At 51.5% G+C, this 71,529-nt stretch overlaps 2 protein-coding genes across 2 annotated transcripts; one reads left to right on the forward strand and one right to left on the reverse strand.

Annotated features, from left to right (window-relative positions):
* Positions 1 to 4,890: 4,890 nt before the first annotated feature.
* Positions 4,891 to 20,286, reverse strand: LOC122383074 (histone-lysine N-methyltransferase PRDM9-like). Its single transcript, XM_043369179.1, has 11 exons — positions 19,984 to 20,286; positions 15,378 to 15,616; positions 14,939 to 15,102; positions 14,569 to 14,645; positions 14,259 to 14,345; positions 14,008 to 14,084; positions 12,082 to 12,175; positions 11,667 to 11,773; positions 9,690 to 9,832; positions 9,176 to 9,312; positions 4,891 to 5,937 (listed from the first exon to the last, which is right to left on the reverse strand). The coding sequence occupies exons 2-11, from the start codon at positions 15,588 to 15,590 to the stop codon at positions 5,240 to 5,242; spliced, it is 1,797 nt and encodes a 598-aa protein (XP_043225114.1). The 5' UTR covers positions 15,591 to 15,616; positions 19,984 to 20,286; the 3' UTR covers positions 4,891 to 5,239.
* Positions 20,287 to 28,165: 7,879 nt separating this feature from the next.
* On the forward strand, positions 28,166 to 34,027 carry LOC122383085 (nucleolar and coiled-body phosphoprotein 1-like). The gene is made up of 5 exons (XM_043369203.1): positions 28,166 to 28,383; positions 30,949 to 31,154; positions 32,078 to 32,202; positions 32,595 to 33,003; positions 33,804 to 34,027. The coding sequence occupies exons 1-5, from the start codon at positions 28,166 to 28,168 to the stop codon at positions 34,025 to 34,027; spliced, it is 1,182 nt and encodes a 393-aa protein (XP_043225138.1).
* Positions 34,028 to 71,529: the final 37,502 nt, after the last annotated feature.

Below are 71,529 nucleotides of genomic sequence, written 5' to 3' on the forward strand. Positions count from 1 at the left end.
GGAACCGTGCGCCGCTAGATGGCATGAGAGCAGCGTCGGGAGTGGAGCAGCGGCCACAATAGGGACAGTGGGTTAGCCGTAATTAGGTGAAGGTCAGCGCATAGGAACATGGTTAGTTGTGGAAAGTTGCCACGGGATACGAACGTAAACAGCTAATGCATAATTTTAAATATGACATGCTATATGATATCTAGGACTGCAGTTCGTTTGATGTACATTGTTTACTGCCGATAGGATGATTAAAATTAGATTTTCTATGAAGGGCTAGGGACCCCTATGACAATATTCTGGCACTCTATAAAGATAATTTGTATAGGTAGCTAGTAGTCCATCAGAAGCTATCGAACGAGTTTCAAGGAGTCATTTCTGTTTGAGCATCCAGTAATTTAATATGATACGGTGGATCACAACCAGACGATTGATCGGTGCGTACTAATTGGTTCTAGATCATCTGATTAAATCAAGAGCAGTTCAAGGCCTGCTAGGATTGTATACGAGAACTGATGATTAGGTTCACGCGTGCAGCAGCAATTAGGACTTGAGATTACGATTAGGTTTGGATCAATAATGCGTTTCTGTTATTCGCGTTCTTGCGAGTTAGCGCCAATAATTACTCCACCAATGTTGAGTATCCATGACAGATTGGATAATGATGTAAATAATAAACCAATTAATACAAATCATCGCACGCATTTTGAATATATTTGATTTGTATTAATTGGTTTATTATTTACTCCACCAATATTGGCACAGGGCATTGTGAGGCACAGACGGCTTGTTTGCCCGTCTCCTATGGCGTAACGTTTACCAGCATGACCGTATGAGACACAGATGCACTTCTCATAAAACACGTCCAGACCGGAATAATAAGAGGGACACACCGTCACGTACGCAGGGCATATGCACGTTTTCCGCCAGTGGTGCCGGCTACTGTTAGATTTCCCGCTTAGGTAATACTGGGTAACGAGGCAGTGAGAGGTTTCTATGGCAGAGGGAAGGGGAAGACTGGTACAGTGCAGTCGGAGAGTAAGTTGGAGCTATGCCAAAGGTAAGAAGCCGAAGGTCAGGGGTGAGTCACCCAAAGGGCGGATAAGGCAAGCTGTAGTGTCCCGAATAAGTCCTCATACTTATTTTGTAAAGGTACCTTAATCGGTACTGGACAGCCTCAGGGGAGGGAAAGATGTACTCCAGGACACGTAAGGCCTTGAAAGTAAATCCCAGGGTTTAAGGAGAGTTCCTGAGGAGAGTTCCAGGATGTGAACGGTGGTCCCTGGGTCGTGAACGGAGGTGTTACACGCGGACCGGAAGAGGGCATAGGTAATCTCTCCCGGATAGAGAGATAAGTCGGATGTAAATCGCGTATGTGTGTACCATAAGTCTATCGGACGTGTAGTGGATCCCATAAAATAGTAGGGTGGATATTTGTGCATAATTATTCTGGACGACCCTGCGATAAGTATCTTTGTCGCCGGTTAGCGGAGCATGCATATGGATTTCGGAAAGAGACATTTATCTCGCCGGGGAGATCGCTATTAGTCAGGCACCTAACACCATCGGAGTGAATTCGAGGGGCGCTAAATAAATTTGGGTGAATATATGACGAACGAATGTAGAGAGAGGATGAGAGTGAGAATGGTAAAGGATGAATCTTAGGATAAGGCCGATGGGAGTTTAGCGAAGCTCAGTTAGGACAGTCAAACTAATGACCCTCGAGGGCAACTAAACTATAGCAACGCTAATACGAATTAAGTGGGCAATTTTCGTAATGGGGAGGCCAGTGATATAGGAATGGGTGACTGGACGAATGATCACATTCAATTAATCAATGTAATTACCACCCATAAGTTTGGCAGTGGTCATCGGGACTTCGAATGCCCTGTCCTTCACCTGCCCAACTGTGCCGCAAACCCAGCTGATCGGATCCCTCTATCCCTAATCCGAGCAGTGAAGAAGCATCTCGTGCATCATGGTCTATACAATGAACAGAATCATCAAGTCTCTAAATTAAAAAGCATCTTCCATCAGATGTATTTGTATGCAAGGTGGATCGATATCTACATCTCTCCCAGGTGGACGTCGTCTCAAGATCTCTATCTGGATATCTCATCACCATCTGGATCCCTCTCTATAGCTATCTCAGGATCTCTTCAACGACTCTCAAGCTCCCCTGTATCACAAGCTCTACTATCGAGTTCATTACAGCAGCAAATTGTTATCTGTTCTTCTACAACCAACTGAATTCAGAGGACTGCGCTGTTTGATTAACCGCAAGATGCAGTTTTGGTTCATTATTTTCTCCTTTTTCCTTTAATTTCCCTTGCTACATAAGCTTCTGATGTTTGACATGACAAGTACTTTTTATAGGTAAGTAACTACAATAATTTTATAGACATCAGCATAAAACCCCTAAAATGCTAGGGAGTTGCCTAGGTAAACTTGTTTGACACCCTTACACAAAAACAAGCTAGATATTCGAAAATCGGACGCCCAACGAATCATTTTAAATATCTTGCGCGACCGAGAATGGATCGGCCTTCAAACTAGTGACCGAAACAAGGTGATAAGTAACAAGTGCTGGGGACCATAACTGTAATATAAAAAAACTTATCCGCAGGTCCCAACCTCCTCGGATTTCATTTATACAGGTATTGCTGTGCAGTCTACCATTTAAAACGAGATTTGTTGATAAAATTGGTTTCGTTATAAGGAAAAGTTTTTTAAAGGGTTAAATGAATTTTTATCACGTTTCGTAACCTCCGGATTTTGCTCATTCGCTCAGCAAGCTTCGGTGTGACCATTATAACGGTACCGGCTTTTACCAATCAGGCGACGAGGCCTACTGCCATCTAGCGGGTGGAGGTGAAAATACTCTTGGTGAGCGCTGCGGTACAGTATACCATTCAGGCGACGCGTCTACTGCCATCTAGCGGGCGGAGGTGAAAATGATCTTGGCGAGCGCTGCGGTACAGTATACCATTCAGGCAACGCGTCTACTGCCATCTAGCGGGTGGAGATGAAAATACTCTTGGTGAGCGCTGCGGTACGTTACCGATTGATTGTTTTGGCTTTCTGAACTAGGAAAGAAAACACAGCGCCCTTGAACAACAAATTGTTTCAATTGACTACTCTGATAATGCATAGCACGTCCTGCTACTCTTCCTGTGTGTCTGTGTACCCGCCCCGTCTCGCCGGTTGGCGTCCACGGAGTCCACAGGAGCAGCGGCGGGACGGACGGCCGTCCTGGACGTCAGCTACCGCTCATATGGACGTCAGCTACCGTTTTTGACAGGTAAAATTCTTGACAGGTAGCCATAATTAATTATCTTATGAGATATTGGCGAAAAACAGGAGGGGTGGGCGAAATTCGCTCTTCCCCCTCCGCTGCGCGTGCTAACATACGTTTGCATATGTGCAATTTTCTTCAAAACTTATGAATGGCCCACTCTAATTTTTTCACAGGTTGTTAAGAATATGGTGTTAAGAATATGGTAGGCAATAAAATATATGAAAATGAGCCAAATCGAAGGTGACGTGTTTTTTGCTATTTCAATATTTGTGCTTAAGAACAGAGTTAAGCAAATTTCAAGGTCATATATTTAAGTAGGTGCAATTCTAAACAAATGCTTAAGAAATTACCTAAACAGTAAGGTTTATTTCATTCAAATCAAACAAGTACAACCAAAGTTATGGTCGTTCAAAAATATAAAGATGCAACATTTTGTAAAAATTTGATGCCCTATATTTAGAAGACCTGTGGTCAGAATGTGCAAAAAACATCAATGTAATGTCCGGGGCCACACAGGAACTCGCTCACAAATTTATAATGAAATCGCTGATGGTAAGGTGCAAAACAGCCGATTTTTGTTCGATTTGACGTGGAATGCCCCAACAGTGAACAAGGATACGGATGGATACAGATATCCTGAGGATCCATAAATATCCTTATAATGGCTTCATCCCCATAGTATCTGGGTGATAAAGCTATTCATTCCTGACCATACATGACTCCTATTATGACTAACCAAGTTCAACCGGTGGACTTATATCAACTAATTATCAATCTTAAGAACGCTCAAGACTTGAAATATTCTGCGATGCTGTAACCAATAGTCAAACAATTGCTTGAAGTCAATGGCTGATTTTTCTGTTCCCCCGGATATTGTGAGCTCGGTATAATCACGACCACCACAGAGTCTTACTGAACTGTTCCATTTCCTCATCAGTGTAAACCACAGCCCATCGTTAGGACCCGGACCTCCCGTGATATAACCCGTCTCTGTGTTGGCGGTATGACCACACACAGACTGCAGTGCCGCGGGCGGTATGGCGCCGGCATGGTGCACCGAGACAGGTCACCACGAACGGCCGGACGGTAATGCACCGGCACTGTGCACCACAACTGTCCAGCCGTATAGAGAGAGAGAGAGAGAGAGAGAGAGAGAGAGAGAGAGAGAGAGAGAGAGAGAGAGAGAGAGAGAGAGAGAGAGAGAGAGAGAGAGAGAGAGAGAGAGAGAGAGAGAGAGAGAGAGAGAGAGAGAGAGAGAGAGAGAGAGAGAGAGAGAGAAAGAGAGAGAAGAGAGAGAGAGAGAGAGAGAGAGAGAGCGAGAGCGAGAGAGAGCGAGAGAGAGAGAGAGCGAGAGCGAGAGAGAGAGAGCGAGAGAGAGAGCGAGAGAGAGAGAGAGAGAGAGCGAGAGAGAGAGAGAGAGAGAGAGAGAGAGAGAGAGAGAGAGCGAGAGAGCGAGAGGGAGAGAGAGAGATTTCTATATTTGCAGACTCCAGGTCCAATAAAAAAAAAACAGGTACATGTAAGAGAGACTGTATAGAGACTGTATAAGATAGACTGTTTTACCACAGCCAATGGTATGTGAACGGAGTTTGAAACAGCCGAGATGTGCTAACACCAAATGTATTGAACAGGTGAAACTATAAAACAACAACACAACGCTCCATGAGACATACCAATGCAGTATGAGCGAGCCATTTATCGATAGGGTCCAGTAATACAATGAATACATCTAATCACAAGGTTATTTAATAACGTAGCGCAATGTCGAGTCGTGTGCGCGCGATTAAATAGAAAAAATTGATCAAGCGGCATGCAGCAACGGCCCTAATCAACGATCACAGCCAACAGTCACATTGTCGCAATAAGTTGATCCACCGGCAATAGCATGCAATATAAAATCACAACAGGCTCGTAACAACCACCCCGCCAGTACAGCTACGCGGTACGCACACATCAGCTGGTCACCGTGCACCTCTCACTGTGTTTCCTCAGTTCACTGGGCGCCACAAATCCCTTACCACACCGCTCACACCTGTGTCGGTAGTCGTGTGTGTGCCGGGCGGTGACGTGGTTCCTCATGGCCGACTGCCGCGCGAACCGTGCCGGGCAGAAGGAGCACCCGTACGGCCGCTCCCCCGTGTGAGTCCGCATGTGTGTGGTGAGATCCCCCCGTTTAACGAACCGGGCCGAGCACACCTGGCACCGGTGCGGCTTCACTCCGTTGTGAGACTGCATGTGTGTGGTGTAATTAGACAGTCTGTTAAACACGGCGCCACACTGCTCACACTGACGCACCTTCTCCCCGGTGTGGATCCGTCTGTGATCTGTTAGGTTATGGGCGTATGTGAACGTCTTCCCACAGACGTCACACACGTACGGTCTCTGGCCGGTGTGTGTACGGCGGTGAGCGGTTAGACTACCACGCTCAGTAAAAGTCCTGCCGCACTCGTCACAGCGGTGTGGCCGCTCTCCCGTGTGGGTGAGGCGATGGTTAATCAAATCACACACATTGTTCGTCGAGTACTCACACCACTCACACTTGTGCCGTCCGTTCCTGCCGATGTGACCGTGCCGCATCTTCACATGCCTGTCCAGCCGCTCCTGTCCCAGACAGGCGTAGTCGCAATAGACGCAGCGGACCGTGGAGCCACCTGGCGAATGTCACTGATTACCATATACCAACATACATAGATGTGCGTGCTATTAACATGTGACTTTATGTGCAGTTTGTTGAAGCTAATAGTTGCGCTTGTCTACTTATCTTTTAGATGAGACTAGATGGCCATGTTTGCGCTATAACTGTGCGTTTTGATAGATGCGTTTGATGGGGCATTTGTTTGGGTATGGGAACTTATGATTTTTATTTGTCTTATTTTGTCGGAGTTGGATATTTGTTTGAACGGCATGTTATGCTGGTGCTGGTTGCGGGTTGGTTAGAGCCTTTCTCATGATTTTCCTTTATCGAACTCAAACCCACCCTACCCTACCCTAACCTACCCATACCCTACCTTACTAATAACCTACACATAGTTACCCTTCTCATACTCGATTAAAGTAACGTACCAAATTTGAGCGCAATCGGCCCAGCCGTTCTTGAGATATAAAACTGGCCCACTACACGTGCGCACGCGCTAGCTGAGACTCCAGATGAATTGTGCCAGCCACCTTTCTAAATTGTCCCCAACAGTAAACAAAATTTGAGCGAAATCGGCCCAGCCGTTCTTGAGACGTATAAGTGGACCCCTCACGTGCGCACGTGCATTCGATTCACCCTACCTGTCACAAATGACCAATGACCATACATCGCCAGGCTAGTGCCCCCTCCACCCATAGTCCAAGTTTCAGCGCAATCGGCCCAGTAGTAGCTGAGTTATTCCTAGTACAATAATGTGCTGTTTACTGGTAGGCGCTTATTTTCAGTGTTTGGAATTCCCCTTTGCGGGCGGTGCATTGCAGCCCATGCTTTGATAGCTATTGTCAAAAGTTGTATGACCTGCCGACCATAAGCCATCGATCGGATTTTGACGAAAAATACCTGTAACGTTAACAAAACACGGTCGTATGATTGAGTCATTTTCACAAAAGTTTATTGACTTTTCGATAATATTTTGGGTGGATATTGGTCAGAAAAGAATGCTCTTTCCGAATATGTAGGTTTCATAGCCATTGATCAGCGTTTTCAATACGTTTTGATGTTGTAAAGGACGTCGCGCTCCGCGCGAATCAAATTTTGAAATTAATTTTTCATTATTAAGGAAATGGTACGGATCATCAGTTTTTGTTTGCTATTATCTGATTACACATACAGTTGTCTGCAAAATGATACAACACCGATTTCATTCCGTCAAGCCGTTTTCCAGCGGCATCGGTTTTCTTTCTACAATGCCCGAAATCGGTCATTTTTTCACAACTGGGGGTGCTGTCTTGCACGTGACGCGTGCTATACGTTTTTCTTATACCGATTCGCTAGAACCATCTCTCCTCTATCCATCGGTGGCAACCCCACATCGCTACGCCAATCCGTTACCAAAATATAAGCCCAAGATGGGAGCACTGCACGGCGGTTTTCACCTGATCGCCGATTTGGCCGTTTCCTGTGTTAACCCTATGGCGCACGCGAGCGCGTGCTGACGGCGCACCCCTGGGCCAATCCGTCCCAAATTTTAATACAGTGGTCACATCAACCCACCGATTCGGCATGCCAAATTTCACGTCGATACGCGGCGCCTTTCAGGCGCAATAAGACACATAAGGCATGACAGTCGCAGGCACGCACGCACGCACGCACGCACGGACATGTTATAATTCATAATATAGATTGAACGGCATGGTATGCTGGTGCTGGTTGCGGGTTGTTAGAGCCTTTCTCATGGTTTGCCTTTATCGAACTCAAACCCACCCTACCCTACCCTAACCTACCCATATGCTACCTTACTAATAACCTACACATAGTTAACCTTCTCATACTCGATTAAAGTAACGTACCAAATTTGAGCGCAATCGGCCCAGCCGTTCTTGAGATATAAAACTGGCCCGCTGCACGTGCGCACGCGCTAACTGAGACTCCATATGACTTGTGCCAGCCACCTTTCTAAATTGTCCCCAACAGTGAACAAAATTTGAGCGAAATCGGCCCAGCCGTTCTTGAGATGTATAAGTGGACCCCTCACGTGCGCACGTGCAATCGGTCCACCCCACCTGCGACACATGGCCGTGCATCGCCAGGTGAGTGCCCCCTCCACCCACAGTCAAAGTTTCAGCACAATCGGCCCAGTACCGGCTAAGTTATTGCTAATACAAATTTGTTGTTTACTGGGGAGCACCTATTTTGTGTTTCCGAATTCCTCTTGGCGGGCGGTGCATTGCAGCCCATGCTTTGATAGCTATTGTCAAAAGTTGAATGACTTGCCGGCCATAAGCCATCGATCGGATTTTGTCGAAAAATACCGGTAACGTTAACAAAACACGGTCGTATGTTTGAGTCATTTTCACGAAAGTTTATTGACTTTTCGATAATATTTTGGGTGGATATTGGTCAGAAAAGAATGGTCTTTCCGAATATGTAGGTTTCATAGCGATTGAGAAGCGTTTTCAATACGTTTTGATGTTGTAAAGGACATCGCGCTCCGCGCGAATCAAATTTTCCAATTATTTTTTCATTATTAAGGAAATGGTACGGATCATCAGTTTTTATTTGCTTTCCTATCATTACACGTACATTTGTCTGTAAAATGGCACCACACTGATTTCATTCCGTCAGGCCGTTTTCCAGCGGCATCCATTTTCCCGTCACAATGCACTAAATCGGTCATTTTTTGACAACCGGGGGTGCTGTCTTGCACGTGGCGCGTGCTATGCTATGAAACCATATCGATACGCTAGTTCCATCTCTCCTCTATCCATTGGTGGCAATCCCATCTCGCTGCGGTCACCCATCGCCGAGTTATAAGCCCGGGAGAGGAGCGCTGCAAGCCCGATTTTCGCCCGTTGGCGGTTTTCGCCGTCCCCGTGTTAAGCCTATGGGAGCACCCTTTTGCACGTGCCGACGGCGCACCCCTGGACCGATCCGTCCCAAATTTTAATACAGAGGTCACATCAACCCATCGATTCGGCATGCCAAATTTCACGTCGCTACGCGGCGCCTTTCAGGCGCAATAAGACACATAAGGCATGACAGTCGCAGGCACGCACGCACGGACATGTTATAATTCATAATATAGATGGCCTGTAACATAGATGTCGCTCTAGTCAGTCTGCCTTTGGGGATGGCAGTCAGCCAGTCATTCCTCGCGGAAAAATGACATTTTTCAAGTGTTTTACTGATTGGCCAACTACTGAGCATTTTGTAATATATCTATTCTATCGGAGATGCTATATTCGGCCGCCCACCTGACACGAAGGCTGCTGGCGGCGGGGCGGCGGCCGGAGCCTTCCTGAACGTCTGCACGTTGATGTTGAGCTCCCGGGCGTAGGCGTCTCCGTAGTAGACCAGCAGCTCGGAGCCCTTCACAATCGGCTTGTACGTCCTGTGGCCATGACAAACGGTGCAACTATGAGTCAGAAAATGACGAGTGAGCACTGAATTCTGAATCTTGTGCGCATTGACCAAGCTAACAATTAACATGTGCCGAATACAATCACTGCTGCCAAAAAGGGTCACAGTGCAATAGAAATTGACACATCACGAATGACCACAATGGAAAGAGCAGACTTCACACAGCTCAGCTGTTATTATTACCGAGTAATGTTCCAATAATTCAACAGTTGTTTCCGACTGCAAAGTGCCAGCGCCCCATGACAATATGAGGCCGCGAACTGTATAGCTGAATGACAGCTACCGTGAGAAGCAGTGAACAAGTTTCTATAGGGCAAGGTCTGCGCTAGACACGTTCACCGTATTTACCTGTAGTACATCTGGCCCTTGTACTGGAAGGCGATCAGGTTCTGCTCCTGCTCGAAGCGGGCACAGTTGACCAGCCGCAGCCAGTTGCTGGAGCTCGAGTCGCCGGCGTTCACGTAGTGGTGCACGCGGCGACACTTTTTGATCTGCAAAACCGTTAGTGTGCATCAGTCAATACTCAATGGCCGTTTAGTGTTTAATTACGTACTTACAACACAAGAAGTTAAAGGGACTATCCCACCTTTAACCCGGCAGTTGCTGGGGTATTTCGCCACCCACCGTTTGCTGGGGGGGGGGGGGGGCGTTAAACGCCCCCAGCCGATAACTCGAGAACGAATAGGCGCAGCGAAACGCACGAGGCGGCAAACAAAAGAACGCGACGAGACGCTTCAGATGAGTACTTTAAAGTTGAATTTTGAGGTCACAGGTCGGGTCAAGGTCAGGTCAAACACCTGAAATCGGGCTTTCAGTAGCATAGACTTCAGGACTTCGCAATGGGCGCCTCTCGTCATAAACTCTGTCAAAACGGTGCACAATCCATCATATAAGGCCTACAAGAGTGTCAGCTCCATGTAGGGGTCAATCAAGCATAGGTCAGGGTCAAGGTCAGGTCAACCGGGTAGGCAATCCCCGAAAATCAAAACTGAAATTCGCAGCCTGTGACACATGTTTTATGGGTAATTTGGGGCGTAGAACACGATGGTGACGTTCATTTTATCATATGTGTACGTGTTTGGCTCAAAAAGTTCAATTTAAGAAATGCATGTATCATGGTCGTGAAGTAGTCACGAGAAATTGCCGAGATTCAGTTCGAGATTTTGGAAAATGCGGAACGATAATCAATAATCGAAGATAGCCATTTGATTGTTCATGGTATTGGCAGTCTAATGGCGTTTACGGCATGTCTGGATGTCTATTCTGTGATTTTATATGATTTTTTGAACATATGCCGTTTTTGGTCGAAAACTCAGAAATCATGACGTCACTAAAATCTCGATATCTCAAAAAATTTCTGACCGATTTTTTTGAAACTTTGTCACAATAAACTTCAATCAATTCCCTACAGGTACCCAAAATTTGGCGCGTCTGCGGCGCGCCGTTTTTATGCTATGGCCCGGCGAAAAAAGTGGGGGCGTTTAACGCCCCCCCCCCCCCAGCAACTCGCGGGTTAACATGGGGTTTGAGACGAGTTGAGATAGCCAAGTTTGCGGCGAGGTTCAGAAACCACTATCTATCTAGGTTGCAACCCCCGCGGCCTCTTGGTGTTGAAGAAATTCGTTCCCTTCATTTGAAAATGGGCCTTGTACAAGGCCCTATCTTCAACATGGAGCGACCGTTAGTGTGACGTCACCTCGTTTAGTCATTCTGATTTAAATGGGTTTGTTCGTTGAAAAATCGCTTAAAACTTGGTCTGAACTTTGTTGTGGTGCCTACAGAGTGAAAAGAATCAGCTTTATGACAGTAATGTGGCCTGGGGAAGGAGGTAATTTTGGGCTGTGACGTCACATATTTGAAAGTTTGTGTTTGGAATATGGGAGGCCTAAGATGTTTAATGAAAAATAAATGCCAGAACCGTGTTCCTGGTCATCCAATCTATAAAGTCGGGCACAATTTAACTGGTTTTAACAACATTTTAGAAGGTAGGATAGTTCCTTTAAGAGTCACTATAGTTATCGAGGGTGTCAGCATCACAGAGATGTTGAAAACTGTACTTTCGCAATTCGCATCCATGACAGCAATGTCAATCGGACACCGGCTTTTCTAACATCAAACCAGTAATACGACTTTGGGTAACTGATTCACTTTGTTCTCTTCATGTACTTACCACACTAATGCAAATATCTGAAATGGTTCAAAAATGGATTTTCCCTCAATTTCCCTGGCTGGTGCAGTTTTTGGTGTTTCCCGATAAGCGCGATTGATATTTAGTTTCCAAAATACATCCCACGCAGACCCGCCCCAGACCCGCCGCTCTCTCACCTCCCAGCTGTAGCCCGAGTCGGTGGCCTGGCGTCGGTCGGCGGTGACGATACCCTCGTAGGGACCGAACCTCAGCCGCGCCGGCAGGTCCTTCTCCGTCCAAATGCCTGTGTGGAACGTGGAAATTCAGGAGAAACATTGGTGAACTGTCATAGACTAAACACAGCTGCGGCTCAGTCTAGTGAGGGCCGAATGGAAGCAGTGGGATTGTCATAAGGAATACAATATGACAGCAACTGCAGGAGATTCAATACGGTTACGGAATACCTACTGAGAAACTAAGGAAACTGCATGACAGCGACTTATTGACGCGGCTATATTAGAGCAAAATTATGTAACAAAATAGCCATAAAATATTGTAAGGCATTAAATATCAGGGGATCCAAATGAGTAGGATAAATAATGAGGATTTTACCGGTGTTGGCTCCGGGGATTTTGGACCGGCCCGGGTTGAGGAACTCGGGACGGGTCTTGATGTCTCGCTCAGGACCGCCAGTGTCGAACGGGACCTGCGCAGTGTGCACGCGTGTTCCGATGATCACAATAATCATCATCAATTTATTACACATCCTTGGCGGATACATACATACAAATACATTCAGTGTTAACCCGCGCCCCGCTGGGGGGGGGGGGGGGGGCAGAATCTGCCCCCTCCCGTTTTTCGCCAATAACTTCTAAACGCGTTACGCCAGCGACGTCAAACTTTCAGTACCTTATCATACATCAATTTGACACGTTCCCTGTAAATTTGAGCGAAATCCGTCGAAATTTTTTGAGATATTGACGTTTTAGTGACGTCATGTTCGCCATTTTCGCCTCAAAAACGGCAAAATTTCAAACGCCGCTAACATCTTCATTTTTAAAGGAATCAAGACGTAACAAAAAATGTTATACGTGATTCTTCTTTGTCTACCAAATGGCTATCTCGGTTTTTTGAAAATTTTGGATTTTGGCCCAATTTTTTTTCTTAAAAAAACTGACTTTTTTTGGGAAAATAATTATAAAATCCAAAATTTTGAGTGTATCGAAAAAACAGGAATATATGTCAGAGAAGTGGTGTATGTGCACCTACATACCAATTTTGAGAAGAATCGGTTCAAAAACGTGGGAGTTATTCAAAATTTTATGACGTCACGACACACAAAAATTTTGAAAAATGATTTTTTTGGTAGTTCTAGACCTCGTACGGAAACAAAAATAGCACCACTCGATTCGCCGTGACAAACTGCATCAGATATACACCTTTTTAGGCCTTAACAACCAACTTCAAAATTTGACCTCACTTGACCTGACTTTGATCTGACCTCGACCTGAAATTCATCCAGAGGTGGTCCATATCACTTATTGAGTGTGCCTATTGAATTCTATGAGTAAAATGACCCATAAAACATGTGTCGCACATGCCGTTTTCTATATTTTGTTGTTGGTGACCTGTCCTGACCTTGACCTTTGAATGACATTGTATGCAACGAATATTGTCTTGGTAGTCTAAGAACACGTTTTGGGCAATCAGTCTCAGTCCATTCTTCGGCAACTACGGTGCAAGGCCGATACTGTAGAAACTTGCATTTTGTACCCTTGACCTGACCTTGACCTGACCTCTGACCTACTTAAGCAAAAACATTTGGGCTCTTTAGATCCGCCTTGTTGAGAGCTTTCGATTGCCGTTTTCCCCGTCCTTCTACGACCATCGGTTCGGAAGTTAGACAGGGGGGGGGGGGGCAGAATCTGCCCCCCCCCCAGCAGCAGGGCGCGTATGGCTGAATAGCCCAGCGGGGCGCGGGTTAATAACCAATTAACCGCTGACAATTACTCAAATGATTGCAATAGAACAAAAAGGAGCACTTTTCGATTTAAATAGTTTAGCGGGCATTGAAGCATGACAAAGAGAGTAACAACTAGTGATGTCAATCACGGAAAATCGGAATACCGATACCAAACCAAATACCAACTAAAACCACGGGAGAATACCGAAACCAAACCAACTTGGGAAACTGAGGGAAATACCAACTTTTTACCGATTTCTTAGCCTCTAATACATTAGTGAGGGCTTATGATACCAACAAAATACCAAACACATTACGATTGAAATACCAAATACCAAGTTGGTATCGGTTTGGTATCGGTATACCAAAAAGTTGGTATCCGATTGACATCTCTAGTAACAACCACTCCGGCGAGATTATATAAAATAACGAGCAATGGTAGCGCGAGCTGTAGCTTACTTAAAAACACACCGCATGATTTATGAAGTGATCAGGAGTTCAAAGCTATTCAAAGAATGCCATCAGACGTACAGACGGAGCGAGGACAATTAGCGGCACCCTCCCGAGTTCCGTACCTTGTTGTCGGGTGCGACCTCCAGCGGACCGTGGACAGGACAGTCGCCCTCCCACTCGCGGTCACACTCGTCACAGACTGGAAAAACACGAAATAGAGGTTATCTCTATCTGTAAAAAAGACTGAAGACTCGGAAAACAAGGAACACGCATTGCGGCCGATATGACCGTATAATACACAGCAGAATGTGGTGAGTGGTGACTTCGACAGGTTTAGTGTTGTTTGTTTAAGAGACGGTAGCTGGTTACTCACAGATGTAGTCGTCGTCGTCCAGGTCCTCCTCCTCCCGGTAGTTGACCGTGTTCCGGCGTCGTTTGAACACCTCCCGCTCGGGAGGCTCTGTGAAATTTGACATTACATCACGTCATGCCCGCACACTAAATGTAACCTACATAGCCACAACAGCACCAGCTGGAATAACATCCAGTTGCTTTCGCATAAAGTGAAGGACAAGGCTTTTGGTCTCACGATAAACGCCAAAACCGTTAGTGACCTAAAGTGGTGTCTAGGACATGCTATTCATACTGGAGTGACAATGGTGATGACGGCACTTGCCACTTACCTTCTCCCAAGTCTTTGAACTCGGCGATGATGTGGTTCCACAGCAGTTCAGCTTTCGTGTCCACAGCGTGCCGGGCCCTGAAAGTCGCGTCAAACCATATTACATAAAATGGTCTTAGAGGCTCATTCATTTGGCGATAAAGAAAGGCCCTTGAATCATGCCTTGCAGAAGGTGTGCGAAAAGTAAATCGGCCGCCAAACAAACAGAATACGTACACAAATAATACGCCAAAATGTAAACCAAAAGCGCCAGTCGTTGTAATTACAGCAAAATGTCGCTAGTTTTATAGGTATCGCTAGATATAGATAGGTATCTTGAAATTTTCACAATAACACTCGCTGTATATAAGATCTCTATGGTCGTCACTTACTTGAACTGATCCTCGAGCGTAAAGCCGATGAAATCGTACGGCGGCGACGGCGGCCGGTGCGGAGACCGGTCCGCCTTCTCTGCTGCCTCCTCTGTGGTGACCTGCCGCCGCTCCTCCGACTGGACGAGCTCACCGGACACGGCCGAGGAAGCAGCGGGCGCCGTCTGAAATATAGTGACAGGTGCTGATAAGATACTCCAAGAAAGCCAAACGAGGACCTTCCAGCCTCGGGTATATTATTGAACGAGAGATGACTCAATAACTAGCAAGTATAAGCAGAAATTACGCCCTAATTAAATACTACCGTATAATTACTACCTTGTCCTACAATAAACACAACAGGTGAAAAATGCTATTGCACCTCTCCGGATTAAAATGTTACATGTCCCGTGTTTTGCAGAGAAGATAGCCACCACCAGCCCAACAGTTCCCCACCAACCTCAGCCGATGTCACCGTCGCCGTCCTCTTTACCGGCGGCTGGAACCTGCTCTTGGCGGCGCCACGTCGCACGGTGGAACGCGACCGCCGCTGGGCCGGCCGGACGCATCGCGACGGGCTCCAGTCATCGTCGCCGTCATCGGCCGACCTCGCTGGTCGAGGACGCTTCGGTCGGGCCGGCCGGGGCGGCGGCGGCGGCGGCGGGGCGCGCATGAACGATGGCGGCTGGCCCGCGATGCCTGTGTGGGTACCGACACAAGCACTCAGCCGACAATGGAACATTACACTTAACTGCTTCTCCTGGATTTCTGGCGGAGTCGTCAACCAACCTTAAATGGAGGACTGGGCAGTAGGTACTTTGACCCACGAACAGTAGTTTTCGTGCGTTTCCAATGTGTGTGAGGGTGACGCTAACACATTTACGGCGTGGCGGACACAGTAAGTACATTACATACCTTCTTCCCACATACGACTGCCGCACTGTTCCGGTGACAAGGCCGATGAGCAGTTTGGCTAATCGTACACAACTACGGGGATTGATTGGCATCAACTCAAATGTAAACCACTAGGTACGCCTATCTTGGTGGTGCACCCCTGCCTAACCGAAGGCCGAATCAGATCACCAGAGCACGGGGAAATCAAACCAAATCCTGTTACACAGCCAGTCCCGGACCGAACACAACAGCAAACTCTCATACCAGAGATCTGCATAAATAAGACGATCATAATCTTACTCTCGCTTGTTTTGGTGTTTTCACAGCCGCTGACACATAGGGGATCGATCGGCCCCTGCACCCATGCTCACTGAAAGCAATTTAAACCGAGGCCGGCGATTAAACTGGTACCTATCCGCAGTCATTTTCACAAGCGGCAGGCGGTTTAAACTATATGTTCGGGCTCAGGCTACACTATATGTGACCACCCAGTAAAGTATGTACGTGCGTGTTCTGCAGATCCATACTTGCGGGACTCGCGTGATATCGGGTTCTGCGGTATCCCAGAATTTCCGTGAACTATCGTACGCTGACGTAAGCTGAAGCATGACAACTACTGAGCGTTATCCTAATCAATGTATGTACAAGTTTGCTAAATGTTAATTTTTTAAATACAAAACATTTATTTTGCCATTTTATCACGAACCAATCATACAAAATAAAATAGCAATTATCAATTACCTACCTACTTCAACTGGATTCATACGGTGCGCCACCAAGTGCGCCAACAACTGTCATCTCACGCAAGCAGGCAGATTCTGCAAAAGAGTTCGGAGTTTTGATCTCTATACCGGTAGGTACCTACCAAGTGATTAGTGAATCATGCTGACAATCCCGACCATCCGGCATTAGTCCTGGACTGAGCATCCGTGATTTCTTTGACTGAATAGCTGCGTGCCCCGCAGCGTATCCCAGCGTAGCTGATCTTGTGTATTTCCTATTGGCTGAGCTGGATCTGCGTACCGACTTCCCGCAAAACCCGGCAAAACGTAGGTCACGCACGTAATTTCCTGAAGGATCAGCCAGGCCTTTACTCCCCTCCCCCACCCTTACCTGCCAAATACAATCCGGAAAGCACGCCGTTGAAGGGTAAAATCAGACCAACTACCTGCCCAGAGCTAGCTCAAGCACCCCAAGGAGGAGCTCCAACGATGCCCGCACACCCTACCCTATCTCATCCATCCACCCATCAGATGATAGGTATTCTGAAAGCCGTCCAGCGCCGTTTGCAATTAGGCTGGAAAACTCGATGAGGCAATTACACCTCACCACCCCGAGTATCATAAACTTCGGTTCTCCAAACAGCCGTTCCGTAGGGATTATTACACTTTACACTTTAGCGGAGACTGGGGCACATTCGTGCAAAAAATGGATAAATCCATATACCTATTTGCTCTTTGGTTGGTGCAATGGTAAAATTGTTGATTGTGGTATGGAAAGGAACTATTGCATATATTTACCTTTTTAAAATTAATCCTCTAAAATTATCATCTTTATTAGAAAGAATGACTTATTAGCTCTGAACGTCTGCACAAAACTGCCCCACGTACCGGGACGGCTGGGACCACTTCTGCGCCTGCCATCTATCGGGCAGTGTTTGGAACTACAGCGGGCGCCGGCCGGCCGCGCCGCGCGGCGCCGTTACCGGGCTATGGAGGCGAATGAAGTGGTGTAGAACCAGACGAATTTTACGCTTGTAAAGCAAAAAACGAAAAATGTACACTCGCCACAGTGTTCAGCAAAGTACTGGGAACAATATGGATATAATTTAAAGCCAGTACGATGCAAACTGTTGGTTCCCTAGAGCAGTATTTACATACTTGTAGGAGATAGGACTTTAACATTACGGGAGCTCCTAAACTGCGCTCGCAAAGTACTTGATTGTAAATATTTTCATTTAGAGGCAAAAATCTAAAAATGTACAGTCAGAGCGTTGTTCCCAATGCTTCTAGGTACACAATGAGCATAAATTTAGCTCGAAATGTCATCACACATTGGTTCCCAGTCCAGTTTAAAACGACACTTTGTGCCGCAGAGCCTATCTCTTCCAATGGATGGCGGCTGGGTGGCGGTTGTAGTGGTGGACAAGACAATTCTTGAGTGAAATGAAATCATTTGCTTTCAAAGAAGAATTTTGAAGAACTTGTAATAATTGACAAATAATCGTTAATTACAGTGTATAATTTCAATTTCATGGCAAATGAAAATATTTTAAACAATGCTAGTGAACCCCAGTACCGCCGCGCGAGAAAGCAAGTACTCGACGCACGGTCTGCCCGCCACTTCTGAAAATGGTCCGCGGCCGGCCGGCCGCGTCCCGACACGAGGTATGGGGCACTTTCGTGCATGGGGGTGGAGCACTTCCGTGCACACTGCAAAGTTCGAGGAATTACCAGGTATTACCAGAAATTTACCAAAAGAAACTGGCAGGGGGCTTGGGGTCAATCCTCCCGATAGAGATACGAACCAACAGGCACAAACTACCGAATAATGCTCGTTTATTTCATAGGTAGTAGGTACCATAATTTATGATTCATACTGAATACCGGCAAGATCATAGGCGGCGGAAAGGGTAGGGCACGGGGGCACCGTGCCCCCCTTGATTTTGGCATTTTAACATTAGCCCTATGGGCGTTGCATGGAAAGAAAGGGACCAAAAGTCGGCAGTGGCCCCCCCCCCCCTTAACCCGCGCCCCGCTGGGCTATTCAGCCATACACGCCCTGCTGGGGGGGGGGGGGGGGCAGATTCTGCCCCCTGTCTAACTTCCGAACCGATGGTCGTAGAAAGACGAGGAAAACGGCAAGCAAAAGCTCTCAACAAGGCGGATCTTAAGAGCCCAATTTTTTTTGCTTTAGTAGGTCAGAGGTCAGGTCAAGGTCAGGTCAAGGGTACAAAATGCAAGTTTCTACAGTATCGGCCTTGCACCGTAGTTGCCGAAGAATGGACTGAGACTGATTGCCCAAAACGTGTTCTTAGACTACCAAGACAATATTCGTTGCATACAATGTCAAAGGTCAAGGTCAGGTCAGGTCACCAAAAACAAACTATAGAAAAGAGCATGTGCGACACATGTTTTCTGGGTCATTTTACTCATAGAATTCAATAGGCACACTCACTGTGATATGGATCACATCTGGATGAATTTCAGGTCGAGGTCAGGTCAAGGTCAGGTCGAGTGAGGTCAAATTTTGAACTTGAATGTTAAGGCCTAAAAAGGTGTCTATCTGATGCAGTTTTTCACCACGGCGAATCGAATGGTGCTATTTTTGTTTCCGTACGAGGTCTAGAACTTCCAAAAAATCATTTTTCGAATTTTTTGTGTGTCTTGACGTCATACAATTTTGAATAACTCCCACATTTTTGAACCGATTCTTCTAAAATTGGTATGTAGGTGCACATAGACCACTTCTCTGACATATATTCCGGTTTTTCTATACACTCAAAATTTTGGATTTATAATGATTTTCCCCCAAGTCAGTTTTTTGAAGAAAAAAAATTGAGCCAAAATCCAAAATTTTCAAAAAACCGAGATAGCCATTTGATAGACAAAAGAAGAATCACGTATAACCTTTTTTTGTTACGTCTTGATTCCGTTAAAAATGAAGATGTTAGCGGCGCGTGAAATTTTGCCGTTTTTGAAGCGAAAATTGCGAACATGACGTCACTAAAACGTCAATTTCTCAAAAAATTTCCGACGGATTTCGCTCAAATTTTCAGGGAATGTGTCAAATTGATGTATGATAAGGTACTGAAAGTTTGACGTCGCTAGCGTAACGCGTTTAGACGTTATTGGCGAAAAACGGGAGGGGGCAGATTCTGCCCCCCCCCCCCCCAGCGGGGCCGGGGGCGCGGGTTAATTGAAGGTGCTCCACCGCTACTGGGCAAGATGTTTGCAGCTTGCTTTTCCGTAATCCTCAGCACACCTTTTCCGTGGATTAACGACATCTCCATACTGATACCGTTGATGGAGATACACATTACCGAGAAACTGACGGAATGCTTGCGATTGGTTCTGTTTTGTAGGGTTAAGTCTTTCGGTTCCACGAGACATATACTTATAAGTGATTCATTAAACATATAAAAACGTAAAAAATGGGTAGCTTGGACTTACCAAGTTCAGATTGAGTTCAGATAACTTGTCATAGTTGGACTTCATGTTACAATAAACCTGCTTCTCGAGATCACTTAGGGCTCCCCAGGCGTCCTCGGCAAAGAACTGTCGTATGTGTTTAAACTTCTGATCTTCGACTTCCATATTAACATTCAATCAACGGTCGTAGCAAGTGCGAAAACAACACAATCGCGATATTATAGGAACTTATAGCTTAAATATCAATAGATAATTGTGTTGCTTCTTGTTGATTTCCTGTTGCTTACTTTCGCTTACATTCATCTTCTGCTTGAGACCGGAAGTTTCATTCAAGGTTTCATTGAAATAAATTCAATTGACATTTTGTATTACTTTTTGTAATATTCGTCAATATTTTTTTTTCAGATAATAATGCAGAATAGGCAGTAATAAAATAATAAAGAATACTACAAGGAAATTGTGAGTTTGCCATAGAATTTGCCATGAATGGAGTTATTAAAAAGCTCTTGGGCAAAATACCGCTCTTTGTAAAGAACTTTACGACAATTTGTACAATTCTATAAATAACTCATTCATTTTTAAGAAAAATATATATTTCTTTAAACAAAGTGTAATTGATAATAACTTGTTCTCTGGTGATTTTAAATATGCATACACTTATAAAAAAGAAGGCATTGCATATTCTAAAATGACGTCATTTGCTTTTGACAAATTGAAAGTGTAATTCTTGCTAAGTTTACTTTATGCAGTGTTTTTATATACCAAGCTTGATTGATGCTTATCTGTAAGAATTTCTTTTGACGCCGACGTTGGCAAGGGGCAGCACGTCGGCAATGTTCGTGGTGATTTTTGAATTTTGGTGTATGTTGGTGTAGTGGGCGTTTCTTGATGCTAATTGTGATTGGTAAGTCCCTTTTTATTTCTATTCGTTTTTCTGACCCGCATTTTAATTTTAACGAGTTTAAGGTCGAAGGTAACCCTCGGAGCCTCCGTCATTTTGCGCTGCAAATGTCATGGGTGCGTCATAACTGGTAGCAATGCCCGCTCAATTCAGTTGGGGAAACTACGAGGCGAAGATCGAAAAATTGATTGGTCAATAGGGCTGTTCACGACGTCGGTTTGTCCCGTTTAATAAACAGTAAACATGTTTATTTTTTTAAGGACCAATCAGCGTCGACCTGATCCTGACGTCACAGCCCGTCAATGACGTCAGGCCGCCGTAAACCGTTTATGCGGTTGATGCCTCAGAGCATCAACATGGTGTGTAAAGGCGTTAATCTGACAATGATGGCGATGTGCGGCAAACCCGTGAAGCGAGTTAGGTATGAGTTAGGAAATTTGAATTCGGACAGTTCAGGGGCTGGTAGGTGGGTGGATGAGTTTCAAAATAACCCTGCACGGGTTGCAGAGGACTGGAATGGTAGGTTTTATTATTTCATTGTAATTAAGACCTATTTTGAGCATCATTCTCTGCTAACCAGCGTCCAGCGTCGTTAGTATTTTGTGATGAAAACTGTCCTTATTCTTGCAATATGTCATGATATGAGACATATTTTATCTTTTCTTTGCACCTTTTACAGTATCGTCTCAACTGCTTATTAGTTGTCACTGTTTAAGTAAACACTTGTGTTTCGTAAACGTAAACGCCGCGTGACGTCACAGCCGGGAACGTGCCCCGAGGGCAGTTTATGTAAACCACATAAACCGACGTCGTGAACAGCCCTAAAAAATATACTTTTGATGACCATATCAGTTGGGAAACTACGAGGAGCCAAACAAAAATTGGATCAGCCAATCAACGGCTGGAGTGGGCTGGGTGATGACCACATATGGTCATAAAATCAGACTTCAAAATAAGGCATAAGGATGTTTTTTAACCACACAAGGCCTACACTCACTCTGTGCACATTTAACTGGCGGCTGTAAATCGCAGAGTGCCGAAATTCGGCGTTAGCGATTTTGCGCCGAAATTTCTGCATGATTTTCGCTGAAAGTTGGGTGTCTATTTGCACCAAAATTAAGCCACTTCTACATAAAGCATGTGTGCACATCTACCAACCAAGGTTATATCAACTAGGGAGAGCGTTCTGGGCTCAAGCGTCTGAATTAGTTGATGTTTCTATGGAAACTCAATTCCACAATGCGTGTAGTGTGCACCAATAGTGTCATACCGTGAAACAAGGCCCGGGACGGAAGTTCCAGGGCCACAAAAATTTGCAGAGCTGTGCGTTTTAGACTGGCGGGCACCAGCGAGGGCCAGGTAGTAGAGAAGCACATGCTCCGGCACGTCAGCCTCTTCTTGGCACATTGTGCACAGTGCCGCAGGGCATCGCTTGTTCGGCCACTGTTGGCATGCCGCAGAGAGGAGACGGGCGATTGGGTGCAGGTACTGGAACGTGCGGCCCCAGTGGCCCGCCCTCATCTGGTGCACCGAAACGGCATCCTCTCGGTCGTCTCCGGGGATGGGGGCTGCAGCGCAGTGCTGGAACTGAGGCCGCTTTCTGGTCCCGGCGTTTTATTCTCCTCGCGGGTTAATCCCGTCCAGCGTTTAGCCTTTCGGGACCCACTCATTGGCGGTGTTTCACGGGACGCTGCTACCACGCTGCTATCAAATTGCGCGAGCTGACGTCAGCCTCCCGGATGGGTCCGCCTTCACGCGGTGGGAGGTGTGGGCCTCGTGCCCGCCCCCGCTGGGGCGACCAGCGGAGGAAACCAAACGGACCCAAACTGCCCTCTTCGAGAGGGTCCTGCTGGCGGCTCCCCGTCGCCTGGCGCCGCTCCGCGCCCCTTCTTCTCCTCTACTCTACTTCACGCGCCGGGGCTGCGTATGCCCACTGCAGGTCCAGAGCCGCGTCGCACGCGGCCGGACCTGCTGAATGAGTAGCCCTACGGCCGCGCCCCCCTCCGAGAGCACCGACGGAGGGGGTGACGACCGGGGGGCCCGAAGAGGACAGCATCGAAGGAGAGCAAGAAACCGTCGCCATCGTCGCAACCGAGCGCAGCGTAGTCTCCTCCACATAGTTGGTTGGAACGCTGAGGGGCTCCGGACCAAAATCCCGGAACTCCAAAGCTGGCTCCCGTCGGTCAGCGCGGACGTGGTGGCCATACAAGAGGTCCAGCTCTCCTCCAAGAACGTTGTCCGCATCCCGGGCTACCAACCCCCGGTAGTCACGAAAAGAGAACGCGGCAGACAACTAGGTGCGGCGACCGTGAAGGGCGGAGACGTAGCAATTTACGTCCGCGGTGGAATCCCATTCACCCCCCTGACCGGACGCCCACTCGCCCCCTCAGACGACAGTACTGAGGTGTGCGGCGTGCGCATACTCGGCAAATCACCGATCTCCATCTTCAACATCTACAGGCCGCCCATCCGTCGGTCTCCAACGGATGATCGCGAAGACAACTTCGACCCTGCAGCCCTCCCCTCCGACGAAGACGCCATCATCCTCGGTGACTTGAACGCTCACCACCCCCTCTGGGACTCCGGGTGCGACACTGCAGACGACGTCGGGAATCGGGTGGCGGACTGGCTCGACTCCGTGGGCTGGTCCCCGCTCAACTCAGGGGAGCCGACTCACTCCTCCTACCGGTCCGGGGGGAGCTCGGCACCCGACGTAGCGGTATGCAGCCGCGCCCTGGCCCGGAGGTCCACGTGGAGAGTGGGCCCGGACCTGGGGAGCGATCACCTTCCAATGCTGGTTTCCATCAGGACCACTCCTCGGCCGGAGCCGATTACGCGGAAGCCCCAATGGTCCTTCGGCAAGGCCGACTGGGTGGCGTTCAAGGCGGACTGCGAGGCGACCCTTCTCAGGGCGGAGCCTCTGCATGCCACCGCTCAAGAGCTCACCACCCGGTTCACCGAGGCCATCATGTCAGCGAGCCGCAAGTACATCCCCCGCGGCGCAAGGAAGGTTGTGAAGCCCTGGGCTCTGGACCCCGAGTTGCAGCAGGCGGTGGCGGAGCGTCGCGAGGCGCGCCGGGCACTCCGTCCCGGTGACCCGGCCACCAGGGACCGCTGGGTGGCGGCGAAGCGGCGCGCGGCGGAGACGGAGAAACGAGTCTCCCAGGCACACTTCCGGAACTTCGTTGAGACCACCCTCAACAAACCCGCAAGCCTGGGCAGAGTCACGAAGATCCTCAAGAAGTGGGAGGGCGCCAGCGACGAACACCGACCCGGACAGGCGATGACTGAAGGAGACCGCCTCCTGGTCACAGACAGCGAGAAAGCGGAAGCGTTCAACGCCACCTACGCCCACGTCTCGCGCCAAGTGAGGTCGGCCAAGGTGGACAGAGCGGCCAAGAGGAGACTGCGCGAACTCCAGTCCCCGCAATGCAAGGAGTGCGGTAACCACCGCACGGGCTGCTGCGCGCCATTCTCCGAATCGGAACTCTCCCACCAACTTCAACGCCTTCATCGAAGAAAAGCTCCGGGTCCAGACGGCGTCTGCAACGAGCACCTCACTCACCTGGGTCCGGTCGCTCGCCGAGCGCTGCTCAGAGCCATCAACGCGTCCTGGCTGGAGAGCTCGGTGCCGAGGGAGTGGAGGCAGGCCCGGATTATCCCCATCCCGAAGGCGGGGAAGGACAAGCAACGAATCGCCAGCTACCGCCCCATCGCGCTGACGAGCCATCTCAGCAAGCTCGTCGAGAGGCTGATTCTAGCCAGACTTCGGCACCTCGTCGACCGTGACAGCCTGGTCCCCCCAGAACAGGTGGGATTTCGAGAGAGGCGGTCGGTGGAAGACAGCATCGGCCGCCTCGTACAACAGGTTCAAGACGGATGGAACGCACCGAAGTCTCGCGGCAAGAACCCCCCTGACGGTACCTGCGCTCAGAAGTATGTCCTCCTGGCCTTCGACTTTGCCCGAGCCTACGACACGGTCGACCACCGACTCCTCAGGGTCCGCCTGATGGAAATGGGGATCCCGCGCTGCTTCTACGCCTGGACCTGGCAGTATCTAAGAGACCGGCGAGCGCGAGTGGAGTTCCAGAGCGCAACTAGCGGCGAGCGGGTGTACAGGGCGGGCCTGCCTCAGGGCAGCGTCCTGTCCCCGGCCCTGTTCTTGTTATGGGCCGCCCCACTCGCCGCGGAACTCCAGAAGACCCCTGGCACCACGGCGTTCCTCTATGCCGACGACACTGCGGCCCTGTGCTCGGGCAACAACATCGAGGTCGCCAAACTACGTGCACAACAGGCAGCGGACGCGCTCGTCAAGTGGGCCCGCGCTTCCAAGATGGTGGTTGCCGGCCAGAAGACTCAGGCGCTGGTCCTGTCGCAGTGGGCCCGGGACGCCGTCAACTGCTCCGTCCAAGTGGCAGGGGAGACGGTCGTCGCGGGCGACCAGCTGAAGCTGCTTGGAGTCACACTGGACCGACTGCTCCACTTCGGAGCCCACTGTCGCAGCCTCCGCCAGCGCGTGCGACCTCGAACCAACCAACTCAGACTGCTGACCGGGCGTGAGTGGGGGCTGGAAGAGCGCCAGCTGCGCATCGTCGCCTCCGGCTACATCCGCGGCGCACTGGAACACGCCGCCGCCGCCTGGCTCCCAGCTGCGTCACCGTCCCATATCATGCTGCTGGAGAGGGAGATGCGCGAGGCCGCCAGAGTGGTAACCGGCTGCCCCCGGTCCACGCCAGCACACGCCGTAATGGCGGAGGCGGGCCTCGCCCCGGTGGCCGAGCGACGCACGGCCCTGGCGGCGCGCCTACTGGCCAAGGCGCGCGCCCTCCCGGCTGGAGACCCGCTGCGGAAGGTGGCGGAGAGCCAGGTCCCCACCCGCCTCAGCACCGTGACAGGGTGGAGAGGAGTGGGCGAGGAGACATGGAGAGCGGCGGGCATCTGCCCTCCGATCGAGCCCATCCTCCCCCTGCCGGATCCACCATGGGAACCGTCACCAACGGTTTCCTTCAGCCTCGACATAGGAGCCGCCATCCCAACCGCGGCCAGCGACACCTGGAAGAGAAATGCGGCATCCCAGCACCTGGCGGCGCTCCCGCGGTGCGCCACCTGGGTGTGGACCGACGGCTCGGCCACCGACGGCGTCCTGAACGGTGGCGCCGGAGCCCTGATCGTGTGGCCGGACGGAGAGGAGCGATCGGTCCGCGCCCCGGCGGGCCGCCTGTGTTCAAGCTTCCGGGCTGAAATGGTCGCCCTCCGGACCGCCCTCTCGTTCCTTCTGGAGAATCCGCTTCACGCAGACGACCCCGTAGTAATCTGCACAGACTCACAGTCCGCCCTCGCCGCACTCCGAGAGGGCCCGGCCGCCCAGCACTCCCCGCTGGGAGGGGCCATCTGGAGAGCCCTCCGGGGCCTGACGGCGGGAGGCCGGCAGGTCCACCTGCAATGGGTGCCCTCGCACTGCGGACTGGAGGGGAATGAGAGGGCGGACTCGATCGCCAAGGAGGCCAGCAATCTCGCCCAGGACCAAGCCCCCATCGACGTCCAGACGGCCCACCGGGCCGCCGCCAGAGTGGCGAGGGCCCGGACCATCCGAGCCTGGCCGGCCGGCTGGTTCCGCCGACTGACCGGGGACCGCCTCCCGCCGGCCGTGGCCGGCGGAGACCGGTCGGCGGCGGTGGACGTACACCAGCTCCGCGCCGGCCACTGGACCAGCTCTACACAGTGGCGCCACAGAGTCGGGCTGGCGCCCTCCCGGCTGGCGGGGTGCGAGCAGTGTGACGATCAACACTGCAGGGCTGCGCTCTGCCCCGTCTGCCGGGAGGAGGCGGACACCCCCCAGCATGTCCTCCTGCGCTGCCCGGCCCTGATGGCCACCCGACACCGACTGCTGGGATCCATCAACCCCGACCTTGAAGAGGTGCGGAGCGGCGCCATCGTGGCGGCCCTGGGGGCCGCCCACAGGTCCCTACAGAGCCGGACGGCTACGTCTCAGCTGTGAGACGGAGGGACCAACAACAACAACAACAACAGCTGACGTCACACTTGTGGTAGTGTTGGAGCAATGGGCCTGTTGATGTTTCCATGGAAACCCAATTTGACACGTGTAAAAGCAGCGTGCTGCTATCACGGGTGAAACAGGGCCAGGGTCGCGGTTGTTTTCGCCGCTCGCCCTAGTCGAGATGCAAAGTTAATAGTCACACGAAGCTTATTTAGGGCCAGCCAAACCAGTCTAGTCTGGAGTTACTGTCAAATGTATGCATATAGATGAAAGTAAAAGCCAAAAGGTTTTGTAGAATCGATTAATTTCAAAGTCGTATATTCAGAGGCCCCAAATAAACTTCGTGCGACTATCAACTTTGCATCTCGAATGGGCCGAGCGGCGAAAACAACCGCGGCTCTGAGAGGGTCCCGAAAGGCTAAGCGCTAGACGGGGCTAACTCACCCGGAGAATAAAACGCCGGGACCAGAAAGCGGCCTCATTTCCAGCACTGCTGCAGCGTTCTCCCAAAGAGTGGCTTGAATACTGACTCAGACCTTGTTGCGGCATTGACGCGAGGCCGCACAATGAACTCCCTGGGTCAGAGAGCTGGCGTCCGAGGGCAGGGCAGTCGCTTGTCTCGCCAGGTCGTCCGCGCTCTCATTCCCGTCGATCCCGCAGTGGGCAGGAGCCTGAAACCCACTGCAGGATTACTTCACGATGCTCTGCGATGTTTAACAAGGTCTTCCTTACCTATCTCCGCGCCCAGGGTGGAAGCATCACCTGCAGGGCGGACGCTCCTCCGCTGAACAGACTCAGAATGGTTTGCGAGTCAGAACATGCGACGACCGTGGAGAGGGATGTCTCGTTCCGCACCGTCTCCAGACTGCCCGCAGGGCGAAACTGATGGTAGATTGACTGGTGTGTCGTAAAATTCGGTGACTGCCTTCCGCCAAAAAATTATGCGGCTGCCCTGCACCGAAAAGTTCAGTGGCCGCCATGCACTGAATTCGGCGTATGCGAAGTTACGCCGGACGGACCCTGAAATTTTCGGCGCAATTCCGTCACTATGCCGGACATATTCCGCATAAGGTGTATTTTTTTCAGTCCGGAACTGAGGACTCTCGTTGAAGCTAATCTAGGATGGAGTATCTGATTCGGTTCCAGTGATCATCCAGTCTGGTCTTGAACTGGTTGAGAGTGGATACCAGGATCACAGAAGGAACCAAATCAGAACCAAACTGAACAAACCAGAACAGAACAAACCACACCACCTCTCACGAACTAACCAATTTCTGTCTCCCCCTGCTCCACAGCCCTCCAGAATGGACTCTCAGAAGTTCTGCCTCAAGTGGGACGGGTTCCAGGGCAGCGTTACGTCCGTGTTTGACCAGCTCCGCTCTGGAGGAGAGCTGCTGGATGTCACGCTCTGCTGTGAGGGACAGCGTGTCCGGGCCCACAGGATGATGCTGTCTGCCTGCAATCTGTACCTCAGGGAACTGCTCAAGGTGGGTGATGGGAAATGTACCTGGCGTCCTAGAGGGTGATAGGGGGCTGATGATAGTGTAAATGAAATGCCAGGTTGACTTATAATCATGATTGTAGTCACTATAGTTCATTGAGTTGAGTTCTTAACCCACTCTAGGGCTACCAAAATTTAATGTGGACATGCATTTCCATTTATTAATATGCTTTTCCTACTCAGAAGTGTCCTGATGAAACAGGGAATTGAAAATATAAAGATTAACATGACATCTATAACTTTCCTACATAACGGGGTATGTCTAAAGCACAGCACGAGCCGGGCAGTAAAACTATGACCAAGAAACTGTCGTTGTCAAAATGCCATGTTATTTGATAGGCCGGGCAGGAAACAAAAGTTTACTGCCCGGGTTTACTGCCCAGGGCAATGACCTCTAAACTACAGTTTATCACACTAGCCCAGAGGTATAATTGATAAGGAATGTATAATTGGCATCATTATTGCATGATATTTGCCGCGTAAAATTAGAAAACTAACATTTTTTTGGTAAAAAAATATCTGCTCTGCTTATCAAGGGTTTTGAAATGCTTTGTATTGGTTACAAAGCCGAATTTATGACAAGATATGCTCCTATTAATCGAAATCCGTTATCGCTTGTTTCTTATCTTCGTTTGATATGTCCAGTGATACCTTGGGCCTAAGTTATTGCGTTATTATTTGACAGTTGTAGTCCTTTCCTCGAAACAATCATGTAAAATATGGAAAATATAATGTATTTCACGAAAGTTTAGCCATAGGTCATCAACAAAGTACGATTGCAAAAATAAAGAAAAGATTCTTGCAAGAGCACTGGAAAATTCACGTTTAATCACTAGGAATATTATACATTCTACCTTCTTCTTGTTCTTATGTCGTGGCAAATTATTCATGTATGATGTTCCTAGGATATCCAATTGTTGTGCCATTCTGAGTTGATATTTTCAGACGCGATTCTTTTTGAAGTGAGGTATTTTGACGCATTTTCTTCTATAAATTTCCTTCAAATCTTTATCCACAGCAGTAGCGCAATCACTGTTTGGAAATTATGGACAAAGCAATTGTATAAAAGTGTCACCAAAACCTGTCGAAACTACTTAGCAGTTATGCGGCATGTAGGAAAAATCTTACTGACCTCAGCCGTACGAAATTATTTGGAAACTCGGTTTGCAAAATTTGACTCTGGCCCTTGTGCTTCGCACTCGGGCCTACGTCGTCAATTTTGCAAACCTCGTTTCCAAATAATTTCGTCGGCCCGGTCAGTAATATATAGTATTGAACAATGTGCAGTGTGCACCCAATACTGCTTCCTTGATTGCCATACTTATTTTATGCACTAGAAAGGGAAGTGTCATGCATTCCTTTTTCACCCTCATTCATTGACATTTGTTGCATGCATAATATGTGTTTACAATTTGACTGAAAAACCTTGAATACAATGATAAGGTTTTGTTATTGCCTACATATTTGATTATGATAGCAGTGGCCTTTGGTTATAATACCTACGAACAGGCATCGGTAGGATTGTGATTGCAGGATTGCAAAATCCTGATTGCATTCCTTTTTGGTGGATTGCACCTGGATTTGAAATCCATTCCAAAAAACAGGATTTGATTGCGGATTGGATTGCATCATACTTCCAATTTTTGCAATCCAATCCGGATTTTGTTTGATTAGTGCTTTGAAATGGTTTGTTGCGATTGAAAATTGTGAGATCGGCTTCATCGGCTTAATGTACTTTGCTATCAAGGGCTTTACATCGAAACTTGAAATAATTTAAACGCTTTTAATTTAAATGCTCAAAATAATATACGCTGACGAACTACATAGGAAGGGCAAAATTACGTATTTGAGGGCGAGTTTTAGAAATATAAAACACTGGTTGGGTAGAGGTTTAAATGTGGGGGTGTTTGAGGCAAAAAATATTTCCAATAAAATACCTGAGCCTTAGATAGGAATTACTCGCAAGACTAGGCACTAGAAATGGGTGATTTGGGGATGGAGGCACGGCCCTATGCCCCCCTCCCTCCCCCAGATCCACTAGTGCACATAATAATACAACAGGATTGCAAAAAAGGATTGCGGATTTGATCACAATCCAAGTGAAAAAAGGGGATTGCGGGTAAGAATGCAATCCACTTCGACACTAGGAATGTGGATTGGTAATGCAATCCTTTCAAAAGGGATTTTACCGATGCCTGCCTACGAAATACCTAAAAGGTTTTAAAGTGTAATTGTAGTTTTGCATTGAAGTTTAAACAACATGTTGTAAATCTAGCAGAGGAATGCATTCTCTTCACAGGCATCCTGAATAACTTTAATAGCGATGTGGAACGTCAAACTAACAAATACAAATGACGCTTGTTTAGTAAAACGAGAGCCGAACGTTCCTTCCGTGGGCGGTCATGCGGGCCGAGAGTGCCGAGTCTGCAAGTCAATAAGGGTCATTTCACGCTTCTCTGTGTGGCTGACTATGTTCTTGCAGGTAGTGGTCTTGCACCTGCAGCTCAGTGCTCACCCATAATGATACTCTATCAAGTAGTACCTATAGCCGTAAAAACACTGACGCTGATTCCCCTTCCCTGGCAGGCTCGGCGGCTTATTCTCGGAGCTCCTTACCGGTGACGGAGGAGAGTCCTCTTCGCCATTGCGAGAACTCACTGAACTACCTTCTCGCCCCGCGCCATCTGCGCCGTCCTCACCGCCGGCCGATCCGACCAACGAGAACGACACAGACGCCCTCCGGCACTGCTGGCAGAGGAAACTGAAGGAGAGCGTCGCTGCCAGACTACCCGGTGAGTGTGGATTCGAATCCCGAGCGGGGCGGAACTTTTAGGTGCGATTTTAGATTAGATATTTAGACACCACCGGTCTAGATTACCCATATGTTTGGCCAGGTGATAGTGGTGGTAGAAAAGGCAGTTATAGGTATCTGTAGTGCACTGAACTGGCCACACCACTGTGGTAATTTAGAGTAGAATTGTTTTTGTTTGCTGTTTTTTTTTTTAATGAACTTAAATTTGACCGGCGTTTTTGAAATCAGGAATTTCATAGGCTCTTTTTGATTTTTTGAATTTTCAGCATTCTGGATAGTTAATAGTTGTTTTTTTTGGTTATTGATGTGTAAATAAAATGTGCTAAATCATTTTGAGCTAGGTACATGAGATTGGCGAGAATTACTTATAGGAATTATTGCTACGGGCGTCTGCGATCTCCCGCGCCCTGTTTCACGGCCGCTGCTAGCGCGCTGCCAGCACACGAGTCAAACTGGGTTTCCATGGAGACATCAACAAACTCGTATCTCCAACATTACCGCAATATGTGACGTCAGCTCGCGAAATGCGCTATCAGCGTGGTAGCAGCGTACAGTGAAACACCGCCGGTATTGGGGTGCCTGGCGCCGCCGCTGCCGCGTGGCCCGGGGCGGGGTCAGCGGCTGGCAGTCGAGGCACGGGCGGCGCGGCGGCCCGGCAGAGGCGTGTAGACGGCTGAGGAAAGCGGCCCTCTCCCCTGGACTTTTGAGATTTTCCCTCAATATTAGTGAACGCAGTATTCGTATTCGTCCTGAACTCGGTATTCGTTCCCAGTACATTCAATGCCTGAAGTATTATGTAATTGGCTCCCGCAACATAATTATCTACCTCTTTTTTTTGCGTAGCATGGTGGTTCCATACGCTCAGACTTCACCCGACTGACGCTGCCCTCTATTCTCCGACAGAGGACACCTGCCTGCACCAGCCGCCGTCCCGGTACATTTTCCCCGGAGCGGGGGTGCTTGTCGATCCTGACGACTCTGACAGCGACAGAGACTCGCTGGATTCGGACCGCGGCAGTGACGATGAGGTGAGTTAGTGCTGGAGGGTGGGTTCGATTCCAGCCACGGGAAATTGTATTTTTCGGTTTTCCATATTATTTGTGTATTGTTACACTTGCATGGATCAGCGTCCTTAATTGCTTTCGTTGATATCAAATTTCGACTTCAAAGTGCGGAGCTGCTTCAAAACTGCTTTCTTTCGGCACATTGTGTCGCAACTCAGCAATAGCTTCGCATCTTATAATATTACAGGTTTCCTATAAATATTTTATATTTATAAACATCAAGGCGAGTCGAGTCAAGGCGAGTCGAGTCAAGGCGAGTCAATCATAGGTAACCAATATTCATTCTAGGATGTGTTACCACACATCATCTAGGAGCACATCAGGGCACTAACACCGCGTCCCTTCTCTTTCTCCAGTCTCCGACTGCTGAGGGCGACCATCCGAACAACTCCACGGATACTCCGGAGACGGCAGTCACTCCCCCGCACACCGACTCCTGTCCTCCAACGCCTCCTGGACGAATTACAACCTCTGGAGCATCATTAGGAGCATCGGGAACGTCTTCTTCATCACCTGCTGAGGAGCAACCCTCATCTACACCGGCGGTGAAGCCTTCCTCGACATCTGATATCGAGATGGAGCCAGAAACGGTGGGTTCGTCAGGCTCAGCCCTGAAAAAGCCGATCAGTGAAACACTAGGTGGAGAGGAGGGGAGCGGTGTGAAGAGACCAGCGTTCGGTGGCATGGGTGAGCCTGGCGTGTCTCCCGCCACCGCCAAAACCGCCCCCGCCACCGCCGCCGCTGGAGACAGTGGCAGCGCGCAGAGTGCGTCGGAAAATACCGCCGCAGCTGAGGCGATCAGCTAATCTACCGCTTCGGGATTCGGTATCAGGGGATTCAGTAGAACACACAATGGTGATGTCAGTTCGGTGAAGGTGTTCACTCACACCATTGCTCATAATGTTAGACAATTGACCACAGATGCTATTTTCATACAGAGTCAGCGCGATATGCGCTATCTATTTGTGTCTAGTTGACTGATGTGCTTAGACTGCAGATTGGCCGAGATAGGGAGTGCCGTGTGAAATGTGGCCAGGGAGTGGAATTTGGGAACTCAATTAAAGCGATTCCTATGTTAGGGATCATGTGAGCTATTTTGGAGCTATGAGCCAATGGTGAGCCTATTTAGGACTGACATCTTAGGAGTTAAACGGAACGGAACGAGCCAGTGGCTAGCTTTGAATAGTTTTAAGCCATTGGTGAGCTAATTTGGAGCTCGGAGCTCAGGATGAGCTAATTGGAGATTTAGGAGGATGAGCTAATTTGAGCTATCTGAACCAGTGGTGAGCTAAGTAATCCCATCTTTTGGCGTGTAGCCGAACAGTCGCTCCCCAAATAGGTACCTCATTCTATTCGTGACGTCTTTTGATGAAACACCAGCGGTTTCTTGTATTCAGTGCCAGATCCGTCAGGAGCGCGCTCATCTTCTGCGTGACGCCGTCCGGCGATCCTCGGATCCCACCTGGGCAGGAGTAGACGTCGTTTCCCCCGACCCAGACCAACACCGTACCTAGGCGCCGACCCTCTGGTAGTTTTCCTACGACCCAAACCGACACCGGGCCCAGGCGCCGGCCCTGTGCTCGTGCGGCCTCCGCCCAAGTCAGTAGCTGCTAACGGAGCCAGTCGAGTCCCCCGTCCACGCCAGGCCGTCCCGCGCCGCTACGGTAAGGTGGTGTGGCGGACTCACCTCGAAGCCAGCCCGATGGACCACGGAGTCCTCCACTACCAGGGCAGCTACGCCGGCGTCTGGGGGAGACTCCGGCGCTTCAGCAACCACTGGGGACGGTAGCAGTGGCGGCGCTGCCGCCGACACCATCAGGCATGATCTGACGTCCCACCGACCGCGCCAGTCTTAGAAGAGACCCGTAGAGGAGGGAAATGGGCGGAGGAAGGGCTCTCGGGTGCAAATCGCAACCAACCCAACGGACGTACCTTGTGAGTCCAACAGTCTTCTTTTTTACGCTCAAAGAACCCTTTCTGCGCCACTGAACTGGCGTCTGACGCAGTACGGTGGAAGTCAGCACTGTATCATTCTTGGTGTAAATACGGAAACATAGTAGCCTGCAACAAAATAGATGTTACTTTTCCGTGGCCGGTTGTATGAAGGCACCAGGGCCTCTTTTCCATCATTTGGTACGAGCGATCCCTCAGTCATTGTCTGCTCTGAGAGGACCTGGCTGAGTCTGTCTCTTGAGGTGGCTCGTACGTTGACTTGTCTTTACCCCGACCGTCCGTCATTGTACTTGCGGTTCGTCGGATTTACATATTTAGTGTTGGACGGTGAGCTGAAGTTCTCGTCATGTCATCTGACACACGAGTCACCAGACGTTGTGGTGGTATTTCAGCTGGAACATTCAGTGTTGGCACTCTTGTAGAGAATATGTGGCCCGTTGGAGGGCTGGGTTATTTGGCCGATTCAACTTTGATTTCAGTACATTACAAGTGAATTGGCGGATCAGCGGAACAAACTGTACGCTCCTGGGTACCCCGAACCTACGGGGTGTCATCCCGTGCCGCCGCTGGTGGAAAATCCACCTCCAGGTGACAGCCGTCGAGCTGGTTTTCTGCCGGCCACCACCCGCGCACAAGAATGCAGGGCACGTGGTCAGTACCGCCGTCTGTAACATCACGAGATGACTTGACCTTGACTGCCGGTCCGGCGGTGCTGATTTGTCCTTCTATTATAACTCGACCAAATTCACAAATTCAAATGTGCACCATTACCTGGTTGTATGCCCCTCTCTTTGAACTAAAAGTACACGAAGTTGGCTACGTCAGGATGTGGATGCGACGGTGACTGTTGTTGCAGTTGGCCTTTGGATGCTTTCCGGAACATCGGAGGCAGCATGGTTCCACCACCGTCCAGCACCGCCTAGCACTGTGTCCGCACTTTCAGCAGTGCTGGCACAGCAGCGGGCTGGGTATCCACGGTCGGAGCTGGAGATCTTGGAATCCCGCTCGGATGGTCTTTGGGATCGCGTTTCCAATGAAGGAGAGGCGCAACCCTGGGTTTGGCCGTCCATCTTTAGAACGGAGTCGGCGTTCCGTTCCCCGACCACGTCCTGGGGTCGGAGTTAAGACCTCCTCAGGGACTTTTGCCAGGGAATGTGCCTGTGTCAGAGCTTCCATGATATTCTGTCGGGTGGCTGGTTCGCAGGTCACCGGTTCTTCTATGAAGCGATCTAGTCGGGGCAGAGTATCTGCTTGTTCGGGGCTGAAGGCGGTGATCAGGAGCGCGCCAGATGACATGGACTTCGCAGCCTGCACCTCCCCAATCAGGGTGCGGATTTCCCCAGCGATCAGGAAGGGACTGACCCCGGTGAGAGATGCGGCCGTTTTGATGCCAAACGAGGATGCGGGTGTACCTCGTCGGTTCAGCTGCTTCGCTGTCCATGGCTCACTTCTGAGGAGCGACCCTGTGTCCCGCCGATGCACATGTGAAATATTGGCCCCACCAACCTTTCTGGGATAGCAGAGCTGTCGGGCAACTCAATGTCAGCCATGATCCTCCTTGGCCCTCCTTGGCTTCATTAGGCACATGATCAGCGCATCCTCTGGCTGAAGAGGACACCATTTGCTACAGCGGGGATCATAGTCTAGCTCGTATGCAGCGGGTCCTAGCAGGTGAAAGACGATGGTGGCCCAGCGTCCGCCGGGTAGGCTGCGCGCGCTGCTCGCTGCAGCAGCGGCGGCCAGCCGATCGGCCCGCCGGCCGATACGCGGTATCGAATCGTCATATTCTCCCCGCCAAATGTGGGAATTTACAAGTTGACACATTGAAAAGAGCAATGTCACTAGTCCTGACACATAGACCACTCGGGAACCCTCACTTCTGGCCCCGGCACTCGTTATGGGCTGGCGGCTGTCGTCTGCACCCATATGGGAAGCTCCGGGGCGTCGACCGTCCCGTGACCCCCTGAGGAGAGGTGAGTCGGGTCCCTCCGGAGCCAGGCGGCACACTGAGCCGAGGAAGCACACATGTTGCTGTTTGTGAGTGGACTGGCGGACCAGCGGAGCAAACCGCATGCTCCTGGGTACACCGAAGTCATCCCGTGCCGCCGCTAGTGGAAAGTCCACCTCCAGGTGACAGCCGTCGAGCTGGTATTCTGCCGGCCACCACCCGCGCACAAGGATACAAGGCACGTGGTCAGTACCACCGTCTCTAACATCACCAGATGACTTGACGTTGACCGCCGGTCCGGCGGTGCTGATTTGTCCGTCTATTATAACCCGACAAAATTCCGGCATGAGCCTGCGCATTGAGCGGCGCCAGCACCAAGAGAGCGCGCGCCCGGGCCAGCGCCAGCATTCGAGCCGGTGCCGGAGGCGGCGAGGTCGGCACGGGAATCACGAGCGTCGGGATATGAATCAACAGTCCCGCCGGCAACGGAAGGGGCACTATAGTACTAAAGTACTTTTTATAGTACTATAGTACTATAGTACTGGCGTACTATACTATTTTTTATACAGGGTGTCCCAGAAGTCTTGAAGCTTTTTTATTTTTGTCGTGTGACCTTGCTATGCCACCGATTAAGGCAAATGATGCCTCAAACGAAAGAGAAAGAACTGAAATTTTGTATTTTCATGCGTAGAGCACCACTTTAGTCAGGTGGCCCCCGTTGTGAGTCGCACAAGATTGAGCACGAGAGATCACGTTCTTCGCTGCCGCCAAGATCTCCCGGTTTGCGAAACACCGGTGTCGCCATGCCCGTTTCTTGTCAGCTTCAGAGTCTTATTCCCTGAAGCGAGCGACATAATATTAGCGACATATATTTGCGACGGGTTGATATTTGTTTTAGCCCCATAATAATGCGACGAATCAAAGGATTACAACGGGCTGTTGCTTAGCGTGCTCAAGCAGCTGAGCCTTATTTCCGTAATGGATGCGTGCAAACATGTCAGGAGACTTTCTGATCAGTAAATCATTATGTTGCTAATCTTTTCTCGGAGATCCAATACTCTGTTTCCTGGCTTGCTTCATGAAATAAGGCTCTGAAGCTGACCAGAAACGGGCATGGCGACACCGGTGTTTCGCAAACCGGGAGATCTTGGCGGCAGCGAAGAACGTGATCTCTCGTGCTCAATCTTGTGCGACTCACAACGGGGGCCACCTGACTAAAGTGGTGCTCTACGCATGAAAATACAAAATTTCAGTTCATTCTCTTTCGTTTAAGGCGTCATTTGCCTTAATCGGTGGCATAGCAAGGTCACACGACACAAATAAAAAAGCTTCAAGACTTCTGGGACACCCTGTAGTACTGGCGCTCGTGGCGGCGGTACAGCGCGGGCGCCCGGACCAGGGCCGGCAACGGTGCCTGAACTCGCATCAGCACCGGAGACCAGCGCGCAGGCAGCGCCGGTGGTACCCCTTGGGTGACGGGGTTTATTGCATCTGACTCCCGGAGGAAGCGGGAGCCGTAGAAGACTCGGCTCTTCCTCCGGACTGCACGTTTTTTGACCGGTAAGCAGGTTAACTTAATGTGATCCTTCTTGCCGCAAGTGTGGCAAGTAATCGCCACGTCCCATGTGGATTGTCCATCATGGTGATACATGCACACATGCATACATTACATAATACATGCATATTGCATACATATATGCATGGATACATACATACATCCATACAAGTAGCGTAGCCGTACCAGCATGCAGCCCCAATACGACCATTTTTGCCGCATGCGAAACAGGGGCCGCTGGGTTCCTGCACAGAGGATGGCCATGACCGTACGCTCCTGGGTACTCCAAACCTACGGGGTGTCATCCCGTGCCGCCGCTGGTGGAAAATCCACCTCCAGGTGACAGCCGTCGAGCTGGTTTTCTGCCGGCCACCACCCGCGCACAAGAGTACAGGGCACGTGGTCAGTACCGCCGTCTGTAACATCACGAGATGACTTGAGGTTGACCGCCGGTCTGACGGTGCTGATTTGTCCGTCTATTATAACCCGACAAAATTCCAGCAGGAGAGGCTTGGTGTAGGCCGCCTACACCAAGCCTACACTCGGCTTGGTGTAGGCGGCCGACTTGGTGTAGTCGGCCGCCTACACCAAGCCGACTATCAGCAGCCTTCGAAGCCGGCGTCGCACGACCCCCGCCTGGAGAAGGCCTGCCGCCTCGTCCAGGGCTTCCACCACTGACGTTCAACGCATTCACCCTGTGATTGCCAGCTCGTCTATCACGCACGTCACTTGATCTGGAGGCAGAACCCCCCAGATCACCACTGGCACCGACACCGAACACCGGGTTCTTCAGGATCCTGAGCTCCCTCTCAAGGAAACTAACCAAATCTCTGAAGCCCACGAAGCCACACCCTGCTCTCGACCCATCAGCATATCCGCCTCTCGGAGCCATCTGTCTCTGAGGAAGTTGGGGAGTTTCTGCACCACCTCACGCAAAGTCCGCGGGTGCTCTAGCTCCCCCATGCGGACGTCAGTCATCGCGTTTTGCACTTCCACCAAAAAGAGAACCAATCCATCGAGGCCCTGGACGTCCCCAGGGTGGACCCTGGGCCATGACCGTAACTTCCCAATATACGAATCAATGAGAGTATGTGGGTTACCGTACTCCCGCTCAAGGGCACGTCGGGCCTGCTGATAGCCATCCTCTCCGAGATGAAGGAAGTTTCTTACTATCCGGTTTGGACGTCCTCGCGTGTACTGGTGTAAATAAGCCATTAGCTCACACTGGTCAGTAGTCTTGTTGACTACCCGCTTATCAAAAGACCTGACGAACAAACGATAATCCTGGACGTTACCAGAAAACGGCTCCAAAACTGACTGCGGCAGCAAGGACCGCTGTATGTGCAGGGATAGTGCCTTGGTCACGTTATCAGACTCGGATGGACGCTCATGTACCTGAATAACATGAGCTCGCCTCTCTGCATCAGTAAGTGGTCTACCAATGCTCACCAACTGTTCCTCCAAGTCCAACTGTTCTCTCCTAGCTGCAATCCTTACCTTCTCTTGCTCCATCCTAGCCCTGCTGGCCACCTCCTGCTCAGCTAGAGCTTCCCGCTCCTTTAAAATGGTCAACCGTGCCAACAACGTCTGTGCGCTATCAGCTGCCACTGAGTGAGACACCCCTGTGCTACTGTGAGATACCTTTGGCTCCACAATGTCCATCTAAGCAGACTCATGATCTTCCGCAGACTTACCTTCTCGCTGCATGAAATCCCACAACCTATCTATCAGTTCAGCCTTTTTTCCAGTAGTATCCAGACCCTTCCCAGCTAATTCCCTCTGCAAATCCTCAACCTTCAATTTTCCCAGTTCCTCCCTAGTATACATGTTGTCTTACTCTCTATGTTACCATCTAAGTCAGCACAAATCAGTGAATTCAAAATACGGAAAGCTGCGAATGACGGGTTTAGTGCAATACTCCTTATTATACAACTCCGATCTACATTTCACGCGAGGCACCCACACAGTACACGCATTGTACACTTCCTACCAATAATACATGCACATTAACATACAATGAGTAATGACACTGGATTTTCTATTTGGTTTTATGATTTTCTACAAAAATACACTGCAAACACACTCCAACCCAATTCCTCTTACTGTCCCCTCACCTTGTGACTAATAGAACTAGTCCAAGTCCGATGAGAACTCCCGAGAGTTCTGATACCGCTCCAAGCGGGCTGCAGTGGTCAACAGCTCCAGTCGGCAGCTTTGAGCTGGCTGCAGGAGTCCACAGCTCCAAGCCCGGGGATGGCGGGTCTTCTGCCGGTCACCACCCGCCCACAAGGATACAAGGCACGTGGTCAGTACCGCCGTCTGTAACATCACGAGATGACTTGAGGTTGACCGCCGGTCCGGCGGTGCTGACTTGTCCGTCTATTATAACCCGACAAAATTCCAGCATGAGATTGCGCATTGTGTGGGCCGGTAGTGCCTCTGGTAAGGTGCAGTGCCTCTAGTTTCTCTAGTGAGAATGGGCACTATTATTTGAGGTGGGTGCCCATTCTGTCTGTTACCCAGGTCCCGACATGGTGACGCTTCGCGTGAACTACAGGCCAGACCGTTGCACCTAGCGCGCTGAAGTTATATGATTTATCGGCATGCGAGATCGAGCGAAAATGGCTAAATTTGGCCGACATCGGTCCGGTCCCCGTGCAATATTTCGTTAACCGTGCGCCCGATCGGCAAGCATAATCGTGTAGAGAATTGAGCGGGCTATCGAATGGTGTGTGATGCAGAGGATGGCAGGTGTTGCTTCGTCACGGCCACTCCGAGCGCCACGCCTCTAGCGGCCGGCTGGCGCATTTACTTACGTCCGAGCAAAACTTGCGTCCAAACCATATAGCTTGCCTGCGGCTGCTTTACGCGCCGCAGCGTCCGCTGTGAGGGATTTTTTTCGTCGCCTAGTTATTTTTAGACTGACGTTGCAATTTAGCACAAAGACAACTAACTTTGTTGTATTCATTTGAACATTTTGAAGACACCAAAGGAACTCGATTTAACTCCACAACGACGGGCCATGCAAAGAACTGCTCAACTAGTTTGGATTGCAAACTAGCAAACTGCCTCCTCCCCCTTAACATTTTTTGATAGTTGACTTGATTTGTGAAAGACATCTTCCAAGTGCAAGCACATAGCTGTCAGATAGGGAACTTAACTTTTTTCAGCCTCCAATATATTTTTATGGCCACGGCTGTACTCTTTGGGAGTTTGGACAACACTCGCTTTCCTCATACTGCGAGAACAAAAAGGACTTTAGTACGCAAACGTTTGTATTCTTGATTACTATATGTTCGCTTAGCTTAAGCTCGGAAATGACGCCAGCCGATAATTTTGGCCACATATACACGCGAACACAAGTGAAACAAAGACCTGCAAAAAAATACACCAACCTTCACAGAAAATACCTAAATGATTCAGAACAATTGGTCATGAATGACAATACGGCTCCGGCTCCGGCTCCCACTCAGGGCAAAATATGACGGCTCCGGCGGATCCGGCTCCCCTCCGGCTATGCGTACCGGTGCATTACGGAAACATTTAAGTTGGGGCATATTGGGGCTTGGCAGGATAACACGAAGTGTACTAACGTTCCTGGCTGTTTGATATCTACAAGAACCTAAAATTAAAATTTTAATTAAAAAAATTAACTTTACTGTGTAAATATATTATATTATTATGTATCTCATTTACGTAATTACGTTGACAAACTTATTAAATAATCATTTAATTATTTTCTGTTATTCTTAAATCATCGTAATATTTGGCGTACGCGTATAGTCTTCCTATCTGGGTGACATTCTTAGCGAGTCGAAGAAAATATTTCATTGATAGAAGTGCGAACAGTCAACACTCGGTCCATTCTAAAAAGAATACTCTATGTAGGTAGATATTTGAGCCATCATTCGCCATGCACGTTCTATCCACAAACACCAGCTGAGCATTCATACCCGGTACCAAAACAAGTAGCATGTTTCAAAGAGTATATTTAGTCTACGTCATCATCAGACTCCTGATCAAACGAGAAGTCGTCGTCGTCGTCGTCGTCAGCGGTGATGATGATGCGGTCGATGCTCTCCTGAATGTTGTCCGTGGTCCAGTAGCCGTCTTCGAAGCTCCTGGACCGACGGACTGCTCCGGCCCACACCTCACTAGTGACGAGAAGACGAGCCTCTTCTAGCCTGTCCTGGAGGTCGGCTCGGGTGAATCTCCGTAGAGACGACCGTACGTGGCGCTTCATGCACCCCCAGACCTGCTCTATCGCGTTCAGCTCGGGGTGTCCCGGAGGAAGACGGACCACCTCGTGTCCCCACTCGCGGATGATGTTGTCGACGACGAACTGAGGCTCTGGCTTGTTTTGTTGGCATAGCAGCAGCAGCTCAGGTCTGGTGGCGCCGGGTGGTACCGGGATGTCGCGCTGGGTCAGCCAGTTGATGAGGTCGGCCTTCCTGGTGGCGCTCGTCGGACAGCGGCTCTCCTCGGTCAGCACGCTGTGGTAGGGAGCGTTATCCAGCACCAGCGCTGACGGCCGACTCAGCGACGGCAGCAGGTGTGACGTCAGCCATCGAATGAACAGCTCACTGTTCATCTCCCCATGGTAGTCACCACTCCTGTTCTTGGAGACGAAGCTGAGGAACGAGCCGTCGATCGTCCCCTCCTCGGATCCGGCCGCCACCACGATGAAGCGCTCACCGTCTCCCGGTGGGACCTGGCGGCTGTACGTCGCACTGGTGGAAGCCTGGGTGTTGTCCACCCACTCCCGACTGTGGCACATCCTTGTGGTAAACCACGTTTCATCAACGTACACGATTTGATGCCCGTTTTCTCTATGTTGCTTCAGTTTGCGCAGAGCTTGAATGCGGCGGCAGACGATGTCCAACGTCTCCTTTCTGACATACATCTTTCGTTGCGTTGATCGGTAGCGGAACCCCATCTGATGCAGGATTCTACGCAGCGTGCTCTCTGAGGTATCTGGTCGCAGGATCCCATCGGCAGTCAGCCCATCCAGTAGACGCTCGACTGTCAGGAACTCCTTGTTGGCGAAACGTGCGTACACGTGACGTCGGATCGCGCCGATGGTGAAGTTGTCGATGGCGGTCGCTGGTGTCGGCTGCTGTGCTGCTGCGCCAGATGTTCGCTGACGCTTGACGAGCGTCCTCACACCGCTCTCCGTCATGCCCAGAATCTCCGCCGCTCGCGCATAAGGCCTGCAAAAAATCGTCACGAATCAATTGCAGGTAATAAAATGACGCAGCACCGGGAACGGGAAATGGCAAAAACAGTCACACAAAATACATTATGTTTAGGCCTTGTCTCCGAAAAACAACAACAATACATTAAGGGCATAACAAGCAAGGTTTGCAAAATATGTATATCATTATTAATGACAAATGTTAGCATATGATACGTTTACATATAGCGTATGTTTTCATACACATAACGTGTATTTTCATATCATTAGCAGGGTGTTTTGTTTCAAGGTAACGTTTATAACGTTAAACCAAGCCAACAGCTGAGGTCGAAATGCTATCGCACAGTATGTACCTAATTCACATCGTTTCACAACTCACCTCCGTGGTCTGATCGGCGTTGCGACGTTCAGGTCGCCGCACTCTGCGGCAGCGGATGGCGTGCCACCGCACGCAGCGGCACTGCCGGGCGCCGCGGACGCAGAGGCGCTGGCGGGCGCCGCGGACGCAGAGGCGCTGTCGGGCGGAGCGGGCGTAGAGGACCAGGAGTAGCCCAAGGTCTCTGGGTGACTGAGGACACAAACAGGAATAGCTTGAACTTGGGACTTTATGGCAATGAACAGCATGGAACTGCGCCAAAGTCAGTAACCGTAGAGCACAAGTGCTTAATTGATGCGTGATTATGTGTGTACTCGTGATGTGATGTGGAACTATGATGTGATGATGTGCTGAGCCAATACCAAATTGGTCATCAGGGACTGGTTATTGATTGGGATATTGCAATATCCTGTGGGAAAAAATAGATTAAAACATGTTTGGCAATGTACACAAACTTATTGCACATAACGAACAACGAATTAACAAATTAACAAACAAAGGTGTGGAACTAGTGGAAGTGTTCAAAATAACAACTGAGTATGACATGACATATTTCTATTTACTCAATGCTTTGTCTTCTAGGGAAGTTCAGTTAGTTCCAACTTCCAAGCAGAATGACATTTAGAAAAAAGTATTGTTGGCAGATCAGTATGGTAAAAAAAACACATAGAACCAGCAAACTGCCTTTTCTGATTTGTCTGCTCATCCTAAGGGGAGAGAAACCAGAAGATCGATCGCCCGTTTCTCCATCTGTGGTATGAGAACCGGCACAGTCCTTCCACGTTTGCCACGCGTTTTGATCAGGCACATCTTGTCCATGATCTGTTTCTCCAAGTCTGATAGCGAATTGACGACTGTCTCGTTTTGGGTGTACGCCGCTCTTGAAGTGTAATCACGGACACGAATCTTCATGGACTCTCCACCTCTACGTTTGTTGAACACCATGAGGCTGACGGCTGTTACGCACGCCAAGGTGTTGTATGACTTGACGCTAGGCTTTCTACTCACAGACTTCATCGTGGATGCCAGTTTGGTCTGAAGGTGGTTCTGTAGCCGTTCCATATCTTCGGTGGTTGGCAGCTGTTTCTCTGCGTTTTGTTTTCTCAAAATCAATGTTTCGAGTGAGGCGCGCCCCATTTTATCGCCCCATTCGTTTTCTAGCAGTCTCTTGAAGATGGAGATTCGGTTCTGCATCTCCGTGTTTCCTTCTCGCATACTGACACCCAGTAGTACATGGCAAACCTTCCCCAACGCAGTTCCCACTGTTCTTGGCACAGTAGGCACTAGGAACGTTGGTGGGGTCAGCTTAGTGCCTTCCCTGTATCCCGCTGCTTGCTTTGTCACATGCACAATGTCGTCAAAGTATCGAGCGTCACAAAGCTCATCCATAGTGAGGTTTGGCTGACTCTTCCTGTCCCGTACATCTAGGAGAACTTTGGCTAGTTTGGTCACTCTGGTTTTTATTGGCTTCAAGTGGTTTTCGTTTTTTCCTTTGCTTTCTACGGTGTAGTTGGCATATGCCACCAACGTTCTGTCGCCACAAACTACGTCCCTTATAGCTTTGTCTCGTATCTCCCTTACGAACTCAGGTACGTCTCCTGGATCAAACCTGCGCAGCAGGTTTTCCGCCTTGGTGGTGATCATTGCGTTGTCCAGACTGTCCATGTTGTCTGCAGGACAAACTGGATGATGCTGCTGCAGGTCCTCACGCAACATAAACGCCAGACATCCAGGACATGGCAGGAACTTGGTGACTGGTATGTCGGGCTTCTTGGGTCTCCTCTTCAACATAAGTTCCCCTTTCCCAGCTTCCAGTACTTCCGAGTTGTGCTCAAAGTTACCCCGGCTGATAAGAAGGGAAAACTTTCTGTCCTGTTGATCAGCTGTCCCCGTCATGGCATGCGCCACTTGCTGTTTGTCTGAATGTTTTGTTTTCAAATGGCGGCGCATTTTCTGTTTGATTTTCTTTTTACAAAACAGGCATGAGTTTACTGTATCGTACGTTTTAGCAGTAGGCGACACTCTATAAAAGACACCATGACTGGGGGATCCTTCCAGGTGAGGTTCATCCTCGCGAGATGTACTCGCTGTCGGTACATTCACTGCAGGTTGGGTCGTCAAAGTATCTGCAGCGGGTGCGGGTGCGGCAGGTGCGTCTGCAGCGGGTGCGTGTGGCAAGAGGGCGTCCGCAGATGCTGCTCCCGCGACAGGTGAGTAGGTGGCGTGTGACTGCAGTGATGGGTTCGAATCTGCGTGATCGGGTGAATTGGGAAGAATCTCACCTCTCACTTCAGGAAATATTTCACACACTTCGTCGAGGGACCACGTCCGGTCAAGCATGTCAGCAGACTCGTTGCTGGGAGGCATCCAGTCAGGATCAGAGTCTGTGTCTGACACCACGTCATCCAGTCTGTCATCATTGGAATCATTTCGTACACGTATCGTGGGGAGAACTTGCGCAACCTTGTTAAATGACGACATGTTTTCACGCGTGGCCACCATCCGATTTCTGTGCCGCTGTAGCGGAGGCGTTCGCATTTCAATCAAAGGTGCGTCCTCTGCAGGTGCATTTGCAGCGGGCGAGTGTGCGGCAGGTGCGTCTGCAGCGGGTGCGGCAGGTGCTTCTGCAGCGGGTGCGGCAGGTGCGGCTGCAGCGGATGCGGCAGCTGCGTCTGCAGCGGGTGCGGCAGGTGCTTCTGCAGCGGGTGCGGCAGGTGCGGCTGCAGCGGATGCGGCAGATGCGTCTGCAGCGGGTGCGGCAGGTGCGTCTGCAGCTGATGCTCCCGCCACCGTTTTGTCCAGGTCCAGTTGTAGGTGAGCGCCAGCAGAGTCCGGTACAGGAATACCGAGAATACCGTGTTGGTCCTTCGTCTTCCCGCCCATGTGCTCAACGAAGCGTCCTAGCTCCGTGTCTTCGCCTCGGCGGAACTCGTCCACTGTTACTTCCGCGAACACCTGTGTCCGTTGGCCTTGGAACAAGTTGGATAGTATGAAGAGCACTTGGGCGAAAAGCCGCGCCACTGGCTCCAGATCTTCTTGGCTCGCCGTGAACCAGTTTTCTCTTATCTCTCGGAGCCAGTGTAGACCCCGCTCTCGGACCTTGGCGCGACCCTCCTTGCCGGGGTCGCTCTGGTAGGATTGCACCTTCCGGTCCCGACGGGCGCGCTTCGCTTCTTTTCTGGAGTCGGCCGCCATCGTCAGCTCATAGTCAATGAGCTTGTTGAAAGCCTCGAGGTACCCCTGCCAGCGCAGCTCCAGGTCATCGGGAACCACGATGATCCGGCCCCCGATCATCTTTGTCACCCACTTGGGCGACATACACATCATATACCCGGTCGGATACTTTTCTCTCAAAAAATCCGACAGGGCGCTGCGCAGCGCTTCTTGCGAGGATGTGTCCGCCATCAAGACCCGAAAGTCGAGGCTCTCCAGAGGCTTGTCGTGATCCAGGATGTTCGATGCACGTAGCAGGCGCGTCAGGTGCTGCGTGTACTGCCTTTTCGTGTGCACGTTCTTGAACGGAATGTTCATGACGCTCCATTCGGGTCTGAAGGGCCCCACCCGCTCCACAGACAAGCGATGCAGATCTTCCCGCTGTGTCACGTAGCGTGTTGGAGCTGCTTCAGACGAACCGGCAGTCTCACCGTCTTGAGTTGGGCCAGGGGGCTTCGGAACTTCTGGGCCGTTTAGCAGAGGGAGGCCAGTGGCCTGGGCGCAGGCCCACGTCCTGGCCACCAGTCGGTGCCCAGTGTTGAGTACCTTGATGAGCACTTCTCCCTGATCATCCCCTTCATGAACCTTGTTGCGTTTGAGGTGCCGGCTCAGGCACTTTCTCAGTCCGTACCCTCCGCTTCGAATCACTTCTCCGCAGGAACACGTCCGTTCCGTGTTGGAGGTCGGCGCGGACCACACTTCGATGTCCTGATAGTCCTCATCTCCCCGGCCAGTGGGCAGTCCTGGCCGCCAGGGCACTGGGCGACATGTTTCCGCCGGTGGTCGCGCTGAACTACACGGGCGACGACAGGGCACCACAGTGCCACTGCCGTGGTCCAGCCCTCTGCAGGCAGGAAGCTGTCCACTGCAGGCGCACGTGAGGCGGCGGCGGCGGGCGCGCGTGAGGTGGAGGCGGCGGGCGCGCGGGAAGCGGCGGCAGTGCCCACTTCCACCCACACGTCCGTGCTACGGCCCGGTAGCCCCTCCTGCATCATACGTCGCGTTGCTACTCGGGCTCCGACCGGAGGTTAACCTTCCATGTCCCAGTCGGAATCCGACGAGTCGTCCACAAAGGACGTTGATTTTACAGCTTCAGGAAGCGACATGCTGTCCGAATCATACGGATTGAACGTTGGATCCTGAACATGATCCGATACCGGGGAGGGTGGGGACGGTGGTTCTGGTGGTTCCGGAGGGGGAGGTGTATCTGGCGGGGTCAGAGGCCGCAAGACCGACTGTGGATGTCTCATCACGGGAATTGATACGAAGTAGCGGTTAAAGCACCGTACCGGTGCAGAAAAACTCACAGCGTGGCTTCAAAGGCGAGACAGGAGCGTCACACCGCACTCTCCGACACACTCGTCGAGTGTCGGAGTGTCGCGACTCGGCGCGCTCACTCACAACTCACTGCTCAGCGGTCCGGGAAGGCCGCCGTCATGGCCGGCCAGATGGGCAGCTGAAGGGCGTCGGCCACCCGGTCTCTCCGCCTCCGACGTCCAGCGGTCCAGGATGGTGTGGAGCTCATCGGCAGTCGAAGCCCGTGTTGCGCCGCCTCTGGCCAGGTTGAGGAACTGGTGCCGGCCGAGTCTGGATCTCAGGCCGGCATCCCGCGCCACCGAGTCTCCTATTAGGAGGTGCAGCGGGGGCGCCGAGCGTCGGAGGTGCCGCGAGAGCCATCGGTGTGCCTCTGGGTCGCTGACCTCGAGCACGTCCATGCTGAACGGCCGATGAGCTGATGACCAACTGATGGAAGAAACAAACATCCGTAAGTACACATGAATTATGGTCAGACAGCAAACAATATGACGCGGGCAAACAGGGCCGCTGCCAAACGCCACACAGATTCAGTCATCAGGCTGAATTTTTGCCGCCACAAGTCCCCTCCTACCCAGCTAACCTTAACTTGGCCATGCATATGTCTGATTTGCATGTGCCCTAGTCTGTGCCGTGCCATACTGCACATCAGTGTCGCTGTCGGTACAGTTTCACCAGAAGGTACACGCCACGGTCCAGTATTTCTCCTCGTGGACCTGCATCGGTCTTCACCCACTGGGTTTTACGTCAGTGGCGCCGCCCTTTGACCACTGCAGCCTTGTCATGCAGTTCATCACCGTCCTCGTGGTGTACCGCACCCACCACGCTGGACACACCCTCACCGACGCCAAACGAATCACTTCATCCAGGGTTTTATCCTGGAAGTACCCCACGTCTGACAAACTGATGTTCTCCCGCACCCACCACTCCGGACACACCCTCACCGACGCCAAACGCTGCATGATCCAGAGATAGCACTGCAGTGTATGTCATGTGTTTTCTCATTTCAGCTCGTATCATTCCTTGGAAATAGCTCTGGTACCTGATAGTGTACCGACCATGACACTTTTCACGAACCTGGCCTTGAACATGGGGAAGGCGCTCTTATGGATTTGGCCACCATGACCACACATGTACTCTTGAATGGACTCATAGTCGATATTCGGCATTCCAGCCCTGTGCTTAGCACTCAGACTTGCTAATTCAACCTCCTTTGGAACTGAAAACTGCACCTCTGTTTCACCACTGGGCTCTATGTGACCAAAATCATCGTTCCTGTCATAAGCGTCGAGGCGCTCCACAAGGTCACGCTTCTTGCCGGTCACCTTTGCTCCCTTTTGGCGAAGGAGAGCCTTGAGCTGCTCAGTTCTCATGTGACCGTATTTCTCCATGATTTCTCCTAAAAAAAAAACTTAAATCGGATAACTAACACCAACAACCTCTCCTCTCGATCATCTATCACACTGTACAGGGAAACGCAGTGCAAGACGCCATCAAACTTACTGCGAATTATTATATTTTTAATGTGACGTCAAAAATCACAGGGTACTATTTTGATTGGCAGGCATGTTATATATGACGTCATTGCTAAAAGTGTTTTCCATTTGCGTGAAAACGGCGCAAGCTTGCGCCAGTTTTTTTTTCTACGGGGATGCTTTTCGTTCGATTTCCACATGGACTGGAACGGTGGTCCTGCCATCTGGCGGCAAAAGTTTTGACATGCCCCATTACTTCATCCAGGAGTCTCTCCTTGAAGTATCATGCATATGACAAACGGATGTTCTCCCGAACCCAGCGAACTCGCCTGTCCTTCTTCGGGAACTTCAACAGTTGGCCGACCTGATCGTACACGTTGTTGACAACCAGCTGGACGCTCGCATCCTGCATAGGCCGTGGACGCCCGTAAAAAGTTACGGGATCCATGTATACCTGTGAACACAAAACTGAGCGAGGATCATGATCTCGCACTACTGAAATTACTTTTTAGCTCGCGCGCTGGAGAGGGTCGGGTGATTATAATCACCCTTATAATTATAAGCCCTGCAGGGGAGGCGCGCAGATTCTGCCCCCCCCCACCCCCCCTCCCTCCCATCTCCGCTCCTGGAAGTGCGGAGTTTCGTGGGTGAGTAGGCTATATACTGTATATGAACTCTTAACTATGCAAATTTGATAACCTAAGGTCAATATTTTCAAGGTCAAATCACGTCATAATTTGAAAGTTCTCGCTCCGTAAACTTTCCACTCCGGACACACTCTCATTAGCCCTGTTTACATACGTGCCGCCGTCTTGATGAAGTACGACTTCAAGTGGTCGATGGCCATTGGGCGTTTCCTGGGCCAGCCAGAGTGCCGCCGTTTTGATGAAGTACGACTTGAAGTGGTCGATGGCCATTGGCCATTGGGCGTTTCCTGGGCTAGCCAGAGTGCCGCCGTTTTTATAAAGTACGACTTCAAGTGGTTGATGGCCATTGGGCGTTTCTTTGGCCAGCCAGAGTGCCGCCGTCTTGATAAAGTACGACTTCAAGTGGTCGATGGCCATTGGGCGTTTCTTGGGCCAGCCAGAGCGCCGCCGTCTTGATGAAGTACGACTTTAAGTGGTCGATGGCCATTGGGCGTTTCCTGGGCCAGCCAGAGTGCCGCTGTCTTGATAAAGTACGACTTCAAGTGGTCGATGGCCACTTGAATTTTCCTTGGCCAGCCAGAGTGCCGCCGTCTTGATAAAGTACGACTTCAAGTGGTCGATGGCCATTGGGCGTTTCCTGGGCCAGCCAGAGTGCCGCTGTCTTGATAAAGTACGACTTCAAGTGGTCAATGGCCATTGGGCGTTTCCTGGGCGAGCCAGAGTGCCGCCGTCTTGATAAAGTACGACTTCAAGTGGTCAATGGCCATTGGGCGTCTCCTGGGCCAGCCATAGTGCCGCCGTCTTGATGAAGTACGACTTTAAGTGGTCGATGGCCATTGGGCGTTTCCTGGGCCAGCCAGAGTTCCGCTGTCTTGATAAAGTACGACTTCAAGTGGTCAATGGCCATTGGGCGTCTCCTGGGCCAGCCAGAGTGCCGCCGTCTTGATGAAGTACGACTTTAAGTGGTCGATGGCCATTGGGCGTTTCCTGGGCCAGCCAGAGTGCCGCTGTCTTGATAAAGTACGACTTCAAGTGGTCGATGGCCACTTGATTTTTTTTTGGCCAGCCAGAGTGCCGCCGTCTTGATAAAGTACGACTTCAAGTGGTCGATGGCCATTGGGCGTTTCCTGGGCCAGCCAGAGTGCCGCTGTCTTGATAAAATACGACTTCAAGTGGTCGATGGCCATTGGGCGTCTCCTGGGCCAGCCAGAGTGACGCTGTCTTGATGAAGTACGACTTTAAGTGGTCGATGGCCACCCCGCTCTCTTTCAACATCTTTTTAATAGCCTTTAAGTCTCCTGCCGCAGCTCGCTGCCCGGGCTCTAGCTGACGGACGGCGAGCAGCTCCGCCCCCGAACAGTGAGATGCAGTACTCATTCAGTACCGTCTTACTGCCGCTCCCCTCCCCCGTGGCCCACTCGCTCGCTACATCAGGCTTAGCTACCAAGTCCGATTCATGTCGTTATTTGCGCGGCTGATGACGGCAAGCTTGCCAATGAGAGTTTGTCTATTCCGTTGGCTCATAGAAGCTAATCGAGATAAAGTTGATTCAGTCCGTTTGGGACTTTCTGACAAATGGCAATGCTTACGCTATTTGATACTATGCATATAAAATAGACCTGTTGTGTTCTGTGCCGAGCCGGAGGGTGGCATGTGCTCTTGTTTTTCTTGATCACGGAGGCCTGAAGTGTACCCAAGGTTCCAAAGACCCCAGCTCCATGGCCAGCTGGACGAAGATGTCACCCTCCGCCTCTCTAATGACGACCGTCAGCCCGTTGTCGGGCCGTGAGTGACCGAGACCCCAGCTCCGTGGCCAGCTGGACGGAGATGTCACCCTCCGTCTTTCTAACGACGACCGTCAGCCCGTTGTCGGGCCGTGTCGGAGGGACGTCAGCGGCTCCAGCGGCTCCCCCGGTCCTGTCGGAGGGAGCTGTCTCAGCTTGCAATTGTATACCAGCTCATGCTATTCAAAGCCGTAAATGCAAACCTGATGACACACAACCAAAAGGCATGAAATAAAATACTCCATGAGATATACAAAACATCAATGGACACACAACGCAGTCTAAAATAAATATGCCCTTGCAAATGTTGCATTGTACATATGTATATTACCTGGTAGTTGTTCGGCAGGTTCAAAAGTCGATCTCTCTCTCTCCCCAGGCATGCCATCCACTTCACCTGAAGCATGCTGCTCTTGCCTCGATGTGGCAGGCTGTTCATCTGCCGGGTTGTGAACTTTGTAGGTGATCTTGGCAGCTTTAGTAGGGGATGACACGGTATGTCCCTGGCGGGGAGCATACCATGTTTGTGATGTCTGGGTGCATGTCACCTCCACCTGCATTTTGCCAGTCCTGGTCAGGGACTCCAGTCCATATAGTGAGGTGGCCACATGTTTACATTTGGCAGTGCTGCCACCCCCAGCTGCACATTCACAATAAGCTCCATCAACACTTCCATCTCTATCTAACACAACATGGACATGATAGCGTTTAGACTTCTTCATCTCTGCTCTTACAAGCATTTGGATGAATGTTTTGCTGTCCTCCTTTGCACCAAGGGCACTCACAATCCAGCTCTCCCTGTATATGGCCAGTGCACTTTGATGAATAACTGCTCGCTCGCCGGCATAGTACTCCCACATGTGATCAAGCGTCACAGACGGACACTGGGAAGTGGATCTGATGAACCGCAGGGGCAGCGTTGTCCACTGCATCGGCTCCTCGTCGTTCACAGGCTCATTTTCCACGCCTCGGAAGTTGTTGCATTTGTCATAAGCAGTAAGCCTGGAAAAATGTGTCTGCTGTTAGCCACCTACTCAACACGAGCTAAAGTACACCAATATTGAGTGGATGGAACGATCATTCCAATGATACTCAAATGAGCATATGCAACAGTTTGAAGCTGCCAAATTTAATGTTTTTTATTTTCACCAGCCTTCACTCGAATATTGGGGTGCGATGGTCAATAGCCGTCTATTGACCAATATTGCGGGCCATGAATTGGAGCACACTGCTCATCGTCACACACCTGCCAGTCACTTGCAGGCGGCCGACCTCCCTCTCGAGTATTTGACCGCTAGAGCGTTCCACCCGCTCGGGTGGAACGCCTCATCGACGTGTTCCTGTGGCAGAAGTGGAACGGACATCAGCATACCGCACCACTTGCTAAAGAGGTCTGATGCCCTGTAGGCTGTCGCTAGGCCACGACGCTGGAGCTGCAAAGTACACTTTAAAAAACGTCATTTTTATAAAAACGGTACATAATGCTGACATCGACAATCTATAAAATAATATGTTCCCTTACATCCTGAGGTACGTCATTTGACAGCGAGTGGAACGCCTCATCGATGTGTTCCTGTGGCAGAAGTGGAACTGACATGAGCATCCCGCACCACTTGCGGAAGAGGTCTGACGCCCTGTAGGCTACTGCTAGGCCACGACGCTAGAGCTGCAAAGTACACTTTAAAAAACGTCATTTTCCCAAAACGGTACACCTTTCTCTCAAGCTGTTTGGGTTACTCCATTAGCCAATTCACATACATGACCGTTTTTGATTGACGCATTTTACATAAAGTTGATGTAAATGTCACGATGTACAAATGTTCTACGTACCTCCTATTTAAATATTGAGGCCTTGCAACTTTCTTTTTTCCCTCTTACTTCTACTCCAAGTTAAGTAAGTATCCCATGCTGCTTGCTGAGGCGAACATTTCAATCACTGTAACTGAACATACAATGCCTGTCGATACAGCGCCTGACAGAAGTGGAAGTGACAACCAGACATTCGCCCACCGGGCCAGCAGTCCTCGACGGCCCCCATAAGAGCTGCCTCGAAGTCGGTGGCGATGTTCAAACGGGCGCAACGGTAGCTGGAACCCCAGTTCACCTCCATCACCTGGCTGATTTTCGGCTCTCCTTTGTTTTTTACATGCTTGAGTGGCGCCACGCTCCATTTCGGTGGATCTTCCAACCACTTCACGAAGGCAAATTGATGGCTCCACCAACGCCAGTGACCTGACCAAGTTCCAATGTAATTTGGCTTGATGGATGGCTTTTCCACTCTCCGGAGTGAAGGGGGTAAGGTATCTCGAGTCGGGTTGCACCACCACCGCCACATGTTGTTTTTTGTGGTAGATTTGCCGGTAAATGTCTTGTCTTTTCGGCCATCAAACTACAGAGCCTGGTTGGGGCCCTGCTGGTCGGTGGTCTGCCAGGCGGGGCTTGACCCACGGCGCGCTGGGCGGGCTGGCCCGGCCTCACGTGGGCGGAATTCTCGAAGAGCGTCGGCTGCCACGATAGCCTCTATGTCAGCCGACTCTGTGATTGATGCTGCGCTGTCTCTGTCTGCCTTTTTGACTCGCACACATCCGTTAGTCGTGTAGGCGGGCCACAGATACTTGGATTTCTGGAGCTGCCTAGTCAAGAAGAGAAGGTGCTGGTTTTTCGCTGTCAGGCACTCTGACAAAAAGTTGCGGCTTATTACTGACCGGGTCAGCACCGGATGAGCACCCACCTTTTCAGCACTCAGCTCCTTTCGTTTCTCAAACAGTTGTTGCCGAGCGTTTGTCGTACCGAATATGGTGATGATTGACCGCGCCTTCCCTGGCTGTGGGCGGCGGAGGCGGTCGAGCCGGTTCAGGCTATCGGACGACAGATTGAGACCGGCGGCCTGGCCTCTGTCTTTCCCCAGGCTGCCTGTTGCCTCGCCGTTGGTCTCCCGCATACCGGTGGATCACCAGGCTGGTGCGGCGGTTGTATGCGTCGAGCTCCTTGATACGTCGCTCAGTTACCTCAAGCCTGTTCTTGGTAGACGATAGTACTGACACGAGCGACGCTATACGAGCTTTCTTTGCTTCGTTGACTCGGTTTACTGCCTGAGCTACGGCTTCCGTAGCTCAGGCAAGGTCCTGTAATGTTTGGACGTATTTAACTTCACTAAAGATTTTCATTGCTTCTTCCTAAATGTCGATTTCAGTCATGTCAGCCATTTGAGTTCACACCACCCGCCGGCTAGTTCCCATAGTTACAACTAATCCCTCACTGCACATGTCGCGGCTCACAGGGTCCAGGCGCGGAGGGGCAAGGGATGCACGTCGGCTCCGGCCGGCGGTCAGGGGTCGACTCAATGCCAGCGCCCCGAGCGGCTGGTCTGGTTGCACGTCATTCTGGGACGCACACAAGGAGCACATGAGCTTACCTTGGATGTTGTCCTAGGTGTGGCCGAACCATTGGCAACGAAAGAAGCGTATGGCATCGGAGACACGCACACGGTTACACTAAACCTCAGACAGGTCTTCCTCTTGGTCCGAAGCAGGATCATCGGTTACATTTGGAAAAGGACAGTGCATCTGAGAGATCTGGTCAAGTGATGCCCGATCATCTGAGACGCAGACAATGCTTTCTCTTCGTCCGAAGCAGGATCCTCGGCTGCATTTGTGAAAGGACAGTGCATCTGAGTGGTCTGTGACGCCTGCTCGTCTGATACCGCATACAGTGCTTCCTCTTTGTCCGAAGCAGGATCCTCGGCTGCATTTAGGAAAGGACGGCGCATCTGAGAGGTTCATGGTGTCTCATCGTCTGAAACTGCAGGCAGTTCTTCCTCTTGGTCCGAAGCAGGATCGTCGGCTTCATTGGCTATTTCCACAAGACACGATGGGCTGGGTGTTGCGCTCTGACTGACATTGGTCTAGGTCGTCTAGGACGATAGGGAGTCTCTGCCCGGGCCCCGGGGTGCGACTTGTGGTTTCAGGGCCCTCACTACTGCACCGGACTGGTAAATGCAAGAATAGTGTTAAAACAAGTAATAAAAGCAACGTTTACGGCACCAATGCATTCACTGCTGTTCCTTCGACAGCGCCATCAGACGGAAGTTTTGGGGGCCGTGATCTAGCTTGGAGAGACTGGTGGCCTTCTGCATTCTGGCGAAGAGCCACATTTAGCCGCCGGCTGCCTCCTCTTTCACGCTCTTTGCTCGCAGGTCCCTTGACAGGCTTTGAAAGTAGAGTTGCAAGCTTTCCCTACCGCACTACCGGCATGCCGGTAATTTTTCACTACCGCAGGCTTATTCGTGGTATTTGGCATGTCCTGCCCTGAGGTCGTTAACACCTTGCTGACGGTGTGACCGATTTTCAACGTCAAAGAGGGATTGCCTAGCCGCGTATTGTCAGACGAGAACACAAAGTAACATATGAGAGGTATGCGATTAGGAAACAACAAGAGCTGCGAGCGACACGCAGGTGCAGCGGGACACACACAAAACGTATCACGTATGCCGGCCCTGGAGACGGACATGTGAGAAAGCCCGGCGATTTGCGCGTTGCGGGACATGTTGGTTGTCGCCTCCGCCAGGGCCTGCCATCCCGCAGCTGGCGGTGCACGCCGTCGGGGCTAAGGAAGTCATCAGCAAACACAAATAGCCCGAACGTGACTTCAGGGTTGGCTCTGGGGCGGGAGAACTGCCGTCGCAGCACCTGGTTCGACAGTCGAAGCCTGCGCCGGTTCGCTGCAACCAATACATCACGGCCCCGAAGGCGAGAACGCGGCGGAAGCGGCATCACGACCACTCGGCCAGCATCGGCTGCCAGCATGCCCGTAGTCAGCCCTTAATGCAGTACAACCACCGCAGCACAACCCTCACAAGTTTTGTTAACCCCTCTCGGCACCGCTGGTAGGTGTTCAGTGGTCCGAAGTTCCCCTTTCAGTTCTACTTCTCCTTCCGGTCCCTCTCTCGCCACCAGTCCATCTTCCGCGGCATGGGCCTCACTGAGGGCCCGCTGCAGCAGCTCGGCCCGGCCCCGCGGCGTGTCCATCTTGACGGTCAGGCCGGCCGGCCGCTCCGCCGGCAGCCGCCGCAGCTGCTGACCTCACCAGGTGGCCACCGCTGCCGGGTCACCCAGCAGGGGCTCCAGGTCAGAGTCGATGAGGAGCCGGGTGAGCAGCGTCACGTCGAGCGTGACGGCGTCACCGACCGACGGTGAGGAGCCGGGTGAGCGGCGTCACGTCGAGCGTGACGGCGTCACCGACCGGTGACGTCATCGGCACGCCGTCCGCCAGATCGTCCCGGTCCACCACGCTCCAGGCCATGTACAGGTAACACTGCTGTTGGTGTGTCCCCGAGTACATGTGGTGGTACCACTAGAGCAGGTGGGGGCCGCGCGGGCCAGGCGGGGGATGGCGTAACTCCACCAGCTCTCCCAGCAGGGAGCCGTGGGGCGGAGACAGATACCTTCAAACACAGCCAGCCGGGGGAGCAGCCGTCCCAGACAGAGCCGCAGGACGGAGCCTCTGAGAGCGGTTTCGTCCCGCCTTCCAGCAGGATGTCCAGGTCCCACAGATCCTGACAGCAGGCCATCAGAAGGGGTGTTACGTGCTCCCTCACCAGTTGGAGGGAGCCGGTGATGGTCCGCCGTTGTTTTGGCGCCTGAGCTTCACTTTGCTGTCTGGCCTTGAAGTACGGCACAAGTTCAGGGTCCATATCCGTCCTGTGAAAAAGCAAAATCAATGAACAGAAAAATCAATAGAAAATCAACAGAAAATAAATAGATAATTGCAAATAAATACCTCCTCAGGCTGTTGAGACGGCGTCGGTGAACCGTTATCGGCACTGAAGTCCTCGCTGGAGGGGCCGGTCACGGGCTGCTCAGCGCCGGCAGGCTCTGTGGCACCGGGGGCAGTAGCGGCCTCAAGGGACGCTGAATCGAGTCAGCGGAGACGGAGTCATAAGAACAAGAAGGCCCGGCAGCTGCCAGTTCTGACCTGGCAGCAGCCGTGCTGGAGGCAACCGCAGAGTCGCCGACAACCCCCCCCCCCCCCGAGCCCGCCCACCAGGACTCTGCCGCCTCTTCGTCACTGTCACTTTCGGAATAGTCAACGATCGGGACGTTTTTTTCCGGTACCATGTCAGTACAAGAGTCAGAATCCGTGGAATCTTCGCTCGAGAAGTACGCTTCGTGTTGAATCGAATTCAGGGAGTCGTTTTAGGGGCTGTTCTCATGCTCGGTGGGTAACTCCACTTCTGGATCGCCCTTCCCGGGGCGTTCACCAGAAGCGAAGTAGGGTGGGCAGAAGGGCGTGTAGGGGGTCGGGGCATGTTGGTATGCTACCCGAATCTTACTGAAAGAAACGCGAAACGACTTACGATTAAAAATAAATATCGTTTCGTAATCTTGAGTTTCTTGAGTTAACCCGCGCCCTGCTGGGGGTCCTGGATTTCCACGCCCTGCTGGGGGGGGGGGTGTTTGAACACCCCCCCCCCCCTTCTAACTCGGCTCCTGGGCCACGTAGCGATACGCGGAAGGCGGCGTTCGAAAGAGCGTCAAAAATAATGACGAAATCACTTCGGTCAATTTTTTGGTCAGGGCAAAGGTCAGGTCACCAGAGGTCATTGAAGGCAAAATTTCGCCGATTTCCAGGTCGAATGTCGAAAATTTCCAAGAAGCCAACGCATAACTCGGGAACCAATAGAGCTACAGCGCCGCGGAAAAGCGCATTCGATAGCCCTATTAATGCCCTTTCTGAGTAATTCTCTCAGATTTGACCTAACGTCAACGGTTTTGCCTGCAGGGGGCAAAAACTGCAAAAATAGCCGATTTTTTCGAAAACAGTTTTTCTGCAATAACTTTTGACCCAAGCCTTGTACGAGCTTACTTTTACCGCCATCGTGTTCCTCTCGTCAAGACGCATCGAATGAACTATAACTTGACCTTGAAGGGTCAACTTGAAAATTTGACCTCAGGTCAAGGTCATGACCTGACCGGAAAGGGTCATGTTGCATATCAGTCGATCCGTATCGTCGAGCTGAACACATCTAAGGCGTTTTCATCGCTCTAGAATGCCTCTATCAAAAGTTATTTGCGAAAAACTGTTAGATACCATTCGTGACCTGAGATGACCTCAGGGCATAAACAAGGGTCACGGACACCATTTTCAAGTTCAGTGTGTCTAAAACACTTGTAATTCGGTGTTTGGGAGTGTTTATAATGTCTTTCATCCAAAAGAGGCTCATTTCAATTTTCTCCCATTGACTTATAATGGGGAGGTCGCAAAATTGACCTGACCTTAGGTCATCGATATCAAAATTCTGAGATATACATTTTGTACATGCTATTGCCCTTAGCAATCGCTGAAAGTTTCAAAGCGATCGGTCACTCGGTGTAGCTATGACAGACATTGAAAGTTTTTATGAGGTGAGGTCACTTCAAGTGACCTGGTGACCTGACCTTGAATGACCTTGGTCTGAAATTTTCACAACATGTGTAGAATTGATGTATGATAAGGTGTACCAAAAACGGCGGCGCTCCGCGCCGCCGTTTTTGAGATATTCGCGAAAAACCACAAGGGGGGTGTTCAAACACCCCCCCCCCCCAGCAGGGCGCGGGTTAAATGAGTATGAATTGCACGCGTCGGAGCGCTCTCCACACTGGTAATTCCCGCCCTGTATTAGTGGGACACTAAACCGTACTCCAGTATGCGTCACCAATTGTTTGGGTCGTTCAATGTTGGACGGGAAGTCAATTAGCCTTATGTGGTGAAGTCGGGGGATGCCTCCAGGTACTATAGGTTTATCACGGGTCTCCTTGTTTGACGACCCGCAATGATATGATCGCGGCTCTCGGGATTCCATCCCGTCCACTAATGAGAGCTAATACACGCGCCAGTGCCCCGTGCACTAGGACGATTTCTCCAACTTGAGGGTGCGTACTGAACGTCCGCGGGGGCTTGTGCTCCAAGGATACATCTTCTTTTGAGCATATCTCACTGCTTTTTGGGACGCTCCTTTGAAAAACGCCCGCGATCGCGCGCACACTTCCTCAAGTGACGCCGTAGCACTTCCCCGGCGAGCAGGGCCGAGCTGCCACTGTTCGTGGTCCGGCCCAGCTGCAGTCTGGCCACGACTGCTCCGATAAGCTGGTCAGCACTGCACAGATCAGGGCCGTTCCAACGAATGGCCGGCTCCATGGCTGCATTGGCGTGGGTTAACTGCCGGTGCATGCCGAACACTTCTTTGACTGCGCTGACCATGCTTCCACTTTCGGGCGGAATGATGAGCCAGATACGGATGACCAGGTCCAGGTACGGCTTTGTGACAGCAGCTTGGTGCAGCAAAGATGCTTCAAAAGATGAGTGGCGCTACAGTCGCGCTGCTGCGTCGGCTCGGGCTGCGGAGACGTCGGCGGGGAGTTCGGGCTGGCCGCAAGTCTCGTCGCCCGATACGAGTTCGTGTCACCGAGCGACCGCCGCCCGGCCCCGCGGAGCGAGTGGGAGCTGCTGCTACTGCTGCTGGCGGCCTATGTCTCGCTCGGCCGCCGCGCCTGACGCTCCGGCAGACCCGACAGGCCGAGATCCAGGCAGTGGCGGCCGAGCGCGCCGCACTGAGCGTGGGACACCTCAACGTGCGCTCTCTGATGGCACATATCGACGATGTGAATCACCTACTGTTGTCCCAGCGACTCCACGTGCTTTGTGTCACTGAGACGTGGCTGACGGACGCAGTGGACACTCGGATGCTACAATTCCCCGGCTACGTCATCAGCCGGCGTGACAGACGGGGAGGACGGTCTGGCGGCGGCGTTGCCATCATCTACCGCAACTCCATCACTGCTGACACACTGCGTGTCCCGGCTGCATCGTCCGCCCTCGAGAGTCTCTGGCTGCGGCTCACACTCAAGTCACCGATCGTCGTCGGCGCAGTCTACCGGCCACCATCGAGTCCGATGACACCCGCCCTCGATGACATGCACAACCAGCTGACGAGCGTACTCGGCCGTGACCTGCCAGTCTACTTGCTCGGAGACACCAACATCGACGTCTCACGGCCGGAGAAGCAGGGTGTGACGTCATACCTGCAGCAGCTGAGTGACCTGTCGCTGACACAGCTCATCACCGCACCAACTCGCCCCGGACAGAATCCTACGCTGATAGACCACTTCATCACGAACAAGCCAGAACTAACTTCAAACGCGCGAGTCGTGTCGTGCAACATCAGCGACCACGACCTCATCGCCGCGACGGTCTCTGTCGTCAAGACGCGCCACGTGGTGAACACCATCAACGTGCGGTCCACCAGGCGCGTCAACACAGACGCCCTGTGTCTGGACCTGCTCCAAGCAGACTGGTCACCGCTGTACGGCGCCAACTCCACGTCTGACAAGTGGAGCTGCTTCCTGAGCACATGGAGCCCCATTATCGACGCCCATATGCCGATGCGTGTAATCAAGCTGAAGCACAGACCGTACCCGTGGTTGCAAGACGACGACGTCAGAGAGGCGATGGCTGCGCGTGACCAGGCGCGTGTGGACCGCCAGCTGACTCCATGTGACGCCACCGAGGCCGAGTTTCGGTTACGCCGAAACGCCGTCAAGGTGGTACTAAACCGGGCGTGCGCTTCATACTTCCAGACATCATTCAGGAATTCGAGATCGAAGACGTGGCGTGATATCCGTCAATTTCTCGTCTCGTCAGGGAAGGCAGCGCCCCGGGCAAGCACCGAATCGGGCAAGGACTCGGAATGGAACAGCCGTCTTAACAGCTTCTTCGCGTCAGTGGGGGGAGACGTGGCGAGGTCGCTGGCGGCCGCCGACACCGGGGAGCCGCTGCCGCCGCGCCCGCCGCGGGTTTGCAGTGACGCGTTCTCGCCGCGGCCTGCCCAGCTACCGGAACTGTCTGCCGCGCTGCGACAGATGAGCTCGTCCCGCGCGAGTGGCCCCGACGGCATAACTGTCGATATGCTGAGGAAGACGTTTGCTGTTGTGGGGCCCCATCTACTACACCTGATTAACTCTTGCGTCACTAAATGCGACATGCCTGACCAGTGGAAGTCTGCCGTCATCATCCCGCTGTATAAGAAGGGCGACCGGCAGGACCCGAGCAACTACCGGCCGATATCTATCATTCCTGTTGTTGCCAAGTTGTGTGAGCGCGTGGTATGTTCCCAGTTGACGTCGTACCTAGACCGCAACGCTCTGCTCTGCCCGCAGCAGTATGGCTTCAGGCCCGGCATGTCCACGGGGGCGGCTATGCTTGACGTTGTCACGTATGTCACTGACAATATCGACAAAGGCCTCGTGACGTCACTCGTGACAGCCGATACGTCCAAGGCGTTCGACAGCGTCGAGCATGGCCGCCTCCTGGACAAGCTGGGCTGGTACGGGATTCGAACTGACTGGTTTTCTGACTGGTTGAGTGGGCGCAGTCAGGCTATCGGGTCGTGTCCGCTGAGCGTGACGCACGGCGTGATACAGGGGTCCATTTTGGGACCGAGCCTGTATTTGCTTTTCACCAACGACCTGGCCCAACATCTGTCAAATGTCAAACTAGTGATGTACGCTGATGATGTCCAGATCCTTGACGCTGACACTCCCAGTAACGTCTTGGCTATCAAAAACCGCATCGAAAGTGACCTATCTGTACTCGTGCAGTGGTTCACTCAGAACCGGCTGAAAATTAACCCATCCAAAACTGAAATGACCATTTTGAAATCCAGTCGTCAAAAAACTAACACCAGTTTCTCGATCCACTTTGGCGGTGACGTAGTTTCACCTTCACCGAGCGTCAAGGTTCTGGGCATCACCATCGACTCTCACCTGACGTGGGATTCACATGTCACGTCTGTCGTCCAGCGCTGCAACATGATACTTGTTAGCCTAGCGAGAATGCGGAACAGGTTGCCGACGGAGACTAAGCGCCTGCTTATCGAAGCGTTAGTGTTTCCGCACATACAATACTGTATTAGCGTATGGGGTGCCTGCTGCATCGCTCAGAGGAAACGCATCCAAAAGGTGCTGAATTTCGGCGCACGTGTCGTGTCTGGCCTCAGCCGAAGAGATCACGTGACTCCTGTGCTTAACGAGCTGGGTTGGAAGTGTGTGGACGACTTGATTCGTGACAGTGACGTAGCTGTGGTTAGTCGCCTACTTACTTCGGACAGTGCACCACAAATCCTGCGGAGCAAGTTGGTGCTCAGCTCCGACGAGTCAGCTCGCACCACGCGTGCGACCGAGCGGGGACAGCTGCGTCTGCCCCGGGTCCGAACCGAGTTCGGCCGTCGTGGATTTTTGTTTCGCGCCAGCCAGCACTGGAACGAGTCCTCAGGAGCGCGTCAACAGTAGGTGTGGTCGACTGGTTAGTGTACCGGAAGATGTCTTAGATGTGTATTTTACTCTGTGGTTTCACTTCTATCCGGTTTTACTGCAGTGTTTTATCCAGATGTGTTTTCGCATGTATACGACGTGGTCACCACAAAACCCATGTAATGGAGGGACCTAATAAAATTGTATTGTATTGTATTGTGTATTCAGGGGCTCCTGATTCGTTTTCATGCCTTTGCATGCATCGGAATTCGGAGCGCAGTTCATTAAAAGATGGTTGACGCTCTCCATAGTATAAAACTCCCAAGTGCCTCACATCTTTAGCACTAACACGGGAAACTGAGTACAAAAGAAAAACATTATTCAAATTCCCAAGTACCTCACCTCCTTGATCTGCAGCGTTGTCTCTAAGTTGATAATTTGGCGCCGCAACTCTTCAATCTGCACGTCCCGGGGATCCGGGAGCGGCGGCTCTGGCGTATAGCGGGGTAATGACCCCGCTGTCGCCGAGGACATCTCACTCGGCGGCGACCACGGCTCCGGCGACGGGGATGCCGGCGTGAGGGGCGGGCTGCTCAGCGTGAGGTGAGCGTGAGGGGCTCGTGAGGGACGGCCCCCCAGCAGGGAGCCGTGGGGCGGAGACGGATACCCTCAAACACAGCCATCCGGAGGAGCGTCCGTCCCAGACGGAGCCGCAGCTGGAGCTCTGGGATCGGCTCTGTCCCGCCTTCCAGCAAGATGTCCAGGTCCCACAGCTCCTCACAGCAGGCCATCAGGAGGGATGTTAGGTACTCCCTCACCAGTCGGAGGGAGCCGGTGATGGCCCGCCGTTGGTCCGAGAGCGCAGCGCTGCGCCGCCCAGAATGCAAAGCTGTCAAAGCCAAGTTTTCGGTACCAAGTGTAGATGCGTCCGCTGCTGTTCCTTTGACAGTGCCATCAGACGGAAGTTTTTGGAGTCGTTATCTAGCTGGGAGAGACTGGTGGCCTTCTGCATTCTGGTGAAGAGGCACATGTAGCCGCCGGCTGCCTCCTTTCTCACGCTCTTCGCTCGCAAGTTCCGTGATATGCTGTGAGAGACTTGGCACTGGGAGAGGTTTTTTTGCCTTATTTAACTTTGTTTGTTTGTTAACCTAACGTGAATGACCCGTGCCGGGTCACCGAACTCCTCCTCTAGCTCACGCAGAGCCTAACCGTACAGGGAAGAGTCACATAACATGCCGCGCACTGATCCCTTGGCCGGCCCGGTGAGATGAGCCTGGAGATAGGTCAGACACTCGACGTCAGTCAGATCGTCACGATCGTGCACTAGAAGCCTGAACAGCGCGATCCATCTCGGCCATTCCGGAGCAGAGCCGCTGAACGGTCATCTTCTCGACGAACTCATAGGGCGGGTAGTCAGCAGTTTCATCTCATTGTTTCCACGACACTTATCTTCTACATGTTGGCGATATGTGTTGTGTCGTGAGATTTGTCCGTGCTACTTCATAGCTGAGACTTTATCTTGGGTTAGAGCTTGTATTGCGCAGTCAGTCGCACTACGTCGGACACACAACAACCTTGACAACAACCAGTCCTAAATGGGCAACAGAGAGGCCCCGTGAAAAAGGAAGACAACAACTGACACGTCCTCTAAAACACTGCAATAGCTAGAGTCCTGCCGGCCAGCTTGGTCAAGGCAAATACACAACACTCCTCCCCACTAAATTAAGCTCCAGCTTTTGAAATCACACGAAACCAATTTTTAGAAGCCAGCACACAGATCGCATACATACATCTACATAAGCTTCGGCTACAGGTTGAGGCGTTTCACTGGTACCCGTGTCCGGGTGGAGCGCCTCAGCACCACTTCAGGCTCCGGCGCCGGCTGTCGGGTTGATAGCGGCGCTGGACGTCTGGGCGAGTCAGCGGCCTATTCAGCAGCAGCTCCTTCGCGCACGGGCGACGGCTCGCGTGCTGGTTCTTGTTGAGCTTCCGGGGGAGATGACACCGTTTCCTGCTCTGCAGACAGCGACTCAGGGCGGGCCGTCTCCGGAACAACGATTTCCCGTCGGATGCCTTCGTCGTCGTCTTCTTGCATAGCTGGACGCGGATGACGAGGAGACGCCATGGGAATTTTCAGCAACTGGTCGATGTGGCGCTTCCAGACCTGGTCATGTACCTGAAGCAGGTAGTGCTTGGTCCCTACCACATCCATCACCTCTCCCTCCGCCCATTTTCCGCGACCGCGGTAGTCTCGGGCGAGGACCGCGTCACCGATGGCAACCTGTCGAGGTTGACCATGACGTCGCTCGACTTGCGTTTGCTGCTTGTCCTGGATTTGAGAGGTCAGATCAGGCTTCAGAAGATCTAGCCTCGTACGTAGCTGTCGTCCCAACATCAGTTCGGAGGGCGTTCTTCCTGTAGTAGCCTGTGGAGTGTTTCGATACGCCATCAGGAAGTTTGGCAGGTTCATCTTCTTTCCACTTGTGGCCTTCAGGTAGCCCTCGAGACAGCCAACAGCTCGCTCTGCTGCTCCGTTCGTTGCGGGTTTGAACGGTGCGGTTCGGACATGCCGAATTTCATTCCGCTTCAAGAATCCTTCGAATTCCTTGCTCACGAGTTGCGGTCCATTGTCTGTGACGATTTGGTGAGGTAGGCCAAACCGTGCAAACACATTCAGCAGATACTCGATAGTCTTTTCTGATGTGATGTGCTTCATTGGAGCGATTTCCATCCACTTCGGGAAACTGTCGATGAGGACAACGTACAGCTTCCCATCAACTGGGCCAGCGAAATCCAGATGGATCCAGCGAAATCCCAGAGGCCCCGTGAAAAAGGAAGACAACAACTGACACGTCCTCTAAAACACTGCAATAGCTTAAGTCCTGCCGGCCAGCTTGGTCAAGGCAAATACACAACAATATGATTGATGTGTCGACATTAGTGTGGTGCTGAAAATTCAAAGTTTTTCCTTTCTTCCAGGCCAGTGCCTCATTTTGTTCCTTTTGGAAGATAATCACTGTGTGCAAAATTTGAGAGCCTTCGTGCTTCATTAACCCGTGCCGCACAGCAATCAAAGTTTTCCCTTATAAACATATATTTGCATACAGTCACAAAAAGCGAAATTTCGCAGCAAAGCCTACACACATGGTAGCGACGCTTGGCGCTCAGCAGTAAGTGCTATCGTAGAACGTTGGATGAGAAGTCTGATAAGAAGTCATCAGTGGACGACAGAAGTGGAAGTGGACGCGGCGGCGACTGTTGACTTGTTGGCATTGGGGAATCGCTTCCGGTGCTCCGTCACCACATGGAGAAGTGCCTGCTTTTGGCTCTCGTCTTTGGTGAGGAGCGCGTTGTAGTCTTGGATCAACTTCACGCCGCGCTCGGCCCTGTCATTGACCGTGACAAGGGCAGACGCAACCTTCTTTGCAGTCTGGAAGGATACATCGTCCACCCAGTCGTCTGGCACCTTCTCCATCCACCCCACTTCGGTTCCCAGGATCTCGAAGAATCTTTTACTTCTTGCCGTCACGAGATCGGGGAGTGGCAGAGAGGCGGGATCCCCAAGCTTTGGTCTCTTGGGCGGACGACCGTCCATCTCCGTCTTGAGGGCTGCTGCCATCTCCCTCTTTGTCTCTGAGGGAACGCGAGGGTCAAAAAAGACGAGGGCCACGGACTCCTCCCCAAGATACCATGTGTGGCGTCCCATGGCCTCTGCTGCTATCTTTGACGTTTCCGCGTCGATAGCATAAAAAGATCGAATCTTCTTGAAGAGGTTCAAGTCGTTGAGTGGGGCTTCCAGAACCTGGGGAGCACGGAACCAGGCCTCAGTGTACACCAAGGTGACGAAGAGACTGAAAACTCTCAGGGCCGTGGTCTCCTTCACTGTCAGCTTGAGTTGGCTCCGGAGCAGGAAGATCTTCAATCCGTAGATTGCTTTGGCCATCCATCGGGCCTGGTGCATGGCTCCGGGTGCCATGATCCGAATGCCTCTGGGAGGGACTCCGCCAAGGTAGACGATCGTGAGCTCCAAGAGCTCGCGGAAGTCGTCGCGCTGGTGGTCCTGCTCCACAGTCTCCATGGCATACTCCAAAGCAGCAGTCTTGAGATCCTGATGTCCAGCGAGGATGACGGCCGTTTCTTTATCCAGCGCACCCTCCTCCGGTCGATCCCGACAGACAAAGGACCACTTTTCCTTGAAGCGTTTGAAGATGGGGATCTCCGGGCCAGAAGTTGGCCCGAAGAGGGACTTGAACACATCCGCCAAGACGATCTCCAGAATATGGTGACGACAGGGGAGGAACAGCAGATCTCTGCCCAGCTTCCCTTCGATCAAGACAGCTGCACCTCCCCGAACTCCCGAGTTACTGGCGGTCGTGTCGAAAGACATGGCCTTCACGTGATCGGTGAGACGCCAGCTCTTCAGCGAGGCTACGACAGCGTCCGCCATTGCGTGACCAGCTGCGCTTGGCAGCTTAGGAACGTTGAGCAGCTGCTCCCGACTGGAACTGGAGACGATGATGGGGAGACGATCCACCTTCTCGTGTTTTCCGGTTCCCATAAGATCAGGAAGAAGCTTTCCGTCCCAATGTACGACCAGCGGACCATTGACAGTTTCAGCAAACTCAGCTTGTAGGTCCTCCATGACTTGAGTCCTATGAGCTCGCCTGCTTCGATTGATGGTCCACTTATTTAGAGCTAGCTCTTCGGGGTTCACTCCCTGAGCTCTGGAGATGGCTGCGATGGTGTGCACTGCCATCCGATCTGTTGTCTTTGTCCTGTCCAGACTTGCGGCCACTTCCGGGGAGATGATGTTGATGGGACGTTTCTGCTTAGGCGGAGAGGCCCCTTCGTACTCGGATGAGGAAGAGTTGGTAGAAGATGCGGAGTCGGAGTCCGAAGACTCCGCAACAGCCCCGAAACTACTGAATGACTTCCTTGCTGCTTCTTTCTTCTTCCGAGCATCCTCGGCGGCTACCTTGTCAGCTTTCCTCTTCATCTTCTTTTCAAACGTTTTGTCCAAGGCACCAATAGTTGCCCTTCTTTCGGAAAACTGGTCCTGAAGGAAGACCCGATCTTCTTGGCAGATCACCAGAGTCCTCCAGTCCTGATGGCGGAGATCCAACGTCTGGTTGAGAGTGGCCTGGAATTCCTCTTCCTTTTTCTTTTGCGTCGGGCCTCCTCTCTTGGCTCCCTTCTGCAGCGTCCTCCAGGACTCGTAGAACTTCTCCACTCGTGTGATGCTATGCTTCACCTGGCACATTGGGAGATTAGCGCGTGTCCATGTCTTTGCAACCTCTTCTACCGTTGCCGCAGCACTTCCCCGGACGGAAACTTTGTCTTCCTTGAGTTTCCAGTAGAAGAAGGATAGAGCCTGACCAACAGTAGGAAGTTTTGCTCCAAGGATTGGTTCACCAGTCACGTTTCCCAGTAGGTGAACAGTATGGCGCGATCGAGTTTTGGCATTAGCAGCCATAGTTACCTGTGGGAGAAACAGAAGCGGAGCAAGTTAGACATTAGTAGCCTACAGCTGATCAAAAAGGCAACTGTGGTATCAAACAACCTTCTCAAACAAACCTTCCGTTATTATTCACAAACGGCATCTTCAACCGAACCAAACCGACATAACTGACCGACCGACCGACCAACACTTTCTCTCAAATCCACATAACCGACCGACCGACCGACCGACATCACACACAAAATTCACCAACCGAACCGACCGTCCGACATCTAAAAAAAACTCCCCTAATCTCTTAATCCATCTCTGTTTCCCTCCAAAAAGTATAAACATTCAGCTGACGACGAATTCTACCGGTTTCTACTGGCCGCGTCGCCATGACAACGGTTCTCTACCGTTCCGCCGCTCCGTAGTATGGCGGAGCCGCCGCTCCCTAGTAAGTTCAAGACAGGCCAATAGATGGCAGCACGCAAGGCCCTATAACAACGCAGCACGTACCGGCGCGGCTCGGCGGTAGCGGCAGAGTCCGCGACAGCAACATCATTGAGGTACTCTTGAACCTAGAACGTGAATATAAACGGTTATGGTAGCCTTTTGTGCTGCTGTTGAGAAAGGAAACCCTCATTCAGGGAAGACTTCAGCCAAGGTCGATGCGGCAGGGGTAAACAACTGAATATCGCAGTGAAATTTCTGTGACACACTCACGTTAGGGAAAGGAACAAAATTATCACCTGGCCTGACAAAAATTACTAAGTTGATATTTTGCCTACCACCCTAGTCGACATCCTCAATAACAGCGATGTAAATCAGTCGTTATGGGCGCCATATAACCTCCCGAGTTGAGGCGCCCCTAAACCCCAACACACACACATGCTTGCAGAGTGGGTCGCGACGTCAGGAATCGTTTTACCTCAGACTCTTTGGGTAGAACACCCTTGGCCGCCATCCGATCGACGACAGCGAGGTCTTCCGTTGTCCAGACTCGCCGGTGATGTTTTGGCGCCTGAGCTTCTCTTTGCTGTCTGTCCTTGAAGTACGGCACAAGTTCAGGGTCCATGTCCGTCCTGTGAAAAGCAAAATCAATGAACAGAAAATTCAATAGAGAATCAACAGAAAATAAATTAATAATTGCAAATAAATACTTACTCAGGCTGTTGAGACGGCGTCGGTGAATCGTCATCAGCGCTGAAGTCCTCGCTGGAGGGGCTGGCCACGGGCTGCTCAGCGCCGGCAGACTCTGTGACAGCGGCGGCAGCAGCGGCCTCAAGGGGCGCTGAATCGAGTCAGCGGAGACAGAGTGTTAAGAACAAGAAGGCCCGGCAGCTGCCAGTTCTGACCTGGCAGCAGCCGTGCTGGAGGCAACCGCAGAGTCGCCGACCCCCCGCCCCCGCCCCCGGAGCCCGCCCACAAGGACTCTGCCGCCTCTTCGTCACTGTCACTTTCGGAATAGTCAACGATCGGGACGTTTTTTTCCGGTACCATGTCAGTACAAGAGTCAGAATCCGTGGAACCTTCAATCGGGATGTACGCACCGTGTTGTATCGAATCCAGGGAGCCGCTGTAGGGGCTGTTCTCATCCTCGGTGGTGCGTTACTCCACTTCTGTATCGCCCTCCCCGGGGCGTTCACCATAGGCAGAAGCGAGTGTAGGGGGTCGGGGCATGTTGGTATGCTACCCGAATCTTACTGAAGAAACGCGAAACGACTTACGATTAAAAATAAATATCGTTTCGTAATCTTGAGTTGCTTGAGTTAAATGAGTATGAATTGCACGCGTCGGAGCGCTCTCCACACTGGTAATTCCCGCCCTGTATTAGTGGGACACTAAACCGTACTCCAGTATGCGTCACCAATTGTTTGGGTCGTTCAATGTTGGACGGGAAGTCATTTAGCCTTATGTGGTGAAGTCGGGGGATGCCTCCAGGTACTAACTATAGGTTTATCACGGGTCTCCTTGTTTGACGACCCGCAATGATATGCTCGCGGCTCTCGGGACTCCATCCCGTCCACTAATGAGAGCTAATACACGAGCCAGTGCCCCGTGCACTAGGACGATTTCTCCAACTTGAGGGTGCGGACTGGACGTCCGCGGGGGCTTGTGCTCCAAGGATACATTTTCTTTTGAGCATATCTCACTGCTTTTTGGGACGCTCCTCTGAAAAACGCCCGCGATCGCGCGCACACTTCCCCAAGTGACGCCGTAGCACTTCCCCGGCGAGCAGGGCCGAGCTGCCACTGTTCGTGGTCCGGCCCAGCTGCAGTCTGGCCACGACTGCTCCGATAAGCTGGTCAGCACTGCACAGATCAGGGCCGTTCCAACGAATGGCCGGCTCCATGGCTGCATTGGCGTGGGTTAACTGCCGGTGCATGCCGAACACTTCTTTGACTGCGCTGACCATGCTTCCACTTTCGGGCGGAATGATGAGCCAGATACGGATGACCAGGTCCAGGTACGGCTTTGTGACAGCAGCTTGGCGCAGCAAAAGATGCTTCAGGGGCTCCTGATTCGTTTTCATGCCTTTGCATGCATCGGAATTCGGAGCGCAGTTCATTAAAAGATGGTTGACGCTCTCCATAGTATAAAACTCCCAAGTGCCTCACATCTTTAGTACTAACACGGGAAACTGAGTACAAAAGAAAAACATTATTTAAATTCCCAAGTACCTCACCTCCTTGATCTGCAGCGTTGTGTCTAAGTTGATAATTTGGCGCCGCAACTCTTCAATCTGCGCGTCAATCCTTCAGGCGAGGATTCAGCTCCTGGAGAGTCGTCTTCTTGGCGAGAGGCGTCTTCGGGTGAGTCGTGGGGGCCGGGTTCTTCCGCCACGATGTCCGCCAAGACAAATGGCTCCACGCTGGAGCGGGGGTCACGGTCGACGCCTGCCATGGCCACGAACTGCTTCACCCCCTCGATGTCCCGCTCGCGGCGGGACTCCATGTTATAATCCCGCTGAGCGGTCCGTGCCGAGTGGCGGCGGAGGCTGCAGAGGTTTTCAAACTCAGGATACGTGAGCTGCCCTGCCCGCATCTTCTCCACCGACAGGGTGTTGTGCCAGCGGCGGCTCCCCACCCCCATAATGGCCTTGAGCT

Source organism: Amphibalanus amphitrite, unplaced genomic scaffold, assembly GCF_019059575.1.
Source record: "Amphibalanus amphitrite isolate SeventyFive unplaced genomic scaffold, NRLGWU_Aamphi_draft 000154F_arrow, whole genome shotgun sequence".
Lineage (NCBI taxonomy): Eukaryota > Metazoa > Arthropoda > Thecostraca > Balanomorpha > Balanidae > Amphibalanus > Amphibalanus amphitrite.

What these genes read in the sequence shown, in the direction of transcription:
- LOC122383085 (XM_043369203.1), top strand. Translation starts at nt 28,166, where the DNA reads ATGGACTCTCAGAAGTTCTGCCTCAAGTGGGACGGGTTCCAGGGCAGC. An exon ending in ACCGCGGCAGTGACGATGAG is followed by an intron (nt 32,203 to 32,594) that starts GTGAGTTAGTGC and finishes CTCTTTCTCCAG; the next exon opens with TCTCCGACTGCTGAGGGCGA. An exon ending in AGACAGTGGCAGCGCGCAGA is followed by an intron (nt 33,004 to 33,803) that starts GTGCGTCGGAAA and finishes CACCGGGCCCAG; the next exon opens with GCGCCGGCCCTGTGCTCGTG.
- LOC122383074 (XM_043369179.1), bottom strand. Translation starts at nt 15,590, where the DNA reads ATGCGCGCCCCGCCGCCGCCGCCGCCGCCCCGGCCGGCCCGACCGAAG. An exon ending in GGACGACGACGACTACATCT is followed by an intron (nt 14,085 to 14,258) that starts GTGAGTAACCAG and finishes GTGTTTTTCCAG; the next exon opens with TCTGTGACGAGTGTGACCGC. An exon ending in AAGGGCCAGATGTACTACAG is followed by an intron (nt 9,313 to 9,689) that starts GTAAATACGGTG and finishes TCATGGCCACAG; the next exon opens with GACGTACAAGCCGATTGTGA.